Source organism: Crotalus tigris, unplaced genomic scaffold, assembly GCF_016545835.1.
Source record: "Crotalus tigris isolate CLP2741 ecotype Arizona unplaced genomic scaffold, ASM1654583v1 scf7180000024401.5802323, whole genome shotgun sequence".
NCBI lineage: Eukaryota > Metazoa > Chordata > Lepidosauria > Squamata > Viperidae > Crotalus > Crotalus tigris.
In genome coordinates this window covers 3,333,570-3,405,658 of record NW_024100569.1, presented here as the reverse complement: position 1 = coordinate 3,405,658, position 72,089 = coordinate 3,333,570, and the positions used below count along the sequence as shown (strand labels likewise).

Here is a 72,089-nt window from a genome sequence, read left to right as displayed (position 1 = left end):
CCCACCGCTCTGGATGTGAGACATTGAATTCCAAAAGCCTTCCGACTTTTGCCATTTTCAGGAGACGGGTCTATCAGCCAGCCTACCCCCGAATGCGCACTGGATTGGCGGGTAGCTGCCGAGTCAACGCCGTTCTGCCGCTCAGGACTCACTTGGGTAAGCTTACACCTCTTCCTTTCCAGGCGATGTAAGGCATCCCATCCTCGTCGCCAGTGTTGAGTCCTTGGCGAAAAGCAGACGCGAGAAGCAGTTGTAGTTCTCAGGTTTTCTTTTATTCTGTGTTCAACTTACAGGTGAAGGCTTCAGAAATGCCCAAAACCTCCCAGCCTCTTATATAGGCAATTCCCGGGTCAATGTGTTACTTTTCCCGCGCCAGCACCCGCGCATGCGCACAGGCGCTGGCGACAGCCTGTCTGGTCCTGGGCAGCTTGCACCTGCCCGGGACTGCCTGCAAACGCTCCGAGCCCATTTGCAAGGCTCAGGACATAACACAAACCCGCCTGGAACAGGAGGGACCTGGTGGTCTGGAACTGGACCTCCAGGTGTAGATGCAACAAGAAATAATGCTGTTTCACTGCTCTTATTGCCATTGATAAGCCTTAATAGCAGCTCTAATATGTTCAGTAGGAATCATCCTTTGCTTTCCTACAGTGTCCATAACATATTTCAGAACCCACATCTCTTCTGTGAAACATGGGAGAGTTAGGAGTGATGGATTAAGAGAGGCCACATAGGGGTGATCTTTTTCCAGAGCTTGGCCACCCTTTGATTCCAGGATTATATCAAGGCTTCAGCAGGGTCGTGTGGCAAAGCCCCTGGGATATCCCCCATTTTCCTCTGGAACCCATTTGAGTTCATCAGTTGCTGGCGTGGACTGCTTAAATGGATCTGGCTTCCCTATGAAGGTATGGTGGTGGTATAGGAGAATCCCAAGGATACCAGGGCATGATCTGATCATGACAGAGGGGATAAGGTTAGATTCCCTTACCAAATCATGTTACCATTGCTCTGACAAAAAGATCATATTTGGTATGTGACCACTGTCCTAAGTTGGATCCAAGATGATCTGGGATAGGCCCATGGCTGCCATGGTGGCTATGAACTTCTGGGCTGCTTCCAAAGCCAAACCAAGAGATGGTAGGTTGAAGTCCCCCAGAACCATAACTCTGGGGAACTCCACTGCTAACCTCGAGATGGTCTCCAGGAGCTCAAGCAGAGATGTTGCTGTGCAGCAGGTGCATTAGCAACAATTCAAACTGATCTCATGAAACTTGAGAAGCAAGGCCCCTGAAGGCCAAGAGAGTTTCTGAATGACCACTTTCATCCCACCTCTCCTACCCTGGGGTCCCAGCTGGTGCCTAATCCTAAACCCGCCTGGCCACATCTCTGAAAGGGAAACACCTGCCTTGTTTTGACAAATAAGATGTTCTTTAATAATTATGATCATCAGCAAAAAAATGCAACAAGTGTTTCTTATTTCAAAATGAATGTCAGGCTGGCTGGGCTAATACATTGCCAAATCAGACAAGCACTTTAATGATGTAATAGTTAATTTTAATTATAATAGTACAATCTTTCTTTTTAAAAAATTAGCAATGATCTTGTTTTAGCTTCTTTTTGTGCCTGGGTGAATGTTGCATCAATCTGATAGCAAGATGAGGCATTTGTAAGCTTGCATAAAGTGGGACATACATGGAAAACTGTTTCAAGCTAAACTATATTGATCAGACATAAGTAATGGTTACCAAGGGATGGATAAATACCTCATATCCACCTGCGACATTAGATAAAATCTATTCCTTCCCCTTAATAATCAGGCCTGCCTTTGAAAAGCTTCTCGCGGTCAGATTTCCATTTAATGCTTCCAGCTTTTAACAGAAATGAAAAAAAACCAGTTCATTCTGTACAAAATATGGGCATCTAATCATCTGTGCTCATAAATATTTCAGTTGCTGTCAAGCAAAATCAAGCTTCTAATAGTGAGTGCCACACAAAATGTACTAACCAAACAGGTGGTAAGAAAATAGGGGAACTCAGGCACCACACAGGTTATGTAGGAAGTAAACACATGGTCAGTCATGAAGGACTCAAATGTCTATATACCAATGCACAGAGTATGAACAGTAAACAGGGTGAACTAGAAATTCAGGTTAATGAGGGCAGATATGATATTGTTGCCATTACAGAAACATGGTGGGATGAAACCCACAAATGGAACACACAGCTAGAGGGATTTAAATTATTTAAAAGAAACAGACCAAATAAAAGAGGAGGCGGAGTTGCTCTATATGTAAGAAATAACTACATCTCTACAGAAATAGAGCACAACAATGATGAAAACTGTCCTGAATGCATTTGGATGAATATAAAAGGGGAAAAAATGACATTGCCATAGGTGTATACTATAGGCCACCTAACCAAACAGAGGAAATAGATGAACTTTTTGCTAGTCAGCTAACTAATGTATGTAGGAAGCACATCACAATAGTAATGGGGGACCTTAACTACCCTGACATCAAGTGGAAGATCAAACAGATTCTTGTCAAATCTAGCAGACAATTTTGTCTCCCAAAAAGTAGAGAAGGGAACTAGAGGATTAACCATTTTGGATCTAATTCTCACTAAGAGAGACAAAATGATAGAAGATGTTGAAGCCTTAGGAACCTTGGGAGAAAGTGATCATGCAATATTGGAATTCAACATTATGGAAGCACAAGCAATAGGACACAATCAGACTAGAGTCTTGGACTTTAAGAGAGCTAATTTCAATAAACGTAGAGAGGGCTTGGGAAGGATTCCATGGGTGAGAATCCTCAAGGGGAAAACAACTCAAGAAGCTTGAGAAAGTTTGAAAAGCGAGATAATAAAAGCCCAGTCCAGCACAATACCAACAAAGAAAAAAAATAATAGCTCTCAAAAGAAACTAGCCTGGCTGCATAAAGAATTCTCTGATAAATTGAAAGATAAAAAGGACAAGTATAGAAAGTGGAAAGAGGGGCACATAACGAAGGCAGAATATCAGCAAATAGCCCGAGCCTGCAAAGATGAAGCGAGGAAAGCTAAGGCTCAAAATGAACTACGGTTTGTGACCAAAGTAAAAAATAACAAAAAAAGCTTCTTTCAACATGTAAAAAACAAGAAAAAAGTGAAGGAAATGATTGGTCCATTCGTGGGGGAAAGTGGCAAGTAGGTCACAAGCAACAGGGAGAAAGCAGAACTATTTAACTCATTTTTTGCATCTGTCTTTACACAAAGGGAAAAAACAGATCAACCTATCAAAATAATGCCATAAAAAACAGAATAGAAACACAAGTTAAAAATGAAACATATAAGGAATTGTTGCTGGAATTGGATATGTCTAGTTTAATGAAGAGAAGGACGAGGGGGGACATGATAGCAATGTTCCAATATCTCAGGGGCTGCCACAAAGAAGAGGGAGTCAGGCTATTCTCCAAAGTGCCTGAAGGCAGGACAAGAAGCAACGGATGGAAATTAATCAAGGAGAGAAGCAACCTAGAACTAAGGAGAAACTTCCTAACAGTTAGAACAATTAACCAGTGGAACAACCTGCTTCCAGAAGCAGTGAATGCTCCAACACTGGAAGTTTTTAAGAAGAGACTGGACAGCCATTTTTCCAAAATGGTATAAGGTTTCCTGCCTGAACAGGGGATTGGACTAGATGACTTCCAAGGTCCCTTCCAACTTTATTATTATTATTATTGATCATCGCACAGTCAGCCAGATGTTCAGACTGGATTTGGCATTTTGTCTACCTATCGAGTCCTTACCCAGGACCTGGGATAGGCAGATGTGGATGTTTGATGGTATTACAGATATCGTCGCAGGATGGAAGCAGTTCCTAATAAGGCCGCCTTTTGCAATTGACTAATAGCGAATTTGTCAATGCCAATGGTGTTCAAGTGGTGCTCCAGTTGTTTTGGGATTGCACCTAGCCTATGACTATTGGTACTACCCTTGCTTGCTTTTGCCACAGTCTTTCTATTTCTATTTGTAGGTCTTTGTATTTTGTTATCTTCTCCAGTTCTTTCTCTTCTATTCTGCTGTCTCCAGGCACTGCCACGTCCACTATCCAGACTTTTTTGTCTTTCTTATCGACAATTGTTAAGTCTGGGGTGTTATGTTGCAGGTGCTTGTCTGTTTGAATTCTGAAGTCCCAGAGCAGTTTAATTTTATCATTTTCTATGACTTTCTCTATTTTATGATCCCACCAGTTTTTGCTTACAGGCAAATGATATTTTTTGCAGATCTTCCAATGCACCATTGTTGCTACTTTGTCATGCCGCTGCTTGTAATCAGTTTGTGCAATCTTCTTGCAACAGCTTACCAAGTGGTCCACTGTTTCTTCAGCTTCTTTGCATAGGCGGCACTTACTGTCTGTTGCTGTCTTCTCAATTTTGACTTTGTATGCATTTGTCCTTAAGGCTTGGTCTTGTGCAGCCAGAATTAGTCCCTCGGTCTCTTTCTTCAATTTTCCTGCTCTTAGCCATTGCCAGGTTTTATTATTATCTGCTTTCCCAGCTATTTTTTTCATGTATTGGCCATGTAGTGCTTTGTCTTCCCATGCCTCTATTCTGTTCTTCATTTGGTCTTTCTTGTAGGCCAGTTTGGTCTCTCCAGTAGTTAGTAAGCCTTCCTGATATACTAATTTCAGTGCATCTTCATCATTGTTCTTCAGATATTCTTCCAAAGCCATTTTTTCTTCTTCAACCATCTGATGTACTTGTAGCATTCCACGCCCACCTATTTGCCTTGGTAGATAAAGTCTATCAATGTCACTGCGTGGATGAAGGGCATGATTCATTGTCATTATTTTTCTGGTCTGCCTATCCATTGCTTTTAGTTCTGCTTGAGTCCAGTCCACTATTCCAGCTGTGTACCTAATGACTGGGATTGCCCAGGTGTTGATTGCCTTTATGGTATTTCCTCCATTGAGTTTGGACTTTAAGATCTTCTTCACTCTCTTGATGTATTCACCTCTAATCTTTTTTTTGACTTCAGTGTGCTTGATGTTGTCAGCTTGAAGGATACCCAAGTATTTGTAGTACTCTTCCTCATCCAGACTCTTAATGTTATTTTCGTGGGGCATCTTGATTCCTTCAGTTTTCATTATTTTTCCTTGTTTGATAGTAAGTGTGGCACATTTGTCCAAGCCAAACTCCATTACAATATCTTGGCTATATATACGGACAGTGTTGAGCAGCGATTCTATTTCAGATGATGTTTTTCCATACAGCTTCAGATCATCCATATAAAGGAGGTGGGATAGTCTGGCAGATGTTTTTGATGTTTGATAGCCATGTCCTGAGTTATTCAGTATTGTTGACAGAGGAAACAGTGCAATAACAAATAGTAATGGTGATAATGAATCTCCTTGAAATATTCCTCTCTTGATATTAACCTCTCCCAGCCTCTCACCATTGATCTGCAACTGTGTCTTCCATTGTGCCATCGATCTTTGCACAAATTTTCTGATGTTTCTACTGACTCCTGTTATTTCTAGGCACTTTATTATCCAATCATGTGGCAGAGAGTCAAATGCCTTTTTGTAGTCAATCCATGCCACATTCAGGTTGGTCTTCCTTCTCTTGCAGTTTTCCAAGATCATTTTGTCTATTAGGAGTTGATCTTTTGTTCCTCTGCTATTGGGGCGGTTTCCTTTCTGCTCAGGTGGAAAGAGATTGTTTTCAACTAGATGCTGTTGTACTGCATCAGCTACTACACCAGTTAGTAATTTGAAAGTTGTTGGTAAGCAGGTAATTGGCCTGTAGTTACCTGGTGTTGCCCCTTTTGCTGGATTTTTCATTATTAGGTAGGTTTTCCCAGTTGTTAGCCACTTTTCAATTTCTCCTCCTTGTAGTATATTGTTGAACTGCTTGGCAATGAGTGGGTGTATAACAGTTAGATGTTTCAACCAAAACCCATGCAGTTCATCTTCACCTGGTGCTGACCAATTTTTGATTTTCTTTGCTCTTTTTTCTACCATTTTTGTTGTTATTACTAGTTCTTTCATTTCAACTTCTGTTTTATTTGCATCCACCTCTTTTAACCAAGCCGCATCCTTGTTGTATTTCTTTGGGTTATCCCTATTATTATTATTATTATTATTATTATTAGTATTATTATTATTATTATTATTATTATTATCAATCATCGCACAGTCCCAGATATGTTCAGACTGGATTTGGCATTTTGTCTACCTATCGAGTCCTTACCCAGGACCTGGGATAGGCAATGTAGATGTTTGATGGTATTACAGGTATCGTCGCAGGATGGAAGCAGTTCCTAATAAGGCCGCCTTTTGCAATTGACTAATAGCGAATTTGTCAATGCCAATGGTGTTCAAGTGGTGCTCCAGTTGTTTTGGGATTGCATCTAAGGAGCCTATTACTATTGGTACTACCCTTGCTTGCTTTTGCCACAGTCTTTCTATTTCTATTTGTAGTCTTTGTATTTTGTTATCTTCTCCAGTTCTTTCTCGTCTATTCTGCTGTCTCCAGGCACTGCCACATCCACTATCCAGACTTTTTTGTCTTTCTTATCGACAATTGTTAAGTCTGGGGTGTTATGTTGCAGGTGCTTATCTGTTTGAATTCTGAAGTCCCAGAGCAGTTTAATTTTATCATTTTCTATGACTTTCTCTATTTTATGATCCCACCAGTTTTTGCTTACAGGCAAATGATATTTTTTGCAGATCTTCCAATGCACCATTGTTGCTACTTTGTCATGCCGCTGCTTGTAATCAGTCTGTGCAATCTTCTTGCAACAGCTTACCAAGTGGTCCACTGTTTCTTCAGCTTCCTTGCATAGGCGGCACTTACTGTCTGTTGCTGTCTTCTCAATTTTGACTTTATATGCATTTGTCCTTAAGGCTTGGTCTTGTGCAGCCAGAATTAGTCCCTCGGTCTCTTTCTTCAATTTTCCTGCTCTTAGCCATTGCCAGGTCTTGTTATTATCTGCTTTCCCAGCTATTTTTTTAATGTATTGGCCATGTAGTGCTTTGTCTTCCCATGCCTCTATTCTGTTCTTCATTTGGTCTTTCTTGTAGGCCAGTTTGGTCTCTCCAGTAGTCAGTAAGCCTTCCTGATATACTAATTTCAGTGCATCTTCATCATTGTTCTTCAGATATTCTTCCAAAGCCATTTTTTCTTCTTCAACCATCTGATGTACTTGTAGCATTCCACGCCCACCTATTTGCCTTGGTAGATAAAGTCTATCAATGTCACTGCGTGGATGAAGGGCATGATTCATTGTCATTATTTTTCTGGTCTGCCTATCCATTGCTTTTAGTTCTGCTTGAGTCCAGTCCACTATTCCAGCTGTGTACCTAATGACTGGGATTGCCCAGGTGTTGATTGCCTTTATGGTATTTCCTCCATTGAGTTTGGACTTTAAGATCTTCTTCACTCTCTTGATGTATTCACCTCTAATCTTTTTCTTGACTTCAGTGTGCTTGATGTTGTCAGCTTGAAGATACCCAAGTATTTGTAGTACTCTTCCTCATCCAGACTCTTAATGTTATTTTCGTGGGGCATCTTGATTCCTTCAGTTTTCACTATTTTTCCTTGTTTGATAGTAAGTTTGGCACATTTGTCCAAGCCAAACTCCATTACAATATCTTGGCTATATATACGGACAGTGTTGAGCAGCGATTCTATTTCCGATGATGTTTTTCCATACAGCTTCAGATCATCCATGTAAAGGAGGTGGGATAGTCTAGCAGATGTTTTTGATGTTTGATAGCCATGTCCTGAGTTATTCAGTATTGTTGACAGAGGAAACAGTGCAATAACAAATAGTAATGGTGATAATGAATCTCCTTGAAATATTCCTCTCTTGATATTAACCTCTCCCAGCTTCTCTCACCATTGATCTGCAACTGTGTCCTCCATTGTGCCATCGATCTTTGCACAAATTTTCTGATGTTTCTACTGACTCCTGTTATTTCTAGGCACTTGATTATCCAGTCATGTGGCAGAGAGTCAAATGCCTTTTTGTAGTCAATCCATGCCACATTCAGGTTGGTCTTCCTTCTCTTGCAGTTTTCCAAGATCATTTTGTCTATTAGGAGTTGATCTTTTGTTCCTCTGCTATTGGGGCGGTTTCCTTTCTGCTCAGGTGGAAAGAGATTGTTTTCAACTAGATGCTGTTGTACTGCATCAGCTACCACACCAGTTAGTAATTTGAAAGTTGTTGGTAAGCAGGTAATTGGCCTGTAGTTGCCTGGTGTTGCCCCTTTTGCTGGATTTTTCATTATTAGGTAGGTTTTCCCAGTTGTTAGCCACTTTTCAATTTCTCCTCCTTGTAGTATATTGTTGAACTGCTTGGCAATGAGTGGGTGTATAACAGTTAGATGTTTCAACCAAAACCCATGCAGTTCATCTTCACCTGGTGCTGACCAATTTTTGATTTTCTTTGCTCTTTTTTCTACCATTTTTGTTGTTATTACTAGTTCTTTCATTTCAACTTCTGTTTTATTTGCATCCACCTCTTTTAACCAAGCTGCATCCTTGTTGTATTTCTTTGGGTTATCCCATATCTGCTTCCAGAATTGCACTGTTTCTTCCTTGTCAGGTACTGACTGATTCCTTGCAGTTTCTCCATTGATGGATTGGTAGAAACGTTTCTGATTGGATTGAAATTGGAGGTTCTGCCTATAGTTTGCAATTCGAGCTTCATATCTACTGATTTTCCTGGCTATAGCTGTTATTTGTTGCTTTATTATTTCCAGTGCTTCCTTGATCTTCCTTGTTTCTAAGTGGTATTTCTTGATTAGGTATTCTTTGGTCTTCTTGTTCTTCAGCTTCTTTTCTTTCATCTGTTCTAGCTTGCTTGCATGTGATCTTAACTTGCTGATCTTATTTTCTAGTCTAACCTTCCATTTTTGTGGTGCACTGTTTGTTTGTTTTTCTTCTTTGTTGATTTTGCATCCCAGGTATTCTGTTATAACTGCAGCTGTGCTGTACATTAGTTGGTTTGTTTCTTGCAGTGAATTGGTGCTTATACTTGATATTGCAGTATTTGCATCTTTTAATGCTTGTGCTAGCTGTTTCTTTGGAACAAGCTTCAATGCAGGTAGCCTTATTCTGTTGTTTTTGTGCTGTTCTAGATGCTCAGTTATTCTTTGTTTCAATTCTTTTATTTCTTTAGTTAGAGGGTTTTGTTCTTCCTGAGGAAGAGGTGCCTGGTTTCCAAATGAGAACAGTTGTATATCTCTGCTGGATTCCTTCACTGCCAACTCCCCCTGGTTTGCCTCTACATTCTGAATTACTTCTGGTAAGGCTTTGATTTCTTTGCCCTGGGTAAACCTTTGCAGTTCGTCCAATTCTGTTTCTGTAAATACTTTATTTCGTGTTATAAATCGGCGTTGATCTGCTAGTCTCTGTTCTGTTATTTCTGATTCTGGATGTTGTTCTGTCCAGAATTGGTGCATTCGTTTTAGATATCCTCGTCTTGTTGGACTTGATCTGTAGTAACAGATCATTATTTCTTTGTTTTCCATCACTGTGTATCTGCGACGGGTAAACACCTTTTCTTCCAGTAGTTCTGCAGCTGCTGGCCCTGGTTGCTCAGCCAACAGTCCTGAGTCCTGTAACCCATTTTTCACCAGATATCCAGGAACTCCAATATCTAGTGCGGACCTTGTTAACCCGGGCGACGTCCGAGCCGGTATGGCATTCTGAAATTTACGTCTCACCATATTTTTTATGGGAGAGACACTCTTTGTCTGACTCCTCTGATGAGACCTGTCCAGTATGTTGAACCTCTGGCTAGCTCTCATCTTCCTCAGAGTACACAAGCCCCACAACCACTATTATTATTATCGATCATCGCACAGTCAGCCAGATGTTCAGACTGGATTTGGCATTTTGTCTACCTATCGAGTCCTTACCCAGGACCTGGGATAGGCAGATGTGGATGTTTGATGGTATTACAGATATCGTCGCAGGATGGAAGCAGTTCCTAATAAGGCTGCCTTTTGCAATTGACTAATAGCGAATTTGTCAATGCCAATGGTGTTCAAGTGGTGCTCCAGTTGTTTTGGGATTGCACCCAAGGAGCCTATGACTATTGGTACTACCCTTGCTTGCTTTTGCCACAGTCTTTCTATTTCTATTTGTAGGTCTTTGTATTTTGTTATCTTCTCCAGTTCTTTCTCTTCTATTCTGCTATCTCCAGGCACTGCCACGTCCACTATCCAGACTTTTTTGTCTTTCTTATCGACAATTGTTAAGTCTGGGGTGTTATGTTGCAGGTGCTTGTCTGTTTGAATTCTGAAGTCCCAGAGCAGTTTAATTTTATCATTTTCTATGACTTTCTCTATTTTATGATCCCACCAGTTTTTGCTTACAGGCAAATGATATTTTTTGCAGATCTTCCAATGCACCATTGTTGCTACTTTGTCATGCCGCTGCTTGTAATCAGTCTGTGCAATCTTCTTGCAACAGCTTACCAAGTGGTCCACTGTTTCTTCAGCTTCTTTGCATAGGCGGCACTTACTGTCTGTTGCTGTCTTCTCAATTTTGACTTTGTATGCATTTGTCCTTAAGGCTTGGTCATGTGCAGCCAGAATTAGTCCCTCGGTCTCTTTCTTCAATTTTCCTGCTCTTAGCCATTGCCAGGTTTTATTGTATCTGCTTTCCCAGCTATTTTTTTCATGTATTGGCCATGTAGTGCTTTGTCTTCCCATGCCTCTATTCTGTTCTTCATTTGGTCTTTCTGTAGGCCAGTTTGGTCTCTCCAGTAGTTAGTAAGCCTTCCTGATATACTAATTTCAGTGCATCTTCATCATTGTTCTTCAGATATTCTTCCAAGCCATTTTTTCTTCTTCAACCATCTGATGTACTTGTAGCATTCACGCCCACCTATTTGCCTTGGTAGATAAAGTCTATCAATGTCACTGCGTGGATGAAGGGCATGATTCATTGTCATTATTTTTCTGGTCTTCCTATCCATTGCTTTTAGTTCTGCTTGAGTCCAGTCCACTATTCCAGCTGTGTACCTAATGACTGGAATTGCCCAGGTGTTGATTGCCTTTATGGTATTTCCTCCATTGAGTTTGGACTTTAAGATCTTCTTCACTCTCTTGATGTATTCACCTCTAATCTTTTTCTTGACTTCAGTGTGCTTGATGTTGTCAGCTTGAAGGATACCCAAGTATTTGTAGTACTCTTCCTCATCCAGACTCTTAATGTTATTTTCGTGGGGCATCTTGATTCCTTCAGTTTTCACTATTTTTCCTTGTTTGATAGTAAGTGTGGCACATTTGTCCAAGCCAAACTCCATTACAATATCTTGGCTATATATACGGACAGTGTTGAGCAGCGATTCTATTTCAGATGATGTTTTCCATACAGCTTCAGATCATCCATGTAAAGGAGGTGGGATAGTCTGGCAGATGTTTTTGATGTTTGATAGCCATGTCCTGAGTTATTCAGTATTGTTGACAGAGGAAACAGTGCAATAACAAATAGTAATGGTGATAATGAATCTCCTTGAAATATTCCTCTCTTGATATTAACCTCTCCCAGCTTTTCACCATTGATCTGCAACTGTGTCTTCCATTGTGCCATCGATTTTTGCACAAATTTTCTGATGTTTCTACTGACTCCTGTTATTTCTAGGCACTTGATTATCCAATCATGTGGCAGAGAGTCAAATGCCTTTTTGTAGTCAATCCATGCCACATTCAGGTTGGTCTTCCTTCTCTTGCAGTTTTCCAAGATCATTTTGTCTATTAGGAGTTGATCTTTTGTTCCTCTGCTATTGGGGCGGTTTCCTTTCTGCTCAGGTGGAAAGAGATTGTTTTCAACTAGATGCTGTTGTACTGCATCAGCTACCACACCAGTTAGTAATTTGAAAGTTGTTGGTAAGCAGGTAATTGGCCTGTAGTTACCTGGTGTTGCCCCTTTTGCTGGATTTTTCATTATTAGGTAGGTTTTCCCAGTTGTTAGCCACTTTTCAATTTCTCCTCCTTGTAGTATATTGTTGAACTGCTTGGCAATGAGTGGGTGTATAACAGTTAGATGTTTCAACCAAAACCCATGCAGTTCATCTTCACCTGGTGCTGACCAATTTTTGATTTTCTTTGCTCTTTTTTCTACCATTTTTGTTGTTATTACTAGTTCTTTCATTTCAACTTCTGTTTTATTTGCATCCACCTCTTTTAACCAAGCCGCATCCTTGTTGTATTTCTTTGGGTTATCCCATATCTGCTTCCAGAACTGCACTGTTTCTTCCTTGTCAGGTACTGACTGATTCCTTGCAGTTTCTCCATTGATGGATTGGTAGAAACGTTTCTGATTGGATTGAAATTGGAGGTTCTGCCTATAGTTTGCAATTCGAGCTTCATATCTACTGATTTTCCTGGCTATAGCTGTTATTTGTTGCTTTATTATTTCCAGTGCTTCCTTGATCTTCCTTGTTTCTAAGTGGTATTTCTTGATTAGGTATTCTTTGGTCTTCTTGTTCTTCAGCTTCTTTTCTTTCATCTGTTCTAGCTTGCTTGCATGTGATCTTAACTTGCTGATCTTATTTTCTAGTCTAACCTTCCATTTTTCTGGTGCACTGTTTGTTTGTTTTTCTTCTTTGTTGATATTGCACCCCAGGTATTCTGTTATAACTGCAGCTGTGCTGTACATTAGTTGGTTTGTTTCTTGCAATGAATTGGTGCTTATACTTGCTATTGCAGAATTTGCATCTTTTAATGCTTGTGCTAGCTGTTTCTTTGGAACAAGCTTCAATGCAGGTAGCCTTATTCTGTTGTTTTTGTGCTGTTCTAGAGGCTCAGTTATTCTTTGTTTCAATTCTTTTATTTCTTTAGTTAGAGGGTTTTGTTCTTCCTGAGGTAGAGGTGCCTGGTTTCCAAATGAGAACAGTTGTATATCTCTGCTGGATTCCTTCACTGCCAACTCCCCCTGGTTTGCCTCTACATTCTGAATTACTTCTGGTAAGGCTTTGATTTCTTTGCCCTGGGTAAACCTTTGCAGTTCGTCCAATTCTGTTTCTGTGAATACTTTATTTCGTGTTATAAATCGGCGTTGATCTGCTAGTCTCTGTTCTGTTATTTCTGATTCTGGATGTTGTTCTTTCCAGAACTGGTGCATTCGTTTTAGATATCCTCTTCTTGTTGGACTTGATCTGTAGTAACAGATCATTATTTCTTTGTTTTCCATCACTGTGTATCTGCGACGGGTAAACACCTTTTCTTCCAGTAGTTCTGCAGCTGCTGGCCCTGGTTGCTCAGCCAACAGTCCTGAGTCCTGTAACCCATTTTTCACCAGATATCCAGGAACTCCAATATCTAGCGCAGACCTTGTTAACCCGGGCGACGTCCGAGCCGGTATGGCATTCTGAAATTTACGTCTCACCATATTTTTTATGGGAGAGACACTCTTTGTCTGACTCCTCTGATGAGACCTGTCCAGTATGGTTGAACCTCTGGCATAGCTCTCATCTTCCTCAGAGTACACAAGCCCCACAACCACGTCAAGGTAGTGCCTCACTGGGGGAGTAGTGCCTCACTGGGGGTGTAGTGCCTCACTGGGGGTAGTGCCTCTATTATTATTATTATTATTATTATTATTATTATTATTATTATTATTATTATTATTATTATATCTTCCAAATTATTTTCTCTTTTATTTTTAATCTTATCTTTATAAGATGCATAAGGAATAATTTGACTTTGAATAAATGTTTTATATCTTTCCCATTCAAAAAGTTGGGCACTTGATGTTTCTGAATTCAAATCAGAGTATTGTAAGGTCTCTCCTGGCATTTGTTGTACAAATTCTTTATCATTCAATAGGGAAATGTTGAAATAGTAATTTCTTGATACCTTAACCAGTTTCTGAAAGACAAATTTAAAGGTAACTGCACTATGATTGCATACATAACAAACATCAATATTGCATTCTTGAATTTGGTGATTTAAAGTCAATGATATTTAAAAAAATCAAGCCTAAAAAATACCAGTGCATTCTTGAATAAAATGTATATTCATTTTTAGTTGAATATTTTAAACACCAAAGTTTATTTAATTCAATTCTTCCATATAAGTTTTAATTGTTTCCCTCAGTAATGATTGTTTTATTTCATGCTGGGGATCAAGCCCAGGGTCCAACTCTTCTATTATCACTTTATCATTCCTTGAATGCCTATGCAAATTTATCAGCACCACCTTACAATGATACTATGAAATGCATGTCAATTTTTTGAAGGCACCTGCTTCTCTTGCTGGTTTGATGATTACTCATGCAGGCCACCATAAAAGGGATTGCTGACCAGCAAAGTAGTTTATGAAAGTAAGGGTTGCTGTATTTATTTATGTTTTAATATATGTATATATTTATCTTTTATGATTGTAATCTGCCAGAGTTACCTGGTGGTAAGATAGGCAGCTAATAAATTTGATAAACAAGCGAGTAAACAAATAAATAAGGCAGGTATATCACTCAATTCATTCTTGCCAGTCCTAAAGATTAAAAAGGAAGACTACCAATCTCAAGAAGAGACATTCTTATATGAGGAAGTTTAATCCAACACTAATAAAAACAGAAGAAAAACTATAAAGTGTTATCATGCAAAAATATAGAATAACATTAAAAATATATTCAGAATAAGAATATAGCTTATTTTTCTGAGGTAAGCTTTTAGTTTAAAAAGACTGTCTGAGATTAAAAGAGCAAGAACAGTTTCAACAGCAATTTAATCCTTTTTCTCCTGGGATTATAAAGGCTGTAGAATATCCAAACAAAACCAAAGGTAAAAGTAAACAAGGTTGACTCAGGCTTCCATCGTTCCAATGTCAGTAAAATGAGGGCCCAGATTGTTGGGGGCAATATGCTGAGAGAAGGCTGAAAAGCACTGTGAAGCAGTATAGAAGTCTAAGTGCTAAATGCTACTGCTATGGTTGAACAGTCAAGGAAAGAAGGATGTGTTGCATTGAACGAGAAAATACTATCATGTGATGCCATGGTTAATTTATGAGTACTGGGTTAATTAGCTAAAGCATTAAGAAGTTTCTCATGTGAATACAACCACAGTGAGCTTTGGTAATCCTGTGCGGATTAACCACTCAAAGCAGGATATTTTTCTTCCTTCTAATTCACTCTTTTTTCTCTCAACATCTCCTCATAAAAATACAGACTTCTCTTTGAATTCCCTTTCCTAACTGAGCAAAATAAAGTAGTGATTTCTAGGTTGTCACAACTTTATGTCCAGCATTACAGGATAGGGTAAAGTGTTTAAGCACTATAGACTTTTTAAATATAATATCTCAGCTAGCTTTTCAGGTTTTATTTACTGATTTATTCAATTTATATAGCCACCCATCCTACACTTGTGATCAGAGTGACATACACAAGTAAAAGCCAAACAATCCACAGAATTAAAACAAGTAAAATAAAATTAAAATGGTTAAAATAACTATAATAACGAAAAGATGGGAAGAGTACATTCTAAACTTATATGCATGCAACCATTTAAAGGGCTCCATAGTTCCATGAGATCTCCAGACCTGAGGGCAGAATCAAGTTTTAAGGGCCTCCAGGGAGGGCAAGAGGGTTGAGGCCAATTTCACCTCAGGGGAATGATGTTCTAGACTAGAGGGAGGTGACATACTGGATGCAGTATGTGGTCTTACTAAGTCTTTGTAAAGCGGTACTAGAACTTCATGTGATCTTCATTCTATCCCTCTATAAATGCAGCTTAGAATTACATTGGCTTTCTTGGCTGCTGCTGCACACTGGTGGCTCATATTTAAGAGATTGTCCACTAGGACTCGAAGATCCCTCTCACAGTTGCTGGCATTAAGCCACGTTTCACCTAATCTGTACGTATACAGTTGGGTTTTTTTGCCTAAGTGTAAAACCTTACTTTTATCTACACTGAATTTCATTTTGTTAGATAAGGCCCATATTCAAGTCTGTGAAGATCTTTTTGGATCCTGAGTTTGTCTCCTGGGGTGTGGGTTATTCCTGCCAGCTCAGTGTCATCTGCAAACTTGATGAGTTCCCCTTCTATTCTCTCATCTATATCATTTATGAAGGTACTGCAGAGTATTGGGCCTAAAACGGGTCCTTGGGGTACCCCACTGCTTACTTCCCTCCATGTGTATGTAATTCCATTGAGGATTACACATTGAGAACAATTTGTCAGCCAATTACAAACCCATCTGGTGGTGGGTGCTATCTAACCCACATTTTTTTTAGCTTGCCAGGAAGTACGGTAGGTTGTGGTCTATTTTATCAAATGCTTTACCGAAATCTAAGTATATTATATCTGCAGCACTTCGCTGATCCACTAATTTAGTCACTTTGTCAAAGAATGAAATAAGACTTGTTTGGCATGATCTGTTTTTGATGAGCCCATGTTGGCTTTTGGTTATAACTGTTTGCTTCTAGGTATTTGTAGATTTTTTTGCTTGATTATCTTTTCCAAGATCTTCCCAGGTATTGATATCAGGCTGATTGGTCTGTAATGTCCTGGATTTATTTTATTTTTTTTGCTTTTTTGAAAATGGGAACCACATCAGTTCTTTTCCAGTCTTCAGGTGCTCCAAGAAATGTGAAAGATATGTTTCAATGGTTCTAAATCATTCTGCCAGTCCCTCTAGAATTCTGGGATGTAGTCTGTCAGAATCCAGTGATCTGAATCTGTCTAAAGCTGACGGGTGTTCTCTCACCTTATTTTTGCATATTTTAATTTGCATTACTAACCTGTCATTTATGGTTCTGTTTCTGGTAAGTTGAATTGTGTTTTCTTTTTGTGTGAAGAAACATGCAGAGTATGAATTAAGCATTTCTGCTTTGTCCCTATTACCCATTATTTCTTTGTCATCTTCTCCCAATTGTTTCTTTGACTTTTCTCTTGTTTTTTATGTGTTGAAACTTTTTTATTGTTTTTGGCATTTGGATCAGAGAGTGGTATAGAACCCATAAGATGGCTGTATTGTTTTTAAATAGCTATGCTGCCTCAGGGATTGTCCTGTATACCTTTAATTGTTTGATTATTTTAATTCCTGTATTGTTTGTATGGCTGTTTTATTTTTTGTTTTTTGATACCACTTGTGTTTTGAGTTATGAATGTGAACTGGACAACTACAGAAATTGATTGATTGATTGATTGATTGATTGATTGATTGATTGAATGAATGAATATTGCTTGATGTCTTCATCTCACTAGCTTTGGGAAAGCCAAGATTAAAGGCAGATAAAGTCTGATGAATTGGAGACTGAGGACTTTTTAGGATTGGGGAGTATATGACAGTTGGATGCATTCCTCCTTCAATGTACGGAGACTTTTTCAGATTGGATGGCCTTAATGTGTTTTGTTTGACAGGTTTTAATTTATTCATAATTTGTACCAAATCGTACAGAGATGTCAAAAATACCTTTAAACATTTCCCCATAAATATTATCAAGTCATTATCAAGCCTTTTATTACTATCTGTTCTAATCTGAAATGGATCCATCTAAGTTTAAGATGGCTACTTTCTTGATTTGTACATTGAAATCTAAAGAACAACTACCTACTGTCTACTTAAGAGGACTCAAAATAAAGGTCGTTTTCTGTAGGAGAAAAGGCTTTTCTGTTCCATAAAGTTTTGTTTTTGACATTTTACTGAAACCAATTCCATATATGTTCTGCAACTTGCAAAACAACACATATAATAATAACAAAAACTACAAGTTTCTATTGTGACATATTGCGCCAATAGTTCTGTATCAATGGAATCAATGGAACTGAATACCCAGGTATTTGCTTCCATCCATGAGTTCTGAAGCCAGGCCAATATTAAGAAATGATAATATTTGGAAATCTTGTAATAATAAGGATGTTTTCATAGAAAAAAGATTGATCTGTTTATTTTTTTTCCAGAGATGTCACATCTAGTGGCACTTATAACTCTGGCTGTTAGCCTATATCAATGTGTTGGCAATGAAGTATGAGCTTTGTGATTGAAATCTGGAAGCAGTTTGAAAAGCAGCATCCAGTAGACAGGGATTCCTTTATGGGAGTCTCAAAGAATTGTTCTAAGAAAATGGTTAAGAGATGATATAGGGACACATTCTCCCACTCACATTTTCTACTAAAGTAATTGGCAATCTGAAGCCCCTGGATAATAGTTTGGTGGCTTTCCGAACTCCTTCCAAATTATGACAATTGGCTATTTTGAGTGAAGAAATACAAAGAAATTTTTGTAGAAATTTTAATATAAACTCCATAAGTAAACTCTCTTCCCAAACAAATAGTAAAGCCTCAAAATGTTTTCATTTAAACTCAATAAAAACTGAACATGTTGAACTAGCACACATAATTTGATTCAGTCCTGTCTAAAGCCAAGTCTGGACCTTGTTGAAACTGCCCATACCTTATTAGTTAGGCACTCTGAAATCAAGAAAGATGGTAGAACAATGAAGCAGAAGCAGCATAGAAACACAAAGCATTGAGTTTAGAGCAGTGATTCTCAACCTTCCTAATGCCGCGGCCCTTTAATACAGTTCCTCATGTTGTGGTGACCCCCAACCCCCCCATCCAACTGGCCGGGGGGTGTTATCAAAAACTTGACCAAAAAAAGAGGAAAAAATAGGAAAGTATAGGTAGTCCTCGACTTATAACAATTTGCTTAGTGACTGTTAGAAGTTACAACAGCACTGGAAAAGCGAATTAATGATCATTTTTCACACTTATGATTGTTGCAGCATCCCCAGAGTCATGTGATTTACATTCAGATGCTTGACAACTGATTCATACTTATGACATTCACAGTGTCCCAGGGTCACGTGATCAATGGCCAGGGGGCATGGCCAGCTGATCACTCAGGTTGCAGAGTGCCTGTGGGGGGGGGGGAATCTGTGGGTCTCTGGAATGGGACTGGGGTGGGTGCCTGCCTTCCTTCCCTCCCCTTGTCCCTTCCTTCCTTCTTCTTCTCCTTCACCTCCCTTAGTCTCTTCCTCCTTCCCTCCCTCTCTCCCATTGCCCCTTCCTTCTTTCCTTCCTTTCCTTCACCTTAGTCTCTTCCTCCTTCCCACCCTCTCCCATTGTCCCTTCCTTCCTTCCTTCCTTCCTTCCTTCCTTCCTTCCTTCCTTCCTTCCTTCCTTCTTTCCTTCCTTTCCTTCCCCTCCCTTAGTTTCTTCCTCTTTCCCTCCCTCTCTCCCATTGTCCCTTCCTTCCTTCCCTTCACCTCCTTCTTAGTCTCTTCCTCCTTCCCTCCCTCTCTCCCATTGTCCCTTCCTTCCTTCCTTCCTTCCTTCCTTCCTTCCTTCCTTCCTTCCTTCTTTCCTTCACTTCCTTCTTAGTCTTTTCCTTCTTCCCTCCCTCTCTCCCAATGTCCCTTCCTTCCTTCCCTTCATCTCCATCTTAGTCTCTCCCTCCTTCCCTCCCTCTCCCATTGTCCCTTCCTTCCTTTTTTTCCTTTACCTCCTTCTTAGTCCCTTCCTCCTTCCCTCCCTCTCTCCCATTGTCCCTTCCTTCCTTCCTTTCATTCACCTCCTTCTTAGTCTCTTCCTTCTTCCCTCCCTCTCTCCCATTGTCCCTTCCTTTCTTCCCTTCACCTCCTTTTAGTCTCTTCCTCCTTCCCTCCCTCTCTCCCATTGTCCCTTTCTTCCTTCTTTCCTTCCTTTCCTTCACCTCCTTCTTAGTCTCTTCCTCCTCCCCTCCCTCTCTCCCCTTGTCCCTCCCTTCCTTCCTTCCTTCCTTCCTTCCTTCCTTCCTTCCTTCCTTCCTTCCTTCCTTCCTTCCTTCCTTCCCTCTTTGTCCCTTCCTCCCCTCCCTTCCATTGTTCCTCCCTTCCTTCCCTCTCTCATTGTTCCTTACTTCCCTCCCTCTTCGTCCCTTCCTTCCTCCCCCCCTCCGTGCCCAGGAAGGGACAAGGGGAGGGGGATAGGCTGCCGAGAAACAGAAGAGCGCAAAGCCAAGGAGAAGAAGGTGGTGGTTTCCTCCCAAAGAGGGCTCATTTTCTCCACCCCTTCCCTGGGTTTGTGGGGAATTTCTCATCACCAACGCTGACAGGTTCTGCTTCAAGCCTGCTGTGAGCTTTCTCACCCCCTTTGCTTCTCCCCCCCGCCGCTTTCGTGAGGATTGTGGTGCCCTTGGGAAGCCGATCAAAGCTTAGGAGAGGAGGAGCAGTCCCTTCCTCCTTCCCTCCCTCTCTCCCTGTCAAGCACCGGAGGGCTCAACATGAACAGGTGGAGGAGGAGACAAGGATGGGCGGGGTGGCAAAGGAGACCTGCAGCCGTGACCAGACCTCCCGGCTGACAAGTGCAAGTTTGGGGGTCACCAGCTGACAGGCGCAGGAGTTGGGTGCTGTGTGGCCTCCCCTTGGCTGACCTGCATGCATGAGAAGAAGTCAATCCGGTTGCTGAACAATGAGTCTCTGGGGAGGGTGGGGCCTTGCTCTGCACCTGCGCTCTTCATGCACCCCCTGCAGGGCACATTTGGTAGAGTTTGTGCAGACTGCCGCCAAGCAGCATATTTTCCACAAACAAGTGAGGTGGAGCAGAGGGGGGGGGGAGGGAGAGAAAGTGGTTGACAAGCCCTGCCTAAGACCATCGGAAATATGTGTTTTCCTATGGTCTTAGGTGATCCCTGTGAAAGGCTCGTGCGACCCCCAAAAGGGTCACGACCCACAGGTTGAGAACCGCTGGTTTAGAGCAATGTAACAGACATGAAGAGGTACTTTAGAACAGAGTCCCCAACCCTGGTCTGTGGACTGGTAGCGGGCTGCGACATGCCTGCAACCGGTCTGCATAAACAAGCAAAGTCTCATCTGTGGGATGCAGGCAGCACACAAAACTATGCACTCTCTGGTCTGCAGAAAAATCTTTCTCCACTGAACTGGTTCCTGGTGCCCAAAAGGTTGGGGACATCTGCTTTAGAACATTACCTACAGTCTAAATCAGGGCTTTTCAACTGGTGTACCACTTGTGGAACTTTGCCACATGACAGGTGGTACGCGATTGCTAGCCAAGTGTAGCAGGGGAGGGGAATGAGCAGAAGATAGCCAAACCTAAGGGAGAGGCATCTGCAGAACTGTCTGGACTCCACAGAAGCCCCAGGAACCAGCAGGGCTCCAGCTAATTGGCGCTTCAAGAAGCAGCTTGGAGCTGGAGGTGAACTGAAGGGGGGAAGAGAGGAGAGGCTATAAAAGAACATGGTTTGGGTGGGGGAAGGGGAAAAAGACAGCAGGAAAGGTTTAATCCCTTTAAACAAATGTAATTAGCTTTACCCCCTTTAACTGAGTCTGTGGCTTTTAAAAAGTTTTCTTTGAAGGTAAACTGGCTTAATTTAAAGCTAAAGCTTTTTGCAATTGCTAGAGCCTTTCAGTTTAGGATTGCAACACTGTGACATGTGACACACCTGAGGCAGTTTAAAGAGAAAAAAAACGGAGTTTGTGTTTCTTTATTTTCTTGCTTTTCACTTGATTCCTGTGTCTTTAAGGTACGTGGAAGGGATTGGAAGGGTGCATTCTTATTACACTGTGGAAGAGCTCAGAAGGGCCAATCAGCTAGCTCAGGAGGGCTGAGGAATTTTGGGAGGGCTGAGGAATTTTGGGAGTTGAAGTCCACAAGTCTTAAAAGTGACAAGTTTGAAGACCCCTGAACTAGCTGGTAGTGGTGCATATTAATAAAGATGGATAAATTCATCATACATTTGTCAGTGCAAAGAGAAAGTGATTCAGCAAAGGAACAACCACCGAAGAAATTAAAACTGGTAATGTTTTTATTTTTTTCCACAGTTTGTAATATTTTATTAGATTATAGAATAAAATACAAAAATACAAAAGCAAATAGTAAGACACAGTGGGGAAGAAAAAGGGGGGAAAAGTGAGGGGGAGAAGGGAAAAAGGACAGACTTCCTCTGTTGCAGTAGAAGGAAGCATTAATATTGAACCTCAACTTTTTACTTTTCCATAATATTATAAACTAGCCATTTCTATAATAACCAATGAATCTAATCAGTAAAACCCAAAATCCCCCCCCCATTTTTTAGTCATCAAGTTTTTGACACCTTGCTAAGCACTGGTGGTACTCAAATATTGTCATGTCCTAAAAGTGGTACAATCTGTGAAAAGGTTGAAAAGCCCTGCTCTAGATCAGTGATACTGAAACTGAATCAATTACTCCCTTCCCCAGTTTTTAATAATGCTATTAATCCCCCTCCCCAACTCTCCCACATAAATTCCATTCTTCTACCCAAGCAGGTTAGCAGTGGCAGTCTGGAACTGGATTCTTGACTCACAAGCATTTACAAATTATTTCACTATCTCCAACTGCCCAAATTACTCTCTAAATTACTTTCTAAATTAAGATCCACACACTTTCCCTAAATATTGCCATCTGATGGGAGCTAGGGAGCATGCCTTTTCTATGGCAGCCCCTGCCCTACGAAACACTTCACACCCTGACGTTCAGCAGGCCTTCATCTTTTAGACTTCTATAAGGGTTTGAAAACCTGGTTTTCCCTCCAAGAGCTTGGAGAAGACTAGCACTTTGATTTGGCACCAGGATTTTGTTTTTAATTTTTAATAGGTTTGGTTTTATAGTTTTAATGTGATTTTATGTGTTTTTCAGTCTTTGATTGGAAGCTGCCAAGAATTGATTGAAAGATGAGTGGCCGTATAATGGTTATAAACAAACCAATCAACCATTGGTCAAGATTCTCCAATTATCTTCTTCTTTGTACTCACAGTCTACCCTGAGCTCCAATGCAAATGAAGCTAAGACCATTGGTATAATAGGCCAGATCCATGTTACAGACCAAAGCTACTTTCTACCTGCTTTCCAAAATATGTAAACCAGGCCACTCAATCTTAATATTGGTACCATCACAGCTGGAACATCAGCTTTTATGGATTTGGTTCTCAGACTTTATGCTGCTTCACACATGCAATTTGCATCCGCAGAAACACTGAGTCTTCCCCTCCCTTCCTTCTCCCACCTTCTCCCAATTTACATCCTGCACCAGTTTACCGCATGATATATCAGGTGCATACCATGCTACTTTTCAAGCTTCTGAGTTTTGGCCATTGTAGAGTAACAAGGGTATCCTATTGTAATATCAATCATTGAATGTAGTGATCATATAATTGATTTAATTTTATGCAAATGAATGCAGTTCAGGTAAAGAATGTTTTTATTTACAATGCCTCCATCTAGACTGCCTATCAAGATTTTCATAGGGAGGTTCATTTCTTACTTCTCTCCTCTATCCCAATCTTCCCCAGCCTGGCCGTTCCAGATATGAGCTGGGGCTTCAGCTCTCACTATTGTACATTAGCTCCTCCTATTTGGCAACCCACAATTTAATTAGATGTAGGGGACTAGTGGTTTTCTCCATACTACTTCCAGTATCCCTTTACCAGACATGAAGATAGTGATTGAGAAGAATTGCAATTTAGCAACATTTGAAGGAGTCCAAATTCTTTATCCTGTTTTGCATTACTGGGAGAAAGTACCGTATGTGGGTAGGTAGGTATAAGATCTACACTTATTCCAGAGGCTCTAGGGGGTATACAAAATCTATCTACTCTACCCAGACTTACTGTTGTGAGATGGGCACCCATATAAATCATTTATACATTAAATAAAATCAAACAGAATGTAAAATACAATAAAAACACAAAAACTGTAGGAGTAGCAGACAATAGTGCTTTGAATCTTTCCTAATTGTTTTTAGTTGACTCTAGGACTGGGGTAGGCAACCTTGGCTCTTTTATAACGTGGACTTCAACTCCCAGAATTCCTGAGCCAGCATGGTTCAGCTTGGAAACCTCTCCCTTTCTCCTCAGCATGGCTGGCTCAGGAATTCTGGGAGTTGAAGTCCACGAGTCATAAAAGAGCCAAGGTTGCCTACCCCTGCTCAAGGGGCTCCTCTCAAAACTGAGTACACCTTGTTATACAAGTTACTTACTTGTTACTTACACCCTTGTAAAGTCATTGCTTTATGGATTAGTGCTTTAGTGTTTAGTCAAAATTAATAAAATGAGAGAAACTGAAAATGAAGTTTCCCATTTTCTCACAATAAAGGTTTACAAAAATCTGGCAATATTATGCTGTGTGATGTTTAAGAACTGCAGTTAGGTGGGCACAAAGTCTTTTCCCTGATCCATCAAGTAAAAACAGATGGTGGGGAAAGGTCAAGGGAGCAAAAAGCTCTTTTATTTTACTTTACAAGGCTGTGAGCATTCTAATAATGGAGGCAGGGAAGGAAAATTAAGGAAATAACTTTGGCAATGCAGTGCTGTGGTCTGAAAATACAGGGCTTGAATCCAATTTGGATTCAGATCCTGTTCCCAAGGTTGGGCCCATGCCAGATTTCTCTTTGACGTTTTATGCCCCATTCCAAATTAAATAAATATGAAGCTACTCAGGATTAACTATGTCCTGTTACATGTACTCTGAAACCAAACATTTGAGGAATAAATAGGGAATTATATCCGTTAAGCTTTTTTATACTGTTTTTGAAAATTACAGAGAAATCAAAACGTGAGTAATTACTACACATTGCCTGCAAAGAGGGAAATGTACTTTTCTTAACATTTTATTAAAGTTTGTTATAGAAATAAAAATGAAAATTAGAAATGTTAAAGAGGAAAGAAGATATGTTCAGAGGAAAAAAAGAAAATAAAAATGTAGTGACTTCAGCAATACAGTACAAAAACAGTTTTAGCCTCAACTTTTTGCTTCACATTTCTGAGTATTTCAAGCTCTTTCTATTACAACACAGTCATTCTAGTCTTAAAAAAATTAAATCAAAGTTTTATGTTTTTTCAGTTACAAGCACAAAGTTCAGAAGGGGTTTCCAAGTAGAAACAAAACTAGATAATTTCTGCTCTTTAATTAAAACAGTCAATTTTTCCATCTCAGCCAGCTCCACCACCTTCACTGTCCATACTTCCTTCTGAATCAAGATAAAAATTCAATCCCAGAGTTTCTTGGCTTTGTCACACGTCCACCAGAGATGATAAAATGTACCCTCTTTACACTTGGCATTTCCAGCATGCATTTGAAACTCCTTTATATATCTTTGACAATTTCGTGGGCATTAAATACCAAGGATACATGGCCCAAGTCTAATAATCTCTTATTTCTTAGGATCACCAAAAAGTAATTGTAATTACCTTGTAATTAAATAAACTGTAATTTATCCCACTTTAACAAATCTTTTGCAAGGAAGGAAATGTGTGATTATCCTAGAAATTGTGGCAATCCAGTAATACAAATGGTATGATTGTGAGGGTCAGTCTATGGATATATTGAGGTAGTTAATGACCAAAAATGTACCTATCTATTTATCAAATTTATATAGCTGCCCATCCCACAAAAAGTGATTCTGAGCAGTGTACAAAAATTAATTAAAACAAAGCATATATTAAAAAGTCAATATTAAAATGTAAAAAATGACAAATGCAAGAGAGAGTTATTCACCATGGAACTCTCTCAGGGTTTTAGTCCCCTGGGGATGCCATAGCCAGCAGGGATGCAGCTAGCTGCATTTCAGGAGGAAGAACGTTCCGGGGAGGAACTGGCATGGCAGACAAGGGCCGCCTCCTGGGCCCGCCAAATCTAATTTCCTTGCAGATGCGATCCACAGAACGCCCTTCCTGCTGGATCTAATAGAACAGGCAGATATGACTGGGGAGAGGCAGTCCCTCAGAGAAACTAGCCCCATGCCATGAAGGATTTTAAAGGTTGAAATATTTGGCCTTTGCCCCAGATTTTTCTCCTTTATGGTAGAAATGATGCATATAGGTAAGAGGACAAGTCCTGGCTTATAGGATTTGGGTCACCCACCACTCTAATAAAGTAAGCTGGGATGGCCTAGAACAGTGGTTCTCAATCTTTCTAATGCCATAACCCTTTAATACAGTTCCTCATGTTGTGATGACCCCCAACCCCCTATCCAGCTGGCCGGGGAGGGGGGCAGGAAGGTCGCTCTGCTGGCTCTGCCCAGCCTGGATGGAGAAGCGCCATTCCTCTCCCTCTTTCTCTCTTTCTTTCCTCTCTCTTTCTCTCTTTCCTCTCTTTCTCTTTCCTCTCTCTCTTCTCTCTCTCTTTCCTCTCTCTTTTCCTGTTTCTCTCTTTCCTCTCTCTCTTTCTCTTTCCTCTTTCTTTTTCCCCCTCTCTTCTCTTTCTCCCTCTTTCCTCTCTCTTTCCCTCTTTCCTCTTTTTCTTTCCTCTCCCCCTGTTTCTTTCTCTCTCTCTCTCTTTCCTCTCTTTTTCTCTTTCCTCTCTTTCTCTTTCTTCTCTTTCTTTCTCTCTCTCTCTTTCTCTGTTTCCTCCCTTTCTCTTTCTCTCTCTTTCTCCCCCTCTCTATTTTCTCTCTCTTTTCTTCTGTTTCTCTCTTACGGCAGCATCATCGGGGGTACCTGCCGCCCCCGGCCTGGTTGCCACCCCCATGCTGCCTGGCCTTGTCCTCTGTCCATCGATGGAGCCGCGGTGGGGGCTGGTGCTGTGTGGCCTGCCAGCCCCTCCGCCAGCCCAGCTGCTTACCTCCAGGCACCCCTCTTCCTCCCAGTGCCTGCCTGAGCCACCTTGGGGGGAGCAGGAGGAAAGAGAGGAGAAGGGTGAGAAAACCACTGCCGCCGCCCGAGCCGGGACTCCGCACTGCCTGGCCTCACCCTCCGCCCATCCTATGGAGCCATGGTGGGGCTGGTGCTGTGTGGCCCCTGCCAGCCCCTCTGCCAGCCTGGCTGCTTCCCCCCAGGCACCCCTTTTGCCCTGGCGCCCACCTGAGCTTCCTTGGGGGCAGTAGGAGAAAGAAGGAGAGGAGGAAGAGGATGGCAAGGAAGCCGCCGCCAGCGATGCGCCCCAGGAGGTGGCTGTCCTCTCCTACCTTTGCTGAATCTCTTTCTTCCTTCCCAGCAGCCTGGATTCTGGCATGCCTTCCTGGCCAGCAGGTCCAATGGTAGGGCTGGCTAGGGATTGCAGGAGCTGGTCTCCCTTGGGCCACGGCTTGCGGGAGGGCTGGCCCACTAGTGAAGCCTCCAGCGGGCCACTCCCAGCAGGGATCCCGGGGCTTCCCCGGGTGGCTCCAAGGCCATGAGGCCCTGGCTGTGCTTCTCCCAGGGGGTGGGGCACCCAGGCATAGGGCCAATCAGGAGCCCTGCAGGAATAGGTCTGCCTGAGAGAGAGAGAGAAGGGCAGTGAAAGTGCCTCTCTGTCTCTCTCTCTGCAAATGGCAGAGGAGACAATGCGGAGACAGATGCAGAGTGGTGTCTCGGATCCTAAGACCATTGGAAAATATGTGTTTTCCGAAGGTCTTAGGCGACCCCTGTGAAAGGGTCATTCTACCTCCCAAAGGGTCGCGATCCACAGGTTGAGAACCGCTGGCCTAGAACAAGTTATGGATGGAAAGTAGCAACAGGGGAAAAGGCAGTCAATTTACTGATTGGTGTGTATACAGTATATATACATAGGACTGACCAGGCGGAATGTGTCTGATATTTTGTGGAAAGGAAATATCAAGTGTGGGCATCAGTAGCAGCACTTTTCTCAGTGTTGATTAACTTCACTTGCTTTGAAGCTTTGAATTTTTAAATGCATTCCTTTTTTATAATATATTTTATTAATTTTTTACAATAACAATCTTTAGTGCTTGGTAAACAATGTGTTGTCTGGATTCATATATTTAACAACAATCAATAATAGTTAATCAACATACTAGCTAATGATACATTTCCATGATCTTCTCTTCTTCCAATAGTATTTTCCTTTTGCCAACATTGAGTAAATACAATTCTTATTATATTCGATAGATACAAAGTTGAATGTAAACATTTTTCTAGTGTTTATAAAATAACATTAACATCAGTGTATAAGATCTTTTCTGATCAGCTTATGTTTCAGATGTATTTGCAAAGAGTCACTATAGGTCCTGTTTTCAAAGTTCTTATTTAAGCTTACTTTTCTGTCAATATTCAAAACATTCTTATCAGTTATAATTTTCTCAAAATGGATTACATTTAAATGTCCAGACATTTCATTCACATAAGTCATCCCAGTATTTTTACATTTCTCATATCATAAAAAAAGTACTATACTACTTATAAATCACATCCCTCTAACTATAGGACCCATTTATATCCAAAATGTATCTATTCTTTTAGCCATATTCAAACAAGTGTTTAGTCATATAGTACTCCATCTGGTAAATCAAATCATCTGATCTCTTGAATTTAACTTTAGCTTTCTTTTGCTAAAGAACTTTCTGAATCAATGTATTCAGCTTGCTAGAGAATTCTTCCTGTATTTTTATAAATGTTATTAGGAACGGGGAAGACGGATTAGGTGGAGCATTTTTGAGAAGGCGTTTCACCCATTTATAATTGTTAAAGAGTTTCCACTTTCCTCCTCCCTCAATTTCTCTTTTCATTTTTTTGTCTCCCAAACTCTAGTGCAGTGGTTCTCAACCTTTTTAATGCCACAACCCCCAACCGGTCGTAAGTTGAGGACTACTCAACCAGTCGTAAGTCGAGGACTACTCAACTGGTGCAGCACCATTTGCAGAATGGGACTTTTGGCGGGCTCAGCAGGGCAGAGACAGCCTGGACAATTCCTATTGGTTTTTGAAAGCCAATAGAATTAGACTCTATTCAAGAAAATCTATTCTATTGGCTTTCAAAAGCCAATAGAATAAAAGGGAGTAGCACAGCCAAGGAAAAGGGGAAAAATGGTGGACTGCATTGTTTGGCGACCCCCGTGAAATGGTCGTTCGAACCCAAATGGGGTCCCGACCCACAGGATGAGAACCACTGCTCTAGTGGTTCATCTGGCATCTCTATAATCCATTTTGTCAGATCTTCCTTCTTATCCTCTTGTTTATTTTGAAGATAAGATGTCTTTTCCCTTTCCAATATTATAAAAGAATCTTGCAGATTTTCCTTTGCCTGTACTAAGTTGTAATTCCTTTCATTTGTAGCCTCCATTTTGGGTCACTTTCCTCTAATTTGTGTTTTATTATCTGATTTATTTGTTCATATCTTTATTATTATTTTCTGAGAGTTTTTTATTTGTGAGCTTAGGTTAAAGATGTGCTCATTTATGTCATCTAAATTATTTTTAATCTCATCATGATTTGAAACAATTGTCATTTGAATTGAATCAATTTGAATTAGTTGCAACATAGCATGTATTTCCACTGGAAGATATTTGCCTTATCTTGAAGTATTACTCCTGCAGATCTCTGATGTTCCAGGCTGGGAGCTTCAGAAAAGAATCTTGGGTGTGGTTTCCTACCACTTTTAGTTAGGTATGCAACATCCATTTTATCTCCCCCCTTCAAATAATCTTTCACAGGTACCATAATTCCTGTATAATAGTCTTATCCAACCAACTAATCTTAAGGTCCAAACAACAATGTCTTGTATAGTTCTTATCCTTATTTATGGCCTTTATAGTCCAATGCATTTCCAATTGTCAATCCACCACTAAAAGCAATATTTTATAACAGTTCTTCTGCTCAGGGATCCTACGATTATCAATCAGCCAAAATTTGCAATCCAAAATGTTCAACCACCTAAGAGCAATTCAGGAGCTTCCCTCTCTAGAAGAGTAGCCAAAAGTCATTAAATGCATTTTTATGTTCTGCTTATTTGGTATTAAACAGCTGCCGAGTTTCTCCTGATTATACTTTCCTACCAGTTGTCATAGAATCTGTTAATTGCTAGATTGTTGCAGTTCTATGGCCTTTTGGAAACTATTTCATTCAGGTTTTGTTCTTTTGTCCCTCAAGGAAAATCCCAAAAGCAACAAACAAGCTGAAAGCAGCAAGCAAGCAAGCAGTAATACGTTATTGGAAGATCAGAAGAATTTGCCAGACATCAAGAACAAAAAAGTTTGAAAAAAAAAGTGCACAGAAGACCAAAGTAACTACAACAAAAGTGTTACTTACAGTCCCTGAAACCCTGCAAGGATGTATAAATAAATAAGAGAAACAGGGTGAAGTGGAGAAACTAAAAATTATATAAAGTGCTGCTGCAAACCACAAAAAACATGAAAAGCATAGTGCTTGAAGCCAGTTCAATTATCTTCTTTTGCTGTTAAGGATAAGATCCCAGTAGTCATGGATCTGCTCACCTATAGGGTATAGTTAGCATCTTTTGGGGGAGGGGCTGTCTGTTTACCCAAGGAAAGGACATTCCTCAGGTCCTACTTCATTATGGTTGGAGCTATAGAAGCCACCATAGCAAGTTCAATGTACTATGTCAGGCAGCCACTGATACTGGATCTCTGTAAAGTAAAGGCTTCTCTGGAGTCCAATAACGAAGGAAGAAATTTGCTCCTCTTGTTCCCTTTAACATTGAGTGGTTTTTTATGAGTCATATGGTGGGTTGTTTAAGGAGAATGGAAACTTTTTGTTTTTCTAGTTTCCAAGATAGGTCTGTCATAGTGGGATATCTTTTCTTCCCTCCCTTTTAGCTCACTGAAGTCCAACTGGAGTTTCCAAGTGTCTCATCAAAAGTTTCGGATGCTGAAAAAATGTATGATTACATTAACAAAAGTAATTTTATTTGTAAGGAAAAGGGATAAGTCTATTTAAAGTTCAGGTTGAGAAAGATTGGAAAAATGAAAATTGACAGTGCAAAGCCTAACTTTTGCAGCCCAGACAGGTCTGTGTTTTAATAATGAAAATGATAATGTTGATGATGATGATAATAATAATAATAACAATAATAATAATAATAAAGTTGGAAGGGACCTTGGAGGTCATCTAGTCTAACCCCCTGCTCAGGTAGGAAGCCCTATACCATTTCAGACAAATGGCTGCCCAGTCTCTTCCTTTCTGGAAGAAAGTTGCTAATAATCTCTTCAGAGTTGAATTATGCCCATTGAACTTCCATGAATCTGGACTTTCTTTATGGTTTTGATATTTTTTTCTACCCAGATGGCCTTTGAATATACGAGTTTTCATCTCCCTCAGGGTTACCCTGAATGGTCCACAGCAGTGTAGACATAGATGTCAGACTGATTGGTCTGTAATAGCAATAGCACTTAGACTTATATACCACTTCATAGTGCTTTACAGCCCTCTCTAAGCGGTTTATAGAGTCAGCACATTGCCCCCAACAATCTGGGTCCCCATTTTACCAACCTCGGAAAGATGGAAGGCTGAGTCAGCTGTGAGCTGGTGAGGATTGAATTCCTGCATTTTAACCACTGCGCCACCATGGCTCCTCCAATAATACATATTAGCATTATATAAGTACTTAAGTGTACATGAATAGAGCTCCTTGAGACCTCCCAGAAGTGCTAGAAGTGAGATAGGGACAGGATGGATATTAGAGATGAAACCCAACCTCTGTGCTGAGGGTCTGTATGTGCTTCCTCCTATACTCCTAGTGACAATGGTGAAATCATCAATTTATACTGTGTTCAAGACAACTTCTATAGTTTACCAACAAAACTACATGGATAGAAATTATAAAGTGATTGATGATATAAATGATGATATCTTGGTTGGATGGCACTCAACATGCTACTGAGAAAGTGCTGGGGATCTTTGAGAGAACTAATGGTGTTTATGACATGGCTAAACTAGACTCTTCAGGATATCTAGCTGCTGAAGTTGCCATGCAGGAAATGAAAATCCGAAGCAGTGAGAATATGGGATGTAAGGACATGAACATGGGAAAGCTCAACACAATGAAGGATGAAATGAATTGACCACACACTAATATTTGATATGGAGAAGAACTGGACACTTTCAGTCAGAAGAGCACATTGTTTGTTACTCAGGATATGAAAAACAGTGAAGGAAAGGCATTGCTTTCATAGTTAGGAAAGATTTAGCAAAAACAATATTGTAGGAGATGAAATGTTTGACCCCCTCCCTCGGGCTCAGCCTGGTCATCTTCTACAAATAGTTGGCTATAATCCAGTCAATCACTAAATAATAATTTATTTTGGACAGTTCTTCAGTATGACGATATACAGGTTAATGCTCCAACCACTGATGCAGAAGAACAAGAGTCTGATGAGTTTTGTAATCAAGTTCAATTTGAAATCAACAAACATGTTGTGCTGTTTATGTTTAAATGCCAAAATTAAAGTATTAATGAAGAAAATATAGTTCGAGTATATGTTTATGAAACTGAAATGAAGCAGGAAAACAATTTATCGATTTTTGTCAATCCAACAATTTCTTCCTTGCTAATACAGTCAACATATATGACATCACTCAGTGGCATATGCAGAAAACAAACTAATTATAATCTTGATACAAAAAGGTGGAAATATCTGAATTATAACATAGGGTAGAGACTGACTATGGAACACATCATAGACTTCTCATGTGGCAGATACAAGTTAAGCTAAAGCGGGACAAAAATGCCAACAATTTCCATGATATATACTCAGGAATATTGTACAGTCTTCACTTTTAAGGAGAATATTAGGAATAGCTTTGAAGTCATGAACTTCACTGACAGAGAAACACGGGAATTGGGGAATGAACTTAAATTGTTAGATGAATGTGAGCAGAGACTGCCAAAGATCAAGAAGCAGAAGAAAATAAATGTCAGAGCAAGCCATGGAAATTGCCAAGAAGAGAAGAGATGCCAAAGTCAAGAAAGACAAAATCCTCTTAGAAGAGACAAAAAGCAATATTACAACATCCAAACAAGGGAGAAGCATTTTCAGAAGTGCAAGATTAATGTCAACTCTTTGAGGGAGTCTGGGCAAGAAGCACCAACCATGAGTATTTACACTACCTATAATGTAAGGTCACAATATAAGAATGTGAAAATACCTCTACCCTCCCTTACTTTTACTTTCCTGAAAATTAGGGAGGATCCCTTCTGAGATGCTTTCTCCACCCCATCCCTCCTTCAGACTCAGATTTCATTTAACACACCCTTGCCTGGGCTTCAGTTCTTCCTCCTGTCTCCCAAATCATTCCCACATACCATTACAATACCAAATAATACCAAAAAGATGTCACATGTGCTTTATTGATTATAAAAAAGTCTTTCATCGTGTCTATCATGTTAACCTGTGGAATGTGCTGAATACTTTATTTCCTCATGTGAAATTCATACACAGGCCAGGAAGCCAAAGTACAGACAGAACACGATGAAGCAGACTGGCTCCCGGTTGGAAAAGAACCATGGAAGGGACTTTGGTGGTCTTCTAGCCCAATCCTTTGACCAAGGGAGCCTTATTCCATAATAACAAATGGTCATCCAATCTTTTCCTGAAAAGCTCCAGCAATGGAGCACAGATAGCTCTGAGAGGCAACCTGCTCCATTGATTGTCACTAATTTCTTCTTAGTTCCAGATTAGATATCTTTTTAACGAGGTTTCATTAACTTTTGTCCTGCCTTGTGCTTTGGAGAATAAGTCCACCCTCTCTTCTCTAAGACAGCCCTTCAAATACTGAAATATAGCCATCATGTCACCCCTAGTCCTTCTCTTTAATAGATTAGACATATCTAGTTCCCTTAACTATTCATCATACGATTTAGCTACAGACCCCTTATCATTGTTACTCTACTTTGCACTCTTTCTAGTTTCTCACATCTTTTTTGTTTTGTGGTGACGAGAACTGGATACAGTATTCCAAGTGCATTACATAGAGAACTATCACTTCTTAGCGATCTTGATACTATTCCTCTGTTGATGCAATCAAGGACTGTATTCACCTTTTTGGCAGCTGCACCATACTTGAGTGATGGAACATACTTAAGTGATGGCCCATGAGATCACCTAGATCCCTCTCACAGTTACTACTGCTGAGTCAGATATCACCTATTCTATAACTGTGCATTTGGTTTTTCTGCCTAGGTTCAGCACCTTACTTTTCTCATGAATTGTACCCTTATTTATTCAACCTATATGTGGAATATAAATTCAGGAATGGAAGAAGATGAGTGTGATTTTAAAATTGGAGAAAGAACCTTCTATATAAACTGTGCTGTGCTGTAACTGACAATGTAAATGATCTGCCAAGTGTAGCAACGAATGTAAGGAGGAGAGAATAATAACAATAGGATTAAGATTAAATATAAAGAAAGACCAAATTAATGATAACAGATATAGTGATCAGCCTTAGAACTGTCAATGAATTTTGATGCTGAAGAAAACTGTTGAGAATGTCTTGGATAGGGAGGAAAATAAACAAATGTACGGCTGAACAAATCAACCCAGAGTTCTGAGTCAATGCACAAAAATAATCAGGCTCAAATGATGATTCTTTGTATGCATTAGGTTCTCTGAATAAATCTATAATTCTGGGAATGGTAGAAGAAAAAAGAAGAGCACCAGCAGGGTAGATGAACTCAGTTACAATGGTGTGGCAATGGGTATACCCATTGGAAGACCTGAAGGACCAGGTTGGGAGCAGATCCCCTGGAGAATGTCTGTGTGGTTGCTAAGAGTTAAAAGTGACTTCATGACTCATCATCATCATATGTGAAATGCATCTATTATCTTAGCTATATTTATGGTTCCTTAGGTATAAATAAATTACAGTACTCAGAGTAGCCCAAGTGTGTAATTCTTAATTTGAAGGATAAAAATTGCAAAGTTTGTATGGTGGGAATTTTACATTTGTGAAGAATGAAATGTTTCATTATGTTAAAAATACGTTTCCTAGCCTGTCAACTGGTTTTTCCTAATGCAACAAATGCATTAAGATCGATGCATGTGACTGAGGGATTATATAGTGGAGGAAGACTTTCCTTATCACAAATTGGGTCCTATTAGAGGTAACCAATGGAGCTTCAAGGCAGTTTTAACTATATTTACACTGTAAATCAGCATGTCACAACACATGCAAAAATAAACACTAAATTCTTCCAGTACTGAATAATTTCTAGATCTGGAGTATTATCTCTAATAAAACTACCATTTATTTTATTGCACTGTTTTAACACTTAAAAAAAAGTAACAATAAAATAAAAACTAGAGCAGTTGATATATTTTGCACTCTCCGGTATATGATGGAAAAGGTCACTTTCTTTGCCTATGAATGCCAGGGCCCCATCTAGTGGTAATTTTCAGGTCCATACGGAGTCTATAGTCAAATTAAACACCCACATATAGATATTAATTTGCACATGGACATAGTGAATAAGAAAGATGATTTTGTTATGGTTCCAATGATGCTATGATAAATAAATATTTTAAATATGCAATCATGCTTTTTTATGCAGACTTATTCTGTCCGCATATATCATGAAGTTTTTCTTTGTTTCTTCTGTTCAATTGTCTCCGATTCTCAAAGATTACCTGGAGATTTTTTTAGCATTTTCAAAGTGATTTGCTATTGCCTCCTTCCTAAGGCTGAGATATGTGACTGGCCCAAGGTGGGACTAGAAATCAGAATCTTACTCACAAGCCTGTGCCTGGATTTATCCAGTTCCAGCTGATTGAAGCTTTTAAAATCAATTGTATGCTGCACTATTTTTTTTCCTTTCTGGATTATTGAATATAAATCAGGTACCTATGCATAGTTGAATTGAATGCTCAGAAGGAATAATTTAACAATTTGCATAAAATTAAATTGCTTAAGGCAATACTTTCCCCCTGTCTGTTTAAGGTACTATGAAATATGAAAAAAATTGTACAAACCAAGGAATTAATATTTGTAAAAGGGGTTCTCCCAAGGAAGGTATGAGAAGTGTTAGAGAACATTGCATAACTCTGAGCTGGTTTCTATCTTGTACTGTACAAAAACTGATCACAATTCATTTTCAAAACTGGTATCTTGCTGAATGCTAGCATAGGGCCTTTTACAGTGTGCCTTCGTTAGTAGCCTAACTATGTGCGCAAATACCACATAGGCAGGCTATAAATTACTGATTCTAACTTTGCATATATTCTTAGTTCTTATTTTGCTTGCTTTGCAAAATGTTGCTGACTCCAAAAGAGAATACGTTTTGTGTGTGTGTGTGTGTGTGTGTGTGTGTGTATTACACATAATTATTCCTAATATTTACATTGTATGCAAAAAGTATTGAGCACTCTTTTACATGCAACTTTTTCAAACTCTTTTTACACAGTCTTTTTGGGATTCATATTTTCCAAGTATTCATATTTACCAAGTAAAGTAATTTTTGAGGAGGGAATGATGGATCTTTGGGAATCTGTTCCCTGCTGACAGTATCAGATGGAATCTGCTTAGACACAGCCACCCAATTCTCTTCCACTGGAACCCATATTGGGAATTTTTTACACTCCTACTCCTCACATCTCTTTATTTGTCTTATTAGAAAATGAACCACAGTTCCACGAAAAGCTAACTTAAAAGAGCATGATTTCATACATAGATGTGGATCAGTTATCAGAGTTCTGTTCTTCTGACAGCTCTACAAACTACGCAGGCCTCTTAACTTTTCTGCCTACAGAAGAATAAAAGAAGTGATGGGCTGCCCTCTAGTGGCTTTTCTTTAATTTTCAGCTAGAAGTAAAAAAGCTGTTCATTTTCTCATAGCATTTCAGAATACAAAAGCTCATATGAGAAAGTAGAAGGGAATCGATATAGTTAATAATTAAAACTGATGTGGTTCAGTGACTGCCTTACACGTCAGAAAACCTCTAGTTCAAGTAATCAGGTAAACCTCTAGTTCATCTCAGGTAAAATTTCTCTATCTTTTAGCAAGACAGCATTTCCTCAGATTCATAGTGTGAAATAGAGAGATTTGCAAAACCTTGTATGCAACCGGAGAGTTTAGTGTGGCTTCCTTAAATACCTGATAAGTACATACTAATATTTGGTTAATTTTAATCTTATTTGTATTTAATTACAGTTAGGCCCACTCACGTCTTTGTCTTCTAACATTTGAAAGTGTGGTTCCTGAAACTGCAACCTCACATACTCTTTTTTTCCCCAGTAAATAAAGCCTATTTATTCTTGGTCTGGATTTGTTCAGCTATACCACATGGATTGTGTTCACAGCCAATGGTAAAAGAGAAAGGTTCTCAAAGAAAAAGCTTTTGAATATTTCAATATTTGGCCTATAATACGTTTCCAAATTTTATCATCTGAGAGGCAAGAAATAGAACAGTAGGGATAAGAATCCAAGATAGCTGAGTTAAAAATGTCTCCTTAAATAACAAATAAAAATGCTGAGTGGTCAATAGGACAATCAAATTATTATAAGTTAATAAAAATGCAGAATATTTTTGGCAAAATAATTCAGATTCCTGAAAGAGATTAGGTAATTTGCAGTAAATAACAAGTCCTACTCATCTCATAGGATTCTTGCGTGGATATGTTTGCAGAGAATCCAGATATGCTATCTTGAAGTCTTTGGTAGAAATATCTGAAAACCTTCAAATAATTAGGAGGCTTCTAGAACATTTCTTTTTAGCACTAGAATCTTTAACATCCACTCATTTCAGAATTTGTGCTTCAACAAAATGTTCCTTCTTCAGAAAGGTGTAATAATTCCAGCGTAGCTGCAGTAAAACCAGGAAACTCACTGTCACTCCATTTCTTCTCTCCCTGGAAGTCACTCTTATCATTCTTGAATTGCATTGTGTTTTCCTATCAATTATTGAACAGACCATTATAATTATACACTGAATACTTAGTTTTCCATATTTATATATGGACCAGACCTGACCCCCATTTATATTTCCAGATCAACTTGAAATATTAAATTTATTTGATTTGTATTTGTGAATCCATTTGGAACATCAGAAAAAGTGCATGTGTGTGCAAAACCTGTCAAATTTCACTCTGGTATTTAAATTTGTTTCAGAGATTCCTTTGGAAATGGAATTAATTCATCAAATTGATGTTTGAGGGGAATGCTAGTCTTAAACTTTTCCAAATCAGGAAGCACCAGGAGACAGAGATTTCAGAATGATGCAACGTATATAACAGAAAGCATGAACTTTCTTATTACCAGCTCCAGTGTTATAATAAACTCAAGAATGACCTTGAGAAATTTGAAAGAAATTCTCAAGCACCCGGAGAATAAGTCTGAAAAACAGAAGCTTCTTTCATAGGGTAGGAAAACTTTTGAAAAATTGCCAGGCACAGCTCAGCACACCCTTTCACTGAACACATTTCTGACACACAAGTGCATAACGGGCTCTATGCACCATAGTTTGCTAAGAGATTGCTCATCTGACAAGGTTCCTTGCATCATTACTAAATAATAAATAATAGTTGTAATGCCTGCATACAGAACAGCAGCTGCTATTAGCAGCAGGAGAGGGAAGGGGAGCCAGGCCCATCTCTTCTCAAGGTACATTTGCCCCCTGTGTGCTCTTAACTCTGAAGAGGAGAGGGAGGAAAAGCTCAACTTGTGGGACTCTAACATGCACCCAGGGACACGTAACAAAATGGAAGCATTTCCCGAAGAGGTAAAACAGAGGCAGTGATTTACCAGGAAGAGATTTATAAAAAAAAACAAGAAGTTACGATGATGCTGAATGCTGTCTTTTAAGATTCCAGGGTTCCACCTTCTGAAGGCCAATCCTTCAGTTCTGCAGAGCCCTTTAACCCAATAAGCCATTTCCCCAGTGTGGAGCTCACTACAAAAAGAGCTGCAACTACTCAATTGAAGGCTGTCTCCCAAATTCATGGAGTGATACATTTAGCAGCTTTGATGGGAATCTTAGCTTTGGCTTCACAGCTCTAGTCCATTTCCCTTCCCTCCCCCCTCGCAAGCACAATAATTGTAATAAGGTAGAACTAAAGTACCATCAGAGTAAATATCTAAATAAATGAAGGAAGAATAAATGATCCCTTCCCTCCACTCTCCTCACCATAGATTTGTAGAAACAGCAATTTCATACTGGTAGTTCTGTTTTAAGTGAGGAAAGACTTCAGTCATAAATGGGGTCATTCCTGTGCTGGCTAAGCAGAGTCAGACTGGGTTAGTAGATGGAGGGGAAGCTGGACACGACTGGGAAGCTAAAAACATACAGGAGGTGGCAATATAAGGCTATTTCTATTTGCTTATTTGTTAAGCAAATCATATATACACATCTCCACTGTCAGTAGGTGTTGAGTCTGACAATATTTGTTTCCAAATGTTATTGAATTTGTGATGTTTATGCTCTGCATTACAAGGTGGATTTTAATGTAAGAATTCTTATTTTAAGTAGGAAAACCCTAAAAAAACTTATGCAGAAGAAAACATTTACTACACTGAGGAAGACATTTGGTTGAATGTCTGGTTTAAGAATGTCATCAGGGATATTAGACTGCTTTATAAAGGTCACATTTTTATATTATTTTGATAGACTGTTACACCAAATTACAAACACACACAAACTCACATACAGATGCATATACATAATACATTGAACAGTCAGTTGAGCATTTTGCTCTTGCACAGAATTTATTTATTTAAAACATTTATAAAACTGCCCATCTTCCAACCAATTCTGGGCAGCTCCCAATCAGAAATTAAAAATCATGTAAAATCATATCAAATTATGAACAATAACCTATTAAAACATTGAAAACACAAAAACCTGGCATATACTTTGCATGAATGGCATCTAATCAGTTCTAGGTTAGATTTAGTACAAGCATTTAAGAAATCCTTGTGGTGTAGTTGGAGTGCAAAGAATTTTGGTGATGTTATTTTCAGGCCTTCAGTATTTTCTTTTAATCAACCCTTTTTGATGCTACATACAGTATACTTGTGATTTTTCCTGTGACCATTTGAACTTACAGTTTTCATCCCTAGCCTCTATTCCTGATCACATTTCTCTTAGGCATTCATAGGATATTCATGCAAAGTATATGAAATCAAATGTCAAGTAAGAATTTCCTGATACTAGAAGATACCATGATTTTAATAGGAAGTTAGATTTTTCAGGCAGTGATAACAAATATTGAATGAGAGATCCACTATTTTATTTCATTGTGGCAGAAGCAAGAAGCAGGGCAAATGGACTTTATATTATTATTATTCTGGCAGCTATGTTTATTCACTAAATGATTGCAGTTCGAGTACACATCTTCATGTTTGCAAGGATTTGCTGAAAATTTTAAAAAGAGAGGAAACATGAATAAAAGTGAGATATTACCAAAAGTACAACTGCTAGGGACTGTTTTACAATTGTATGCAAAGTTTTAGAACTCAGAATCAAATATATGTGTTTTTTTAATAGGATGATTTATAGCTGAAGATTTTTTAAAATGAAAATAGTACTTAGATTATTATTTTAGAATAATTATATGCAGCTGCTGAATTATTACTTTCATCAATAGTCCTGAACCAAATTCAACAAAAAGCTGGTATGGATTTTAAGTTCTTTCTAAACTGAAATAGACTGCTATCATTCTTGTTTTCCCTGATTCAGTTGCCTGGGCTCATCAACCACTCGTGTGGGAGCATATAGATTTGAGGCTGGCCATCTTCCATTATGCCTGTTATTCTACCTAGAGATGGTCAGCTCTTCAAATAAAATCTGTTTGGCATAATCTTTACAAATGTTAGTATAATAATTGACTTTAAAAAAAACTTACTGCATAGTCCGTTGACACAAGCCGAAGGACAGTCCCCACAAGGTGGCCCGGATTTATATGGAGTAGCAATTTTACCTCTGATGTTTCCTCTGGAATGAAAAAAATGAACGGAAAGGTGCCATATATTATTATAGTTACATTTGTGATTGCCAAACCCCCATGCCATATCAATAGATAATTGACTTGATTGCATTGTCTTGGTCTCTCTGGTTTGAGTCTGTAATTTTGAGAGAGCAGATAGCACCACCGTCGGAGGGGAAGACGTGACTCTGAAGTAAACCCTGTCAAGTTCTATGAGAGAGCAAAAAAGGATTTCCCTGGCTTTTTAGAGAGAGAAAGAATTGAGGGAAAATGTGACTTTCTCCTCATGCCTATTTTTTTTCTCTCTTTCATTTCCCCTCTTTCTTTGTAACATTCTCCTTCTCCTATCTCTCTGTCTTGATGAGACAAATCATAGTTGATACATACGCTGGGCAATAGTGACAAACATAGAAGTAGTTGTATGAGGATGAAGGACATCTGGCAGCAGCACAACCAACAAGGTAACTTTTGTACCAAACTACCTGTAGATACAAAAATATGCACACAGTTGACATGCTAGAAGCGTAATATTGATAATAAGCATATGGACCTCAGAGGAGCATCTAAGAAAATAAGCCCAAATGTGAGCATGGTGCAATATATATAGTTGTTTGCTCTTAGCAAGTGAACTGGGATACTACAATAGCAATGAATGTACAAAGAACTTTTCCAATCATTTCATATAAAAGTTTGCTGAAGCAAAGAAATATTAGAACAAATGAGGCTTCATCCTCTGTGCTTTAAATGTATATATTTTAAATGTAAAATATGAAACTGTTCCATCCTGGACTTTATAGATCACCCCTTTCTAAAGTGCCCCACCCATCCAAAGCAATCCACATGTCACGTGCTATGACAGCAAGCTAGTTCTTCCTTCCTAGCTGCATGAAAACCATGATCTGCAGCTATCTGTGAATAACAAATAACATGTTTAGTATGTTTGCCATCCTTCATTTACACCATCTCAGAACTTAACAACAAAAAACATTGCAACACTTTAACCTAGTCTAGTTTTGCCATTCCTTAACATATCCTGGGATTATGACTCTTAACCAGGATGCTCCTTTGCTCATGTTTATGGAATTACTTAGAGATTGTAACAACACAGTTGCTTGGTTTTCTTGGCCATAGCATAGCACAAAAATGTTTTATTAATATCTTATGTGGGATGTTTTCTCAGTTTTCTAGTCTAGCTTCAAGCCATGGCTTTCCTATGTTACCATCAGGCCTGGCTTAGTTTAGCTTAGGATCAGCCAAGAACTTGAGCTTGATTCAAGGGAATCTACTTTTTTCATCTTATTCATTTTTGTGGATTTATACTTGGTGAACATAGAAATGGCAAAGATTCAAAAAAGTACTACCTGAGTATAATGGCCTATAACAGCATTTGGTGGGTTGGCTCCAACGTCATACTTGAAATTTTTGTTTTCATCAAACCAAGACTGAATTACTCTAGTCCATGGGAAAGGATGACTCGACATGAATAGATTTTCACCACATTTTAATTTTCCTAAAAGTGGGGAAGGTTTAAAAAAACAACAACAGGAAAACACAGGTGAATACATGTTTTGAAAGAAGCAAAAGGACAGCAGAAAGGAAATAGTTGAGCATTTCTTATCTCTCCAGAAATACTAATACAATCAATCGTCTTGCTAAAAATTGAAAGGAAATTTGCACCCAGATTTCATACCGTGGTGCTTTTCCAGAAACTTTAATTGTACAAACTGATAATCATTTGTTTTCTGATGAGTATCAAATTATATATTTTATTTGGAATAAATTAGAGCCCAGATACCCTAATTTGTGGGGACATCTATATGTTATTACTACATAGTGTGGTATTGAGATTAGGGAGATGTAGGTTTAATTCTCCACTTGATCATGGAAATCTCTAAACATCTTTGGGTTCAGCATCTACCATCACAAACAGTTGTGGTGAGGATAATATCTTTAGCATCATGGGGGATGGTAGATTATAAATGTAGTAATAAATATAAAAAAGAAATAAAAAATTCATTGTTCAAATATCATTTCTCCTGCAAACCCATGGGGGGGGAGAGAAATTAAGAAAATTATTAACATTTCAATCCAATCCAATCATCTACATGGAGTGGTAACTACGAAGTGATTCATAGATATTACTCTTGCTGCTCATGAAGAGTAAGATTGATTGTAAGTGTTATTTAATGTGAAATGTATTATTAATCCACTAACCAGCTAAAACTATGGTTTTGGACTAACTTACCCACAGTTCTTAAGTGTGGTTGACTATGACCAAAAGAACATCTGTCTGCCCAACGTTTTGCATTTTGAGCAGCATTAAAACTCCATTCCTGAATAGAAGTCGACAGCAACAATCAGTCATTGGAAAAAAAGCATATGTTAAATTTGCAGAAAATATTTCTCTGATGATTGTTTACTACCTTTTGTATTCCTTCAAATCTTGTAGTTAAGAATTCCGAAGTTACACCAATATTCTCTAAAACATGCTTTGAATGGTTGGATCTCCCTCCCCATACCTTATATATAGCTGCCCTTCTCAAAAAACACAAAGCTCTGGGTGGTATACAACAAAGTTAAAAAACAGTAATTCACAATAACAGCAAAAATTATTATTAAAAACATTAAAAACTATAGAATATAGCCAAAAGGAAATGGAGCAGGAAGTGGGACAGGAAGATTATTTGGGAAGAGGTGGTTTCTCCAGTAACCTGCCCCACATTATGTAGGACAAGGGTCCCCCAACACCCAAGCCACAGCCCATTCGGGAGCCCAGCTGGCAAGTGGCAGGAGAATGTGTGTGTGAGCTCAGCTCTACTCATGCGAGAGGTTGTTGAGCAAGCGGGTACGCAACTCCACTCATGTGTGGTGAGCACTTGCGCAGGCAACTCCCCTCATGCAAGTGGCAGGTGCTTGTGTTTGTGCGTGAAGCTTCATTCTGTCCCTCACACACCGACATCCCCTCTCCCCCTCCCCCGCATTGGGGCACCAAGCCAGAAAGGTTGGGGACACTGATGTAGGACTTTAAAGGTCAAAATAAGCATTTTGATTTGGGCCTGGAGACAAAGTGGTAGCCAAGGCAACTTGCTCAGCAGAAGTATATTATTTGTTCTATGAAGAACACACATAACTACTCATGCTGTTGTATTTTGCACCAATTGAAGTTTCTGGGTATTTTCAAAGGCAGTCCCATGTAAAGCACATTAAAAAGTCCAACCAGGAGGTGACTGGGGCACGAGAGACTGAACAGGGCCCCTCAATCCAGGAATGGGCACAAGTGATATACAATATGAAGTTTATGAAGACCCTCTTAGCCATAACTGCCACCTGCTCCTCAAACAGGAGCTGTGAATCAAGGAGGACCCCCAGATCGTGCACAGAGTCTTCTTAGGGCAATCCAGCAGCAAAGATGTCATAGTCCCAGAACTGGAGCGTCCAAAACCCTAAAGCCACTCAGTCTTCACAGGTTCAGTTGAAGCCTATTGTTCCTCACCCAAACCCTCACAGTCTCCAGACACCACAATAAAAGATTGACGACATCACTTAATGTTCCAAGGGCAGACACGTGCAATTGAATATTATCATCATATGACGATACCTCATTCTAGCAATCTCATTTAGCAGTTAAATAGGAGAGGAGAAGCACCAACCCCTTGAACCCCACACATTAGGTGCCCAGGGCAGATTCTCTCCTCCCCAAACTTATCAAGGTTCCTGCATGATGAGTTCATGTGTGACTCTTCTGTGATAATTTACACAGTAGAACTCACAGAATCTTGTGATGCATGTAGAAAGGGATGAGGCATAGATCATGACAGTGTCATTTATGTCAATCTGACATAAACTTGCAAACTGTCTTACAAGGCCAGAAATACAATTATATTACCATTTGTAGCATGTTTCTAGCAGTTGGTCTCACTGATCTCCGTAAAGCATTGTACTTGTCAAGAATCTCCTTTTGTTTTTCTCTTTTGTTAGTTGACTCAGAAGCAAAATCAACCTTAAGACAGAAAGCAAAAAGAAAATGTTTAAATTTAAATGTTCATACCACTTTATGATGCCTTGGTAAGGCCACACTTGGAATATTGCATCCAGTTTGGGCCATCATGATGTAAAAAAGATGTTGAGACTCTAGAAAGAGTGCAGAAAAGAGCAACAAAGATAATCAGGGGACTGGAGGCTAAAACATGAAGAACAGTAGCTGGAATTGGGTATATCTTGTTTAATGAAGAGAAGGACTAGGGGTGACATGATAGCAATGTTCCAATATCTCAGGGGCTGCCACAAAGAAGGGGAAGTCAAGCTATTCTCCAATGCACCTGAGAGCAGGACAAAAAGCAATGGATGGAAATTAATCAAGGAGAGAAGCAAGCTAGAACTGAGGAGAAATTTCCTGACAGTTAGAACAATTAATCAGTGGGACAACCTGCCTCTAGAAGTTGTGAATGCTCCAACAATGGAAGTTTTTAAGAAGAGATTGGACAGCCATTTGTCCGAAATAGTATAGGGTTTCCTGCCTGAGCAGGGGGTTGAACTAGATGATCTCCAAGATTCCTTCCAACTATTCTGTTCTGTTCTATTCTATGGAACAATCCAACACATCAGGAAGTTTAATGAATGATTTATTGTAAGAGGAGAAAGTTATGTACTGTATATATTAAATCTGTTAGATGTGATACAAAATTATGAAACTTACAGTTCCAGAAGATTGTTGCAGCACTGCAGCAAAACTTAGAAAGGCAATTAAGGCAATCATTTCTAAAAACAAAAGAACATTAAGACATATCTGTGCTTAACTTGCTTAATGGAATTTGTGCCAACTTTCTCTAAGTAGTTTAGAATGTTTGCAAATGGCTCTCTGAAGATATATATTTCCTAAGACTACAAAACTCACTCCAGCTCTTATGTGTTTTCTCTCCTTTACTCCTTTGTACTCCAGTATGCAGCCTACATATCCATGGTTCATCAACAAATCATCAACAAGTAGAGAAAATATGGCACAATACTATTACAAAGAACTTGACATCCCTCCAGAATTGTTGAAAAAGAATAAGAAAACTGGTCTGAGAGGCTGCCATGATGCCTACAGCAACATTAAAGGGGCTGCAGGAATTTCTAGCAAGTATTGGTTGTGTACTACATGTGACTAACATCCCAGCATTATGCTTTGGGACTGCTTTTCTTTAGCCAGAACTGGGATTTTAGTCAAAATGGGGGGAAAGATGAACAATTTCAAATATTGGTCAATTTTGACACAAAACCTTCAGGCCTCTGAAGATGAAGAAGAATGTCACCATTCAACCTGACAATCCAAAGTGTTATGTCCTGAGCCTGTGCAAGCAGGCTCGGGGCATTGCAAACGGTCCTGGGCAGGTGCAAGTTGCCCGGGACCAGACAGGCTGTCACCAGTACTTGTGCGCATGCGCAAGTGCTGGCGCGCCAAAAGTTGCAGATTGACCCGGGGATGGCCTATATAAGAGGCCAGGAGTTTTGGGCGTTGCCGGTGTCTTCTAACTGTAATGCTGAACTAAGAATAAAGAGTTCCTGAGAACTACAACTGCTTCTCGTGTCTTGCCATTTCGCGAAGGACCCAACACAAAGCATATGTTCAAATCAACAAAAGAATGGCTTCACCAGAAGACCAAATTTTTGGAAGGCCCAAATCTGAATCCCACTGACAATCTGTAGGGTGTCCTGAAGAGGGCTACGCACAGGAGAAACCCTTGCAATCTGACAGATTTGGAATGCTTTTGCAAGGAAGAGTGGGCTAAAGTCCCAAGGCAAGATGTGCCATACTGATTGGCCAATTGGCTTCTACTCCAAAAGACTGAATGTTGTCATAAAACAAAAGGGTGCTTCAACAAAGCATTAGTTTAAGGGTGTGTACACTTATGCAACAATGTTATTATAAATTTTTTATTTTTATTTTCCCCTCTAAAAGATTACAGTTGTTTTTCAATTGAATTGTACAGTTTGTATTAAAGGTGGAAAAAATCTGAAGTGATTTATCTTCGTCTGATTTTTTTTAATCTCAAAAACCTGGCATTTTAACAGGCTGTGCAGACTTTTTATAACTACTGTATCATCTATATATAAATCTACAAACCTACAATCGTTCCTAAAGTTTTCCCTTATTGATTTGCCGCAGTAAAAGATAACTTTCACCCGAGCCCTTTCCATAAAAACCAATTTAAAAAATCACACCATTCAGAGATTATTGAATCTAAAATTCAATGTGTCTGAAGGACCCCAGGTTGGAAACAGCTCATTTAGAATATATTGCTTCTCAGTCTTTTGCCTTATATCAAATATAATCAACAATCAAGGAGACACAAAGGCTACACAGTTAACGCATTTGGCAATAGTGATTCCTCCTGAGGCAATGCAATCAGAATTTGTTCCTGATTGCAAGAATTTGTCCTGGCAGCCTTTATTTGAAAGCGTGGAAACAGATTCGATTAACATGATACTTAGTTCTCAGTGTCTCAGGTGTGCTAGGAAGTGATGTGACACCACTGTGTGTGGAGTTGGCTTTTCTGTGGCCCTTTTCCCTGGCTACACGAAGCAGAAACTGAGATGAACCTTAAAATGGATAGCGGAATGGGCAGCGTATACATTTAATAATAATTTTTTTAAAAAATAAAATTGTTGAGTTAGAACTCTAGCACTATGCATAAAATATTGGGGGACACTAAACCAGACTGCCAAAATCCATAATATCAGGGAAGGAGGAAATAGAAAAAATAGCTTACTTTATGAGCTCAGTTTCTCTTAGGGAAAAGTATTAAGCCATCCTGAGTCAAAAAGCAAAAAGGGATAGGATTAAGTTTAAATGTTTGAGGTCTTAGTTATTGCAGCTATTTACATACCAGCAGTACAAATGTTTATTTGGAAGTCATCCCCATTGAGTTCAATTTGCATTTCATTCATATAAATGCACAAAAAGTTCTGTAGCCTTGAAACAGTTTTAATTCAAATTTCCTCTTTCCGAGAAATGTTAGTTTGCTAAGGGAAGATCCAGGGATGCCTAAAAGGATCACTGGCAAACTCAAAAAATATCAGTATCAGATTTTTGAAAAGAAAGCCATGCTAGCTAAGCTAATATAAAACCTAATGTATTATGGTACTAGATGTAACATTCTTAAAGATAGAACAAAACACAATAACATCACAGAATGGCATGAACTGTGACTAATCCTAAATTACTTTTTTTCTAAAATGATCTCAACTTGCTTAATTAGAAACAATGGCTAACCAAGCTACAGTATATAATAAATCTTACCTGTTGTTTTGAATAAGCCCCAGTGTAACTCCTTTGTTGCCTTTCAGAAAATTGTGGGAGTCAGACAGACAATACCATGATTATATACCTTCACTGCTTCCTGTATTTCAGAGTGACTCAGTGCTCAACAGTAAATTATATCCGTTAAACCTTGTAAGACAGAAGTTTGAATTTGTCAGAAGTTCTTTTTTTTTTTCTTTCTTCCTCTTCATGACTTCTCAGGTGAAAAACTGCTCCTGAATCTATTTAAAGCTACCTAGTAACTTATATAAAGAAATAAATGGATATTTATCTGAACTGTCTGAACATACCTGGAAGTAAGTTCCAGTTGTGTCAATTAAGTTCCATTTTTAACAATAGAATTTAGCTAAAATGTGTTTACAACTGCAGACAAGTTTCTGTTTCACAGTTGATTGTTCTTAGAAATTGAGATAAAATGTTCCACTAAACTATTATTTTTTTAGTGCTACATTGATTGCACAATGTGTTTACACAAATTTACATATGAGTCCAAGGCAGAAACATGTATTCCTATTTCTCAAGGTCTTTGTGAAATTATGAAAAAGATTTAATTAATATTTATAGATGAATCTATTCGAAGAAAAGTTTTTATTATTTATTTATTTAGGAAAATTTATATGGCGACCCAAGTCACTCTTAGTGACTATGGATGGCTTACAAAGATAACAATAAAATAGAAAAACAATAAAAAGCAATAACTCCCACTCCCTGCTGACAACAATCAGTCAATCAAATAAGCCATTTGATGGGCTCCATCCCACTCTGGGTTTCCCAGGCCCCCTGGCAAAACCAGATCTTCAGGGTCTTGCGAGAGAGTGTCAAAGTGGAGGCCAATCTTAACTCTGTGGGGATGGTGTTCCACAGGGAGGGAGCCAGCATGGAGAAGGCCCTTTATCTTGGTCCTGCTAAATATACCTCCTTTGAAGAGAGGATCCATAGCATTCCCTGCCTTCCCACTTTGGTGGATCAGGTAGATGTGACTGGGAAAGGATAGTCCTTTAAATAACCTAGTCCCAAGCCCTGTAGGACTTTAAAAACAACAATCAATGCCTTGAATTGAACCCAGAAGCAACTTGGCAGCCAATGCAGCTTCCACAATAGAGATGACATAGGTGCACATCTATGCCTGCACAAAACCGTTTTGAACTAATTGAAGCTTCCAGATATTTTCAAGGTCAGCCCCATGCAGAATGTATTACAATAGTCAAGACGCGAGGTGACCAGGGCGTGAGTGACTGTGAGCAGGTATTGGTGCAGGAAAAAGGCATAACTGGCACACAACCCACAGTTGTACAAAGGCCTTCCTGACCATGATTGCCACCTGCTCATTGAGCAGGAGTTGTGAGTCCAGGAGTCAAGAGTCTAGATTAAACATTGGGTCTATCTGGGGCAGTGGCACCCCATCCAAGACCAGAGATGGTGATTCTCCATGTACCAGAGAACCCCAAACCCAGAGCCATTCCAACTTGCCAGGGTTCAGTTTCAGCCCTTTATAGCCTCCAAGCACTGCAAGAGGGAAGTCACGGCATTGCTTAAGTCACCATATGCTGAAACATATAGCTGGATGTTATCAGGATGTTAATGTTATTTCAGTCCATGATGGTGGATGATCTCATCCAATGGCTTCATGTAGAAGTGGGGAAAGTACCAAGCCCTGTGGGATTCCTCAGAGCAGGGAACGAGGGTTGGACCTCATGGTTTGTATCAACATTGACTGAAAGTGACCACAGAGGAAAGAAGTGAACCAAGACAACACAGAACCCCCCCCCAACCCCCAAACCCTAAAGCTGCTCCAGAAGGATACCATTGTTGATGGTGTGAAAGGTCACTGAGAGGTCAACTAGAACAGGCCTTTTCAACCTTTTCACCCATTGTACCACTTTTAGGATATGGCAATATCCGAGTTCCACCAGTCGCCTAGCAAGGTGTCAAAAACTTGATGACCAAAAAAAAAAAGGAAAAAAAGTGATAAAGTACAGATAATCCTCAACTTACAATAGTTCGCTTAGTGACTGGCACTGAAAAAAGTGCCCCCTAAGCCACAGCTGAGCAAGACACCTTCCTGCCCATCCGGTGACGCTCTTCCCCCTGTCCGAGGTTTTCATTGTTGTGAGCATTTCTGTTGAGGATTGGCAGTGGAGGTGGGGTGGGGTTTTTTGGTTTTTATTCCCCCCCCCCATCTGCTGGGTGGTTGCAGCAGGTTTTGGTCACTTCACATGACCCTGGGACACTGTGACCATCATAAATATGAATCAGTTGCCAAGCATCTGAATGTAAATCACAAGACCCTGGAGATGCTGCAACATTCCAGCTGATCAGCGCTTCTTCAGGGCTCAGCAGAAGCACCAGGATCAGCGCCGAGCTCCAGCTGGAGCCTGGTGCTGATCCTGGCACTTCTGCTGAGCCCTGACAGCCCTGCAGCTCCAGCCATCTCTCGCTCAGGCTTTGCGGTGCTGCCACCGGTTCAGCTCATTCCCCTCCCCCAATATCACTTTTCTAGGATGGTCGTGTACCACCTGCCAGGTGCCAATGTACCACAGGTGGTACCCATACCACTGGTTGAAAAGCCCTGAACTGGAACAAGGGTGGATATACTATCCTCATCCTGCTCTCACCAGAGACCATTAAAAAGTGTGACCCATGCTGTTTCCGTCCACTTCACAACAACATTCCGCAAAAAGGGAAGATTGGAGACAGGATAAAAATGATCCAGTAGGGTGTTGTCTAGTGATGGCTTCTTAAGAATAGGCAGATCATGGCCTCCTTAAAATATTGAGGCAACATGCCGTCCCTCAGAGAAACATTAATCACCACCAGAACCCATCCGCATGTTACTTCCTGGGAAGCTTTCACAGGCCAGGAGGGGCTTGGTTCTAAAACCCAGGTGCAAACATCTAATGTTTAGTAAATATTTGCAAAGCTCACCATGCTAATCTAAGGGAATGTTGTTGTCTTTCCAAATTACATCCTTCTATCTGTTTGTTTGTTTTTTGTTTTTGTTTTGCTTCTTCTGATAACTGAGAAAATCTAAAAACTAGAAAATCTAGTTTTTCCTTGTAAAATATAAGCAAGAACTGGGAGTGAGAAAGGCAAGAAAAAGGTCGGGGTGTGTGTGTGCTATGTTCTTTTGCTAAATTATATCAAAATAAAGGAAGACTCAGTGTTTCTCCCAGGGCTCCTTTTATTACAACCCAGACAGAATTTCCCCATTCTGAGAGGGGGCTTCACCTGCTGGAGATGTACATAACTATTTCGTGGTTATCTCTAAAGGGCAGTCGTGGGATTTCTCTTACGAATGTTCTACACTCAACTGAATAGGCATAAAGAATCAGATGTTTATCAAACAACTAGGAGCATCCAGAGGAAAGTGCCCTTTCATTCCCATTCTACTATTGCTCCTCCAGGCTTTTTATTTTTAGAATCACAATTGGCTGGGAATTTATTTGAATTTTGGTATGAATAAAAATATCTAAACCAAAAGAAAGTTAGAAAATTTTGCACATCTATCAAGCATGATAAAATAACCCTTCTTGTTGTCCACATTCCAATATAGATTTGAAGTACCTTTATTCATTCTAGATCATTTTTCTTCTATCATATAGCAATAATACACCATAATTTGTTCTGTACCACATCTGAGAAATCTAAAATGTATAGGTTTTATTTTATGAATAATAATGTTTTCAAAAAATGTTTTATAGTTTTAATACTGAAATCTTCCTAGTATTCCATAATTAGCATGAGGATGGAAATGTAATTTCTGCAATTTTTTGTGCTGAATTGTTACTACTACCTACTTTGCTAGATTGGAGATTTAGTAGATGGCAGGAATTTATTATGAAAAACAAAATGCTAGGATAAAGTTATGTTGCAAGGATATAGATATTCTTTGGAATGTTACCAATCTAAAATCCAATTATCAGAATTATTGCTTGAAAAAAAGATCAATACTGCCCCAGTCACAGATTGTAATAAGTTTTCCCTGTCTTTAGGCTTTATTATAATTTAATTTAATTTAATATCCTAACTAGTGTTGCAATGGAAAATTATACTGGGATCAAGTCCAATCCAGATTTTTTTACGTAAAGGATCAGGAAGTGAAAACAATGGGAAAAGCTATGTAGTAAGTCATGACTTCGTGGACACATTAAGAAGGATGAAGATTATGCAAATCATATTTAATTAAATACTGTGGTGTTGGTGTTATGATATCTTCAGTTTTGACAGATAGAACTCTAAACTTCTTAATTTAAATTAGGTTGATTTCACGGAAATGTTTCTAAATAAAGCTCATCCATATTTTTTCATATTGGAAAATACAACTAATTAAGATGGATTTAGAAAGATAACTATTTCCTTTAATGTGGAATTTAGAATAGAGTAAAATAGAGCTAGAAGGGACCTTGGAGGTCTACTAGTCCAGCCCCCATTCAAGCAGGAGAACCTATAGCATCACAGACAAATGTCTGTCCAGTCTCTTCTTAAAAATATCCAGTGATGGAGTGCCCACGATTTCTGGAGGCAATTTCTGGAGGTTAATTGTCCTCACTGTCAGGAAGTTTCTCCTTAATTCCAGGTTGCTTCTCTCTTTGATCAGTTTCCAACCATTGTTTCTTGTCCTGCCCTCTGATGCTTTGGTGAATAACTCCCTCTTCTTTGTGGCAGCTCTTCAAATACCGGAATACTGCTATCATGTGTCCCCTATTTCATCTTTTCTTTAGACTTGCCAAATCCAAGTCCCACAGTCATTCTTCGTATGTTTTAGTCTCCAGGCCTTTGATCATCTTAGTTGCTCTTCTCTGAATTTTTTCCAAACTCTCAACATCTTTTTTGCGATATGGTGACCAAAATTGGCTGCAGTATTCCAGTATTTGTTTTGAAGTTACACAAACTAGCCATATGCATTTGAGTCTGGGTTTAGATAATGATATGCTCAGACTGTAGAGCTAGTTATGGCTGCTGTTTGTTGCTACTGTATGCTTTAAGAGTGTATTAAATGTATCATGATTATCACAACAAACCGTTCAGGTCTTTGAGACATGTAACATCCATTACAATCCAGAGACTTTTGTGCATGGTAAATATGCTTTCAGTGTAATAGGAACAATAACACATTTTAAAATCTCAAATTTACAAGTATTCCCAATTTGTTATTTCTAAATCTAAACTCTGCGCTATATCAGAAATATAGAAAAAAACAAATGCATTATATCTCTAGAGAGAATCAGTCTGTTGCCATTATTCAAAGTACAACTGGATAGCTAGATGAAGTAAAATGTCCCCATTTAGTTTTTAAAACCTTTCTACACAACAATTTTGAGTACAATTGACATCAAAATTACACACACACATACACACACACACACACACATGCCTAGACACACCAAGTATAAAAGTGATAGTCATTTTTCTGTCAACAGGTACCTCTTTTTCTTTTACCAGATTGCCAGAAATGGTGGATGATATATATATTTGATGTCTGCATGGGTTACTTTTCATGCACCTCGGATACAATCACCAAACCAACCTGAACAGAGAAACTCCAGAGGTATGAATGGGTCACTCATGCCTAAAGAAGAATGTTGTGAGGAGAGGGGCCAACAAGGAGATTTGTTAACTCTTTTCAGCCCTTTCTGCAAAGAGTATGTCTAGCCTAATTGTAAACCTCTGTATTAGCCTGATGTAGTATACAAAATTAAATGTTTAAATACTTAAATACATAAAATAAAATTTCAGAAGGTACAGAAAAAAAGAAAAAAAACAAGGAAAAGAAAAAGGCAACAAAGTCAATAAATGACACACTTTATTTCAATCATTGGCCAATAAAAATGCATTCAATAAAGCAAACAAAACAAAGTTAATCCCTAACTAATCCCATAACAACTACTTATGAGTGAAGCTTGCACATAACGTAGCATAATAGATTTATCCTGGTTGCCTAACAAATGATGGAAGTAAAAATTACCATAGTATCCCGGAAATTTAGATAAAAAAGTGGTAATTGACTGATGGCAAATGTCTCTATAGAACTGGCAAAACAAAAGAACATGGGCTGTGGTTTCTATGCCATCTGTGTCACATAAGGTTCTTCAAGTTACACTTAGCACAAAGAAAGTTGGAAGGTTTCTTCACACCAAGCATAATCTAATATAAGCCTTCCTAGAGTGAATTGAAGTGAAATCTGAAATGTTATGACATCAGTCTGTTTTACTTATCCCTATTATCTCTTCTGAAAAAAAGATGAAACTATTTTTGATGAATACTTTATGAATCCTGGAATTAGGGAAACTGCATTTTTAGATGGGGCCACATTTTTCTCTGAATGAATGAGTCTTCACTTTGGGAAGATCTTTTGGATGTGCCATTGCTTATTGAGGACTCAGATATGGCTAAAGAACCTGTTCTTAGCTTAGACTGCAACATTGGTTGCATCCATTCTGGAAGAGGGTAGCTTGGCCATGAAAATTAATGTTTGAAAAACTCAAGACTAATTGACTCTATTGCACTCTAAATGGCCCCTTCCATTGGGTCTGGTTCAAATGCAGAAAGCAGCAGCTGGATTTGTTTGCCATGCACACATATAGCATCTGTGCCAATTGATTTGCACTGCCTATCAGTCTGTTTCCAAGGCTGCCAAGACATTGGGCTTATTACACAGAGCCCTGAGCAATTCAGGACCAGGTTTCATTAAAGATGCCGCCATTTATAGTAGCCATCCAGCCATCTATAGTTTGTCATTTGGTTTTACAGGGAGGCTGATTTTCTCTTTACTTGTGGAGTGATCCAGTATGGGGAACAACTAAAATGATTTTTCAGATAATTATTTGAATCCTATTGTTATTTGTCTATGACATTTTGTAATGTCATATTTTGAAATATACTCTTCTTCTTCAAACAGTTTCCTTCCTTTATGGAAAGGACACCTGCCAGTATCCTTCATCATTGGCCTGGGTTGGTAGTTCAAAAAGACCCAGAAGCTGAATTCAATTCTTTAAAACAATGTTCTACATTTGGGAATATTCTCCATTTGGGTTATGCTCATTCTACTGTTGTGTAATTTATTTACAGGTTTATGGGAGGATCATTTATGAAATCCTATTTTTACTTTTAACTTAGCACATGATAGGCAACCAGTGCTATAATAAACACAGCTATTTTGTCCTCCCAATACAGTATGCTATGACTGAGAAAAACACAAATTAGATTATACTGTATAATTAACTTTTTTATCTTTTAATGGAGTTTTACTTATATTTTATTCTTTTACTGTTATTGTAAATCATAGGAAGCTATTCTAGGATGTGGCAGCATTAGTTATCCACAATAATGCAGGCAGTAATACAAAGCAGCTTAAAATCCATATTTGATGCAGAGGTTATATTGGCTGTTCTAGATGATCTCTATTAGAGGCAAGTTGGAGATCTCTCAGTTTCTTTTACTATTACTGACCATAGGATCCCCTTGAAGCAATTTTGGTGGGTCTGCTCTCATTTTTCACATATCTAACCCATGCTTTCAGGTGTTCAGCAAACTATTTCTTGCAAATCCCACCATGGACATATTTAGCTTGAACAGTTAATGCTGTTTTGTTCATGATAGGCCCTAAAGGATGAAACAAACTGGAGTATTGGAATTAAGATTTTCTCAATTTTATTTTGGTTTAGAACAGGGTTCAAATATATCTTTAAGCAAACATTTCAGAATTTTTAATGTGTGGTTTTTATGTTTACGTTTTTGAGAACTACCAAGAACTTCTTTGGAAGCATGCAGGTTATCTATCTGTGGGGTAAAAATATATTTAAAACTGATAGAACAAAAAGATTCCTGGAAATTTATCTATATGCAAAAGAATTCTGGAAAATTTAACCGAATCAGCTGAAAATCCTTTTCTTGCTCCTGTATTGAAAAATTCTCTAGTTCCAATGTAGACAAATACAATACAATAGTAACCCAACTGCTTCATATTGAGTATAATTTTATCTTCCTGGTGTCATGTGACATTGCCTTTAGTCACCCATTATACATGAAAAGACCACCATTTTGATGAATGGAATCTGCTCTAAAGGCATGCTGACAATCCCAATTCCAAGCAAAAACACAGGAGTAAGTCATAGCAATATTATATATTAACCTTCTTGAATTATCTCTCTAGCAGCAAGTAACTGTAACCAACTCTTGTTAAAAAAATTCTGAGGTTTTCAAAATACACAACACAAAAGTTCTGTAGTTTAAACCACAGTAAACTCCCCTAAATTCTGTGATATTTAACACCTCTGTTGTATATGTATAGTAATGAATATCTTCTAAAATAAAAACTTGTCTCTGCCAATTTCTCATCAATGGCAGGAACTAACTATTATACTTCATCGGACACCAAAGATGCCCTATTGGTCTCTCTTTTGCAAATGCTGGAAAAGAGGGGGTTTTTTTGTTCTGGGGAATTTTGTTTTCAGTATATTAATTACATTTTATTGTTTCATTTATTTAAATATATATTTATTATTAAAGTGTTGAAATTTGAAGTATTGAAAAAGAAAGAAAAACAGAAAGAGCAGCAAGATGATACAAAAAAGGTGAGGACTATATTTAAATTTAAAAAATTAAACCATAGTGAAAAGATAAAAAAGTAGATTATGGTTCCCCTTCCCTTCCATTTGTATCCATCATTTAGTTATGATCGTTATATCCAACATTAAAAATTGTTGTTTTCTGTTTAATTCCTAAAAATATTTTCCAAATTTGCCTTCTTGGTGATATATTGTATACAAGGAAACCATTCTTATATGAACTTAGTGAAATTTCTATTATGGATAGATCCTGTCAATATGGCCTTTGGAAGGCTTCCGGTGGTTTAAGCGTCGGTGATGGCGGCTACTCTATAGCTGTCCTCCTGGGAAAGCTTGAGAACCGCGGAGAACAGCAGGCACCAGCTGTTCCATGGCTCAAAACCTCCCTCCTGGGCGAAGGGGGGGAGGGCAGTATCACCTGAATAGAGGTAGAGCCTCTTAAACCCCCCAGGAATTTTTTCCTTGGGGGGTGAAAAGAGAGCTCCCTCGGAGTTCGGGCTGTCTCCGCCTCCCAGCTGTCTTTGTTCCTTTGGGAACAAAGCAAAACGCTGCTTCCACCTCTGTGCTTAAAGGAACTGGGTGAGTTATTTTTAAAAGCAGACAGAGCTGGATAAAGGATTTGATTTATTGGATGTTATTTGGACTTTAGTTTGAAAGGCTGACCTTTCTTTTTTTTCCTTTTTTCTTTGTCTTTTTTTTTGTGTGGAGAGTGAAAATAAAATGGCGATTTGAAAGTTTTTTCTTTCTTTCCGGAGAAAGTGAGTGAAATGGAATGTTATGGACAATATGGTTTTCTTTTAAATTTTTTCTGAAGGTGGACTTGTGTTTTGGAATGATTTTTTAAACTCTCCTTTGTTTTTTTGAGGATTTTTTTATTGTTTTTTTTTAAGAAGGAAGAAAGAAGAAATAAGATTTTTTCCTTTTTAAAAATGGCTTCAAAGAGGCAAGCAATTTCTACAGTACCTAAGGTGGCTTCTTCTCCTGCGATTCTACTGGCACAACAACCTAAAGCTACACTACCACCTTCTCCTCCTTTGCCAGCAATAACGGTACAAGATATGAAAGACATAATGGGAAGTGCTGTGTCTCAAATCAGAGGGGAAATGAAAGAGCTTTTTGGATTAAGATATGGTGGAATATTCAAAGAATTTTTAGAAGGAGGGTAAAATTTACCCCACAATTGTTTTTGTTAGGTATTGTTACTGATTGTGATACTAAAGAGACTACATTGATGTTAAATTTAATTACAGCCGCAAGGTTGTTAGTAGGGCAATGTTGGAAGAAGGAATCTTTGCCTACTTTGCAAGAATGGTTTTTTATTTGGCGGAAATGGCAAAGATTTCGGCTTTTTTGAAGGATCAATCACAAGAGAAGTATTTTGCGGTATGGAAAAAATGGATAGATTTTATACAACATAAGTTAGATATAAAAATATTATTTAGTTTTTTAATAACTTATATTTAATATTTAAAATTTAAAATATTTTATAGACTTTACTTTCTTTTTATTTTTACTTTTTACTTTTATTATACTTTCTTTTATCTTTTTCTTTTTTCTTCTTTATTTTTTTCCTTTTAAGTATTTTTCTTTTGGTATTTATGTTTTTCTATATATATATTATTGTTAATTATTTTATAATTTGTTTAATTAATGTATTTAGATTTATTCATGGTTTATATCTTTTTTAAGATTTTTTGAAGAAATTTTAATTAAGCCTATATTCAGCTCTGGGAAGGTCGGGGGAGGGAATGGGAGAGTTGGGGAGGTTTGGGGAAGGGTTGTTTTGTTTTTGTAAAATTTTAAAAAAATTTCAATAAAAATGTATTTATAAAAAAAAATATATGGCCTTTGGAATGTATTTAGTCACCTAGTTTGATATCATAGGCAAGATATCTCTTCTCCAATATTCTTGTTACAGTCAAAATGTATCTTTTCTTATTTCTTTGTACCATAGATACCTGTGAAGTTCATTATCTGCACCTGCTCCTTCTATTATTGATATTCTACCGATTGGAGATCTTATCCATTCTGTTATCCATGATAGACAGCTTGCTCTGTGGTACAATCTTAAATTGGGTAGCACAGTATCTCTTTCATTTGGGCTGTGTAGAATTTTAAATTTTAATCTTGGCTTTTTCCTGTGGCATATACATTTATTGATTGTTCTTTGCCAATCCTGCAAGTTTTTGTCTGAAATTGGAATCAATGCTATTTCTAGTAGAAAGTTCATTTTAAGTAATATATTCATTTTTTATTATCACAGTAAGTCTTAGCCAAGAGGGTTTCAGATTTCTCTGTCTTTCAACACCTTAGGGGAGAGTATCTGTAGCTCAGGGTTGTAGGTCAGAGAGCACCAAGGACCTCACATTTCAGTAACTTCTTTTATTTCTTTCCATAATTTGTTTTAATTTGCTTGAAATATATCTTTGCTACTTTCAGTCAACTGAAGTCCTAGGTAATATTTTTTATTCACTTTTGATAATCTTTTGCTACCTTATAACTGGTCTGTCTTTTCATGACAATTTCTTCGTTAGAGTTAAGTGTTTTTGGTTTTTCATTTATTTTGTATCCAGAAAAACAGCCATTCTATAGGCACTATTTAAGAACAAACAAACAGCTATTTTCAGATGTTTTGAATTATTTTTCCTTTGATAATATTAAATATCCAGACTTTAGTCTGCTTTTCATTGTGCTGAGAAGAACCTGGACTTATTGATGAAATATTTTCATGGAGGAGCTTCCCTTTGGCAAATTGGATGATCCTACACAGGGAAACTATATGTCACCTGTAGTGAAAAGCTTTTTTGTTGCAATTCAGAACCATGTAATATTGAATTACTGTATCCCATTCAAAAATGTTTCTTAAAGGTTTCTGTACTAGATGGTGTACATTTCTTTAGAAATAGAGGGTGATACCTGTAATTCATGATGAACAATTTTAAAATCTCTCAAGCATGTCTCGTGTGAGGGATTGATAGCATCTTTCAAAGAGGGACTGAAAATAGGCACTTAGTAGGTGAGGACACTAATATTCCCTGTTTCTGAGTGGAAAAAGGGAGCTGTGCTACCTTAAAAGAACAGAAACCCTTCTCCTGTCTTGGCCTGTGTGAGACAGAAAGGCTAATGTTACATTGGCTTCTCAACCAATGTAACCTGGGATAGCTAGCTTGACTGGCCCTGTGTTCTAAATAGCAAGTTGCCAAACTGAAAAGATAAATCTATTACAAAATGCTTAAATACTGAGACTATTTTTGCAAATAATGCATACTTGGTCATACTCCTGAAGATCTGAGGAGCTGAGATACATTTATGCAATGGTCTTCTCTATATTTATTTTTAGCAGAGCTGATCTCCCCTTTGAAGATCAGAAAGGAAATAGTGAATATAAATTCCCCACTTACTACCTTCAGCGCAGCTACTATCTGGTAGCAGCTCAACAAGAGATGCTAAAGAAGTGATGCCCAAGAGGGAGTAGTAGTAGTAGTAGTAGTAGTAGTAGTAGTAGTTGTAGTTGTAGTAGTAGTAAAAACAACCCTTAGGCACTTGTACAACATGTTTCAGGGGTCCTTGGTGCTCTCTGAACTTGGTTGTTTTCTTGCAGATGTTTCATTACCCAAACTAAGTAACATCACCAGTGCTAGTCCTGATGATTTTACCTAATTTGGGTAATGAAATGTCTGCAAGAAAACATCTAAGATAGCCCCACGGTTCCCTCATTTCAACCCTGAACTACAAATATTCTTCTTCATGTCTACATCCTAATGGAATAGGAGAATGTCTGGATGTTAATGGAATTTAGTGATCCATATGTTTGTCCTCAACTCATAGTGATCCTTGGAAATGGCTACCAATTGCATTATCTTTGATGTGTGAGAAATCAGGTGGCCAAGCCTTTTATGACATATATTGGGCAATGCAGGATGTGCTGAAAGCTCCTGAGAGGCAAGCTAAGTTAAACTGTAATTACTAATACTTACTGGAACATTGGGACAGTATGGAAATAGTTTCTGGGATCAGGAAATGAAAGCAAAAATAAACAAAAAATTACAGCATGAGATGCCTTTGAAGAATCATCCAAACTCAGAGATCCTTCAGACACACCTTGTAATTCATTAACCATTATCTTTCACAGAGTCAAAATGCTGCTATTATGATGCCATATGTATTAACTACACATCATAAATAAGTTTAGATTTTTCTCTGATTTTTTTAAGTTGTAGGAAATGTAATTTTCTTTGTCTATTTTCAAAAGAAACTGTTGGATGTTTCAGGCAATTCATACCAATATAACAATCAAAATACTGTATATTGATACTAAATGCCATTTAAGTATTTCATGTTCCATTCCCCACTTTTCTAGCTTTCTATTATTGAACCAAAGCTATATTTTTGGTATATCTTTATCAGAAGTACATCACAATCAGGACTGTTAGCTTTCAAACAGTGAAAATGTTCAGGTTTGCATTGTTCTTTACCCACTTCGCACTCACAATTATCTTTGAACATGATTTTAAAAATCTAATTTTCAGTTAATATTGTCACTACAGATACTACAAATGGGAAGGGGAGAAATAGAAAACAAACACATGATGACATGGGAATGACTGACTGCACATTGACAGGAAAAAAAATCTACTTCAGTAAGTAAACATATGTACACTAAAATTGTTTTCTTGTTGTTAGTTTCATGACAGTTGATTCATAGAGTGATTAATTTGCTATTTGTTCATTTTATTATTATCTTAATATACATTTGTAGAAGAAAGACATATAGTATGATATTAATGTGGATAGAGAAGAATATGACTAAGGTTTGTGCAGCGACGCAAGAACAGGAAAAAATATGAATAACAGTTTCAAGCAAGAAAAGCAAGTGGAACTTGTCATCAGCATTCATAATTTTGTTGGTCATTGTTCAGAGAAGTTGGCCATTTCATATATTTTTAAATTTAAAAAAGAAAAAAAAACTCCAGGAATTCAATATCAATCCAAGTCATATTAGCTTTCAGACTTTCTTCAGACAGAATATGATGCCATATATTTCAACTCTGAACTGCATTTCTAGATATATTTCCTTATACATTTTTTTCAACATAAATATCTTTAGTAAAAAATAACCAGCATAACTTTCTTTCAGAAGGTGTGATAGAAGAAGTTCTGTAGTCTTTATTCAGATTGTACTGTGTTTTAAAGAACAAGATGAAAGATTACATTCCATCATGTTCACCATCACTGAGATTTGAGTGATGAGGATAAGGTGTTTCTGCTGTAGGCCACAATTCAAAAGCTCTGTCAAAATCAGAACAGGTATCTCATTAAACAATTATCTACTTCCGGAACATGGAAGAAGCCTGGCTTTAAAAAAAAACACTTCAAAATGTAGCGTTGAAAAACAAATACATTCACAGTCAGCCACAAAGATACTATTTTTAATGACGCCTATGAGCAACGAGGCAGAGATATGAGTTATTAATTAATCCCCAACAATGGCTAAATTCACCAGAAGAACCCCAGCCAGCCACAAACATTTTTATAAATTGCGACACCATAGAGAAACAGACTCTATAGTCTTATATGCAGAGACATGCTAAATATAGCAAGGCAACAAAGGTATCGTTTGCAGGAAAACCTCATTCGACTATCTACTTCAGGTCTAGCCTGTGCCACATCCAGCCTTCTCAAAGATAGGAAACAGGCAGCAAGTATAATGGAGGAAAAAGAAAAGAAGCCATTCATTAGCAATGTTTACGGTTAAGGACCCAGAAATGCTTGAAGTGCAAGGCTCATCAACATGTCAGGTTTCGCTTTACTAGCATACAGATAAGAGACTTGTTTTGCAGAATTGCCTTTTGGCTTTCTGTATGCTTATTACGAAGCTTTTGGGGACCCAGGGAACAGTTTTATCGGTATTTCAAAGCTTTCTCTTCAATTACAGATTGGAGGCTGCATCTCCCTAACCTGCCCATGACATCTTCTTCTGTAGTTTGCTTCTTTCTTTTTAACTTTTTTTTTTTAAAAAAGCTCTTTTTATGCATGGTTTTGCTCCTTTGTGAATTTATGTATTTGCATTGTAATTTTCTTTGTGCTTTGTTCTTTTTCTGTCACTATTAAAGAAAATAAAAATTATTAATAAAAAGTAGCAATTGAGGTTATGCTAAAACATAGCATAATGTGTTCTTAAAATTGCACCATGGCATAACTAGATCTGGATAGATGCTCTTTTTTAATAAAATAAAATAAAATAGCTGCTTGATTTTTTTTTAAAATTGAGCTTTGATCATTTCTGCTTTGCAATATCTGTATGATGTGTTTCATGGGAAAAATGGAGAAGATAGCATTTACAGGCATGTGCTTATCATCTGCTTTTGTGAAAATTATGAATGAAACCACTACTCCAATGTTACAATTCCTCTTTTGGGAACTGTCATTGCACTGGTGTTTGATAAAATGGTATAGTTGAAGAACAACTTGTGTACAAGGTAATATGTCAACAACAACAATAGCATGTTAAAAAGATTGTATTCTTGCTACACCCACTCAACGGCTTCATATTCCAACAGAAATAGCATCTTGTGCAACATACTTAGTCCTCTCTTCAGAAGCCACACTTCCTTTTTCTTCATAGCTTCCTTCCCTTTCTTGCTCCATTTCTCCATCTTTTGACTCTTGATGTTTCTGAATTAACATTATTTATTTCTTCAGGCAGTTACTAAAGTACAATGGATGCTAACATATTTACTTATTGTTTCAATTTATGTGCCACCCATCTCACCTATAAGGTGACTCTGGGCAGTTTATAAATGGTAAAAAGACAAATTAAAAAACAATTAAAATTGAGGAGATTTAAATAAAATCTAAGACCAGGGAGATGGACAGCATGGGAGTGAGGTTTTCTTCTTACCCCATCAATCACCTCCAGCAAAAAGTGCCCCCATCGCAGCCCGCTAGCCAACTGGTAAAACCAGGTTTTAAGGCCCAGAAGAGAGAGGGAGGATCTCACCCCCAGCACTAAAATGTTCCACAGGGCGGAATTTGAAATGTTTATGGCAGTGTTTTCCAAACTTGACAATTTTAAGGCATGAGGACTTCAACTCCCAGAATTCCACAGCCAGCAACGCTGGCTGTGGAATTCTGGGAGTTGAAGTCCACATGCCTTAAAATTGTCAGGTTTGGGAAACACTGGTTTATGGAATGCTCAGAGTTTTGCCATTCTCTGACTAAATTACAGAGATATGAAAAGAGGCAATACACACTTCCTTCACATTAACATGCCTTCTTAAAGGGGATTCTTAAAATCAATTTAAGAAATTTCCTTAAAAAGCATGAAAGACAGGAAAGTTGGGTAGTTACTCTATGTCAAACCATGATAGCAGGCTCAAAAGACAAGCTGGTTGGTTAATTCCCGTTCCAATCAGTGGAACAACACTCAGTTGATCTGAACTTGTGGGAAAAATGTGAAGAAGGAAAAAAATCCTCCAAAAAAATTGGAGCAGTTTCCTATATACTTGGGAAAAGGGGTCAAGAAGAAAAGCCTTCTCTGACATGGGCCTCACTCTCTGGAACATCTTGCCTCCTGATAAGAAATCCACCTCCATTTTTCTGGTCTTCCAAAAGAGCCTTAAAACCTGGCTCTGCTGGTTGGTTTGCGGGGCCTGATGGGGTTGCACTGTGTTAGAGTGACTGAATGAATGGATAACATCCACTCCTGTACTGTCTGAATTCTTGATTTTAACCTTCTATTTAATTGTTAATTTTAATTTTAACGCTTTTAATGTTTTTATATTTGTGCTTTTATACTATTGTAAACCACTCAGAGTCACTTGGGACAAGGAAATGAGCGGGATATAAATAAAATAGTAAAATAAAATAAAATAAATAAAATAAAATAATAAAATAGTTAAGTGTTTCCCTAGGGGATCAACAGGCAGGATGAACTTATAATAGCTTGCACAGCTTATCAGAAGTTGTAAGAATTATGCCTTTCACCTGTTTAATCTAACCTTTGCTGAAGTAGCTCTGGTTTCTTTCTTACTGCTGCTATGATAGAAGAATATCTGTGAAATGTATCAGTGTCTGCCTCAAGCAAAAAAAACCCGTAACTCCATGTAAGAACTCTGTTATTGTAGTGTAATTCTAGTACTGGGCTTACGGAATGAAAGATGCTAAATACTGAATTCAAGCCAGGCGGGCACAACCCCACACAGGGGTAGAGGGATGGTTTTGTGGATTTCTCTATTATGTTCAGTTTATTACATTACATACAATTGAGAACTTCAAAGTTACTTCTTAAACTTTATGGATATGTTTTTTGTAAATGAAACAATGAAAAAGAGAAGTGATAGAAGACAGTAGAATGTGTATGTAAAGAATATGAGCTGCTAAACCAAAATTGCCAATTTAAGTGCTAATTGCAAAAAAAATAATAATAATTGCAACAACAGCTTTATGTGTTTTGCTTATATACTGTATATATAGGCATAAGAGAATTGGAAAGTTAATAGTTTAGGAGAGGGTCCCCAACCCCGAGTCTGTGTACAGTACCGGTCCATGGCATGCCAGTAACTGGTCCGCACAAACAAGCAAAGCCCCATCTGTGGGATGCAGGCAGCACACAAAACCATGCACCCTCTGGTCCATAGAAAAACTTTCTCCATGGAACCAGTCCCTGGTTCCCAAAAGGTTGGGGACCTCTGGTTTGGGAAATATATTGTCAGGGCTGCCATTCAGCTACACTATGCAATGCCAGCTGATAGCCTGCCAAAGCAATGGGGGAGGGATCGGTGGGGAGGGATGAGGGGAGGGTTAGCATGAGGAATTGAAGCTTGTGTGTTGCATCATCTTGTAAGTATCACTGGCCATTCCAAGGTCAAACAAAGGAATGCAGAACCATCCAGCCTGTGAAGAAGGACTGTTACCCAAACAATTTGTTAGCATCTAAATAGACACTCTTTGATAACCAGGGAAGTGGATGGGAACAAGGGAAGTTTTGGGTGCAAAAACCTCAGATCCAGTGTTGCTTCTTCTGTAACCACTTGGGTTTAGTAAAGTATATGTTTGGCTAACCATGGGCCTGAGAGTCTTTCTTTGCTAACAGACCAAGTTGGGACAGTTGACATATATAGTTAAAACCTCTAGATTTGCAGGTGGTTTTCCTGAGTGGGTATTCATTCCAGGCAAATAATTCAATTTGTATTACTTTAATGCAATACCATATCCTCATTGTTAGAACAAAATCTTACTTCCTCCTACCCACTTTTCTCCAATCATAGGAAATCTGCAAATCAATGATGTCAGTTGTTAATGCTGCAAAAAATTGGCTTAAGGTCAACCTGCAAACATAAACTGAAAGATTTTTGTCTAAGGAATTCAAATAACACTTTGTTTGGAAACATTCTATTCTGGATTAATTCTATCTGCAGGAATGCTGGACTAACGATGCCTTATGAAAGAAGGAAATGCCACATTTCACACTGTAAAATCTATTTGAAATCACTGGAAGAACATCATCAAAGATGAAGGTGATTACTTTACAAATGAAAATTCATGTTAAAGACAAATCTTAAGTACAGTAATTAATGTAGGCTTTCTTCAATAAGTCCAACTCTTTTATCACCAAGTTGCGTGAATATTCTTAACTGGTGATGGTTGGAGTTATGAAATTGCCCTCTACTATAAGGGAAGCAGAATCTTTATAATGACCCTTCTCCTTCTCATTTGGAAATAAAAAGAAATGATTGTTAAACCTCAGAGCTGTATTCTTCACTTTCATTTTCATTTAGCAAAGCAAACATTTATAATATTAGTTGTTTTTTTACAGTTACAGAAGGATCTCAGTCTAGCAAGAAAAGAAAGACTGGGGGAGATATGATATCAGTGTTCCAGTATCTGAGGGGCTGCCACAAAGATGAGAGGAGCAGAACTATTTTCCAAAGCACCACAAGGCGAGACAAGAAACAATGGATAGAAACTAATCCAAGGAGAAAAAAACAACCTAGAACTAAGGAGAAATTTCCTCATGGTGAGAACAATTAACCAGTGGAATGGCTTGCCTTTAGAAGCTGTGGGTGGTCCCATAACTGGAGGCTTTCAAGAAAAGACTGGACAGCCATTTGCCTGAAATAGTATAGAGTAGGGGGCTGGACTAGAAGACCTCCAAAGTCCCTTCCAACTTTGTTATTCTATGTTCCATGTTATAAGTGTAAGAACAGAACTTGAGCAGGGACTAGGATGCTTGTGAGCTCAAAAGCAAAGCAGAATCAGGACTCATCAGAGATTAGTCAGGGTTTGCTCTATTATTAGATGTGGATGTGTATGATGTGGAAAATGAGGAAAGGTGACAGAATTGTACCTAGCTCAACTCCTCTCCTGAGTCATTGTACACATTATCCAGCTGTTCCAACACCTCAAAGAGCCATCGTACCCTACTGCTTTATCTTAAGGAGTCCACTGAGTCAAGTTTTGAGGCCAGCATAAGTGTCATCCAAACCTTTTTTTCCCCTGCCCAGTAGAAGGAAAATTGCTGATCTGGAGTGTGAGAGACCATTTTCTTTGCTCAGAGAATCCACTTTGAGAATCCACTCAGAAGAGAATAGCAGTAATAAGAATGGGCCAAGAGTTAGGGCAAGGACCAAGTTCAGGAGATGGCAATCTTCTCAGTACAGGTGTTAAGCCTTGGGGGCCACCACGCACTATCTGCTTACACAGGCCAGGCTTTCCTGATGCAGTGGCTAGGTCGGATCTAGCAATTATGATGGGACACAGAGCATGTAAGGATTCAGCCGGTTCACACCACTTCAGCAGAACCGGTAGCTAATTTTTTGTTGCCCAGGCCCAGAATGGACTTCCGGAAGCGGCATCCACACAGAGAACCGGTTGTTTACATATTTAAATCCCATCACTGATGTAGGGTTCCTGGTATCTCCCCTATATGGTGTACCCACAGACAAAACGGCAAGAGGATGGGTTGTTCCCAGAGTTCCCAGAAAGGCTAGTTAGGCCATAAAGAAACCAGACTGATAATCGAAGCAATACTTCTCCTGCGAGTCTCATCTTTGTTTGAATGTATGGCCCTTTCCCTTTTCTAATGTGGGCTGTTCCTTGATTTGAATTTCCAGCTCCCAGTATACAGTAGATGTTCTTCTAACTCTCTACAGGAATTGGGAGAATATCAAATTTTGATGGAAAACAGAGAGCAGATCTGAAGCAACATTTTCTGAAAGTTAATTGCCATATTATATCATTTCTATTTGTTTAGTAGTATGTGTAACCTTCTAGTGCTAGTAGAGCTTGTTGAGATGATTTAACATATCCTTTCATCTCCATAGTAACATATTCTTTTTATCACCTGTCTTTATCTGACAAATAAGATGTTCTTTAATAATTATGATCATCACCAAAAAAAATTGCAACAAGTGCTTCTTATTTAGAGATGAATGTCAGACAAGCACTTTAATGATGTAATAGTTAATTTTAATTATAATAGTACATGGCAATAAGAATCTTTCTTTTTAAAAAATTAGCAATGATCTTGTTCAGTTTCTTTTTGTGCCTGGGTGAATATTGCATCAATCAAGATGAGGCATTTGTAAGCTTGTGGACATACATGGAAAACTATTTCAAGCTAAACTATATTGATCAGACATAAGTAATGGTTACCAAGGGATGAATAAATACCTCATATCCACCTGCAACATTAGATAAAATCTATTCCTTGCACTTAATAATCAGGCCTGCCTTTGGAAAGCTTCTCACGGTCAGATTTCCATTTAATGCTTCCAGCCTTTAACAGAGATGTAAAAACAGTTCATGATGTATAAGAATTTGTGGCTGTATATGAACATTTCCAAGAAGTAAACCCAGCAAATGTTGTGTAATGTGTGATATTCTTCCTTGAATGCTTTTTTTTACACCCGTTGAAGTTTTATATATTTCATGTTTTTGACCTGCAATCATTGGAATCAATGCCCTACCTTTCCTTTGCTTTAAGCAATTAGCTAAGATCTTGCCAGGTCTTTCACTGTGCTCTCATAAACATGTCAGCATGAATTCTGTCTGCTGTTATATTATAGCAGTTAATTCGTATTTCTTTTTCTGTATAAAATTTGGGCATTTAACGATCTGTGCCCATAAATGTTTCAGTTCATCTTCCAAATTATTTTCTCTTTTATTTTTAATCTTACCTTTGTATGATGCATAAGGAATAATTTGACCTCAAATATAAGTTTTATATGCTTTCCACTCAAAAATCCAGGCGCTTGATATTTCTGAATTCAAATCAGAGTATTGTAAGGTCTCTACCAGCATTTGCTGAACAATTCTTTTTTTTTAATTAAAATTTTTATAAACATTTTACAATAAAATCCCTCCCCACCTCTCTCCCTCCCCCCCTTCCCAGAGCTGAGTACAGAGCTAAAAACAACAAAAAAAGAACATAAAAAATTAAATAAAGATCAATCAATTATGCATAAATCCTAAAAAATTTTAAAACCCCTTTAACTCCATTACAATAAAATCAACAAATTTAACCATAACAACTTTATACAATAAATTATTCAAAAGCTAAATAATACTTTCTGATCCCATATTTGTTCTGAACAAAATTTACCCATCTTTTCCATACAGAGTTGTATCTCTCTTGTGAATGGTCTTTCAGATAAGCCGATATTTTTGCCATTTCTGATAAATAAGAAACTTTAAAAAACCATTCCTCTAAAGTAGGCAAGGAGTCTTTTCTCCAATATTGCCCAATCAATAACCTTGCTGCCGTAATAAAATTCAACATTAAAATAATCTCTTTACTATCACAATCTTCAATAATACCTAACAAAAATAGTTGTGGTGTAAATTTTATCCTTCCATTAAATTTTTTTTGAATATTCCACAAATCTTAATCCAAAAAGCCTTTATATTTCTACAAGACCACCAAATATGATAATAGGTTGCATCCATACAACCACATCTCCAACATTTGGGCTGTAAATTAGAATACATACGAGACATCTTTTGTGGATCAAGGTGCCATCTGTAAAACATTTTATAAAAATTTTCTCGTAAATTTTGAGCTTGGGTAAACTTAACATACCTAACCCAAATTATCTCCCATGTATCTAATAGAATCAGTTCTTCAAAATTTTGAGCCCACTTAACCATACAATCCTTAACTAATTCTGTTTCTGAATCCAATTCCACCAAGGCATTATAAACTCTTTTTATATGGGCTCGATTTTGATCTCTAATTTGTTTCACCAAATTGGCATCTTCTGCAATGAAACCCATTTTTTGATCTATACTCCATCTTTCTAATAACTGTTTATACTGAAACCAAGAATAAATAATGTTTTCTTGCGATAAATCCTCCATCGATTTTAATTGCCGCTTATTCCCTTCCCACTTAGTCAATTGCTTATAAGAAATCCTATCCATTTTCACCCCTTTCCTTATCCCTTCTATAGCGTGCCCAGGAATTCCCCACAGTGGTATTCTAGAATTTAACCTATAATATTTCTTCCAGACATGCAGTAAAACAATTCTTAAAACATGGGATTTAAAGGCCCTATCCACCTTTTTATTATAAATTAAATACACATGCCATCCAAATAATAAATCCCATCCTTCCAAGCAAAGTATATCTAAATTTGTTAAGTTAACCCAATCACTGAACAAAGTCAAAACCACCGCATCATAATACAATTTTAAATTCGGCACCTTAAGTCCACCTCTCTCTCGAACATCTTGAATAATTTTGAGCTTAACTCTTGTTTTTTCCCCAGCCCAAATGAATCTATTAATCCCCCTCTGCCATTCTTCTAAATTTGCCTCTTTCTTTAAAATAGGTATCATTTGAAACAAAAAAAGAAATTTAGGCAGAAGATTCATTTTCACTGCAGCAATTCTTCCTAATAAAGATAATTGCAATTTCTTTCAATCATTCAAATCCTTTTGTATTTTAAGCCATAACACTTCATAATTATTTTTATAAAGTTTTGCATTAGAAGCAGTTATATAAACCCCCAAGTATTTTACCTTTTTTACAATTTCAAAACCTGTCAAATTAACTAACATTTCCTTATCCAAATTAGGCATATTTTTTGTTAAAATTTTAGTCTTATTATTATTAACTTTAAAACCAGAAACTTGCCCATATTGATTTATAATCTGCAACAATTCTACAACTGAATCAACTGGTTGAGACAAAGTTACAACCAGATCATCTGCAAAAGCTTTTAATTTATATTCTCCCTTGTTAATCGTTATTCCTTTTATTTTAGATGATTCACGAATTTTAATCAGCAAGATCTCTAATGTTAAAACAAACAACAATGGAGACAGAGGACACCCCTGTCTTGTACCCTTTTCAATTTGAAAAACCTCAGATAAGCCTCCATTAATTATAAGTTGCGCTGATTGTTTTTGATAAATACTTCTAAAAGCTTGCAAAATTTTTTTCCCCAAAATTCATTTCTTCAACCAATCTCAGCATAAATTGCCAATTCAACTGATCAAAAGCTTTTTCTGCATCTAAAAAGATCAAACCCGCAGGGATCTGGTTGTTTTTATCCAAATATTCAATTAAGTTAATAATTTGTCTAACATTATTCTTCATATACCTCCCAGTTATAAAACCAGTCTGATCTGTATGTATAATTTGACTCAGTACAACCATAAGTCTATTCACCAAGATCTTTGAAAAAAATTTATAATCTGTATTCAGAAGAGATATAGGTCTATAATTCTTAGGTAGAGTAAGATCTTGATCTTCTTTTGGAATCAAAGATATAAAAGCCCTTCTCCAAGATGGAGGTACCTCCAAGCCTAATAAGATACTATTAAAAAGTTCCTTTAAAGGCTCAATCATCTCCTCATGTAAAGTTTTATAATAAATTGATGTCAATCCATCCGTGCCAGGTACTTTACCAACTTTTAATTGTTTAATTGCCTTAACAATTTCCTGTGAAGTGATCAGCCCATTAATCTCTTCTCTTTGATCATTTGTTAGTCTAGGAAAATGAGCATCTTGTAGATATTTATCTATATCCAAACTCTGAACCTTCTGGCCCATATATAATTTTGTATAAAAATCTAAAAAAGATTTTTTTATCAATTCTTTCTGAGAAATCACTTTACCATTATAATTTATTTTATCTATAATTCTCGACCTCTGTTTTTTCCTTAACTGATAAGCTAACCACCTACCCGGTTTATTTGCATTACAAAATGTATTATGTTTCATAAAACTTAAGTTGGTTGCAACCTGGTCAGCCATTAACATATTAAATTGTGATTTAAGCAAATTTATAGAAGCCTTAACATTCTTATCCGAAGGATTCATAATTAATATTTTTTCTTTTATTTTAATCTCCTCCTCCAATTCTTTACATTTTTGCATTTGTTTTCGCCTATAAGAATTATTCATTTGAATCAACCCCCCCCCCCGCATATAGGCCTTACTTGCATCCCAAACCATTGCCATTGAAGTTCCCTTAGATATGTTTAAAGTAAAAAATTCCTTTAGATATTCTCTAAGTTTCAACACATTCACTTCATATCTAAATAGATTTTCATTCAACCTCCATGATCTCCTTTCCTCCTTTTCAGGAGTTAGTTCCAACTATACAGGGCTGTGGTCAGTAAGTGTCCTTGGAAAATTTTTTACATTTTTAACACTCAAGTATAAGTC

At 38.2% G+C, this 72,089-nt stretch overlaps 1 protein-coding gene and 1 long non-coding RNA gene across 3 annotated transcripts; one reads left to right on the top strand and one right to left on the bottom strand.

The window, feature by feature from the left end:
- The first annotated feature begins 24,422 nt into the window (after window positions 1-24,422).
- LOC120301878 lies at window positions 24,423-29,826 on the top strand. Its single transcript, XR_005555054.1, has 3 exons — window positions 24,423-24,510; window positions 29,206-29,275; window positions 29,759-29,826. It is a non-coding gene; the product is annotated as an uncharacterized LOC120301878 (long non-coding RNA).
- Window positions 29,827-39,297: 9,471 nt separating this feature from the next.
- On the bottom strand, window positions 39,298-47,925 carry LOC120301877 (serotriflin-like). Of its 2 annotated transcripts, XM_039329610.1 has the most exons (9): window positions 47,826-47,867; window positions 47,296-47,337; window positions 45,240-45,301; window positions 44,430-44,543; window positions 42,789-42,876; window positions 41,905-42,053; window positions 40,931-41,025; window positions 40,463-40,551; window positions 39,298-39,972 (listed from the first exon to the last, which is right to left on the bottom strand). In XM_039329610.1, the coding sequence occupies exons 3-9, from the start codon at window positions 45,297-45,299 to the stop codon at window positions 39,842-39,844; spliced, it is 726 nt and encodes a 241-aa protein (XP_039185544.1). In that variant the 5' UTR covers window positions 45,300-45,301; window positions 47,296-47,337; window positions 47,826-47,867; the 3' UTR covers window positions 39,298-39,841. The 2 variants fall into 2 exon arrangements, with proteins under 2 accessions (XP_039185544.1, XP_039185543.1); XM_039329609.1 differs by lacking the exon at window positions 47,296-47,337 and having other exon boundaries at window positions 47,826-47,925.
- Window positions 47,926-72,089: the final 24,164 nt, after the last annotated feature.

Bases quoted from the DNA above. Each gene is read 5' to 3' on its own strand.
- LOC120301877 (XM_039329609.1), bottom strand. From the start codon at position 45,299: ATGATTGCCTTAATTGCCTTTCTAAGTTTTGCTGCAGTGCTGCAACAA. The intron at 42,877-44,429 runs GTAATATAATTG...ACTTCTATTCAG, and splicing joins CTAGAAACATGCTACAAATG to GAATGGAGTTTTAATGCTGC. The intron at 42,054-42,788 runs GTAAGTTAGTCC...CCCCACTTTTAG, and splicing joins ACCACACTTAAGAACTGTGG to GAAAATTAAAATGTGGTGAA.